Here is a 68,938-nt window from a genome sequence, read left to right on the forward strand (position 1 = left end):
TTACCTCCGGACCCTTCCGGATCTCCTCGTGACGTCCAGGATCCCATCCGGGACTCCGAACAACATTCGGTAGTCACATACTAGTCTTCCTAATAACCCTAGCGTCACCGAACCTTAAGTGTGTAGACCCTACGGGTTCGGGAGACATGCAGACATGACCGAGACGCTCTCAGTCAATAACCAACAGCGGGATCTGGATACCCATGATGGCTCCCACATGCTCCTCGATGTTGTCATCGGATGAACCACGATGTCGAGGATTCGATCAAACCCTGTATGCAATTCCCTTTGTCAATCGGTACGTTACTTGCCCGAGACTCGATCGTCGGTATCCCAATACCTTGTTCAGTCTCGTTACCGGCAAGTCACTTTACTCGTACCGTAATGCATGATCCCGTGTCCAACACCTTGGTCACATTGAGCTCATAATGATGATGCATTACCGAGTGGGCCCAGAGATACCTCTCCGTCATACGGAGTGACAAATCCCAGTCTCGATCCGTGTCAACCCAACAGCTACTTTCGGAGATACCTGTAATGCACCTTTATAGTCACCCAGTTACGTTGTGACGTTTGATACACCCAAGGCACTCTTACGGTATCCGGGAGTTACACGATCTCATGGTCGAAGGAAGAGATACTTGACACTGGCAAAGCTCTAGCAAAACGAACTACACGATCTTTTATGCTATGCTTAGGATTGGGTCTTGTCCATCACATCATTCTCCTAATGATGTGATCCCGTTATCAACGACATCCAATGTCCATAGTCAGGAAACCATGACTATCTGTTGATCACAACGAGCTGGTCAACTAGAGGCTCACCAGGGACATATTGTGGTCTAAGTATTCACACGTGTATTACGATTTCCGGATAATACAGTTATAGCATGAATAAAAGACATTTATCATGAACATTGAAATATAATAATACTTTTATTATTGCCTCTAGGGCATATTTCCAACAGTCTCCCACTTGCACTAGAGTCACCAATCTAGTTACATTGTGATGAATCGAACACCCATAGAGTTCTGGTGTTGATCATGTTTTGCACGCGAGAGAGGTTTAGTCAGCGGATCTGCGACATTCAGATCCGTGTGCACTTTGCAAATCTCTATGTCTCCATCTTGAACATTTTCACGGATGGAGTTGAAACGACGCTTGATGTGCCTGGTCTTCTTGTGAAACCTGGGCTCCTTGGCGAGGGCAATAGCTCCAGTGTTGTCACAGAAGAGTTTGATCGGCCCCGACGCATTGGGTATGACTCCTAGGTCGGTGATGAACTCCTTCACCCAAATCGCTTCATGCGCTGCCTCCGAGGCTGCCATGTACTCCGCTTCACACGTAGATCCCGCCACGACGCTCTGCTTGCAGCTGCACCAGCTTACTGCTCCACCATTCAACATATACACGTATCCGGTTTGTGACTTAGAGTCATCCAGATCTGAGTCGAAGCTAGCGTCGACGTAACCCTTTACGACGAGCTCTTCGTCTCTTCCATAAACGAGAAACATGTCCTTCGTCCTTTTCAGGTACTTCAGGATATTCTTGACCGCTGTCCAGTGTTCCTTGCCGGGATTACTTTGGTATCTTGCTACCAAACTTACGGCAAGGTTTACATCGGGTCTGGTACACAGCATGGCATACATAATAGATCCTATGGCTGAAGCATAGGGGATGACACTCATCTCTTCTTTATCTTTTGCCGTGGTCGGTGACTGAGCCGAGCTCAATCTCACACCTTGTAACATAGGCAAGAACCCCTTCTTGGACTGATCCATTTTGAACCTCTTCAAAATCTTATCAAGGTATGTGCTTTGTGAAAGACCTATGAGGCGTCTCGATCTATCTCTATAGATCTTGATGCCTAATATATAAGCAGCTTCTCCAAGGTCCTTCATTGAAAAACACTTATTCAAGTAGGCCTTAATGCTGTCCAGAAATTCTATATTATTTCCCATCAAGAGTATGTCATCTACATATAATATGAGAAATGCTACAGAGCTCCCACTCACTTTCTTGTAAACGCAGGCTTCTCCATAAGTCTGCATAAACCCAAACGCTTTGATCATCTCATCAAAGCGAATGTTCCAACTCCGAGATGCTTGCACCAGTCCATAAATGGATCGCTGGAGCTTGCATACTTTGTTAGCGTTCCGAGGATCGACAAAACCTTCCGGCTGCATCATATACAGTTCTTCCTTAAGATGCCCGTTAAGGAATGCCGTTTTGACGTCCATTTGCCATATCTCATAATCATAGTATGCGGCAATTGCTAACATGATTCGGACGGACTTCAGCTTCGCTACGGGAGAGAAAGTCTCGTCGTAGTCAATCCCTTGAACTTGTCGATAACCCTTAGCGACAAGTCGAGCCTTATAGATTGTAACATTACCATCCGCGTCCGTCTTCTTCTTAAAGATCCATTTGTTTTCTATCGCTCGCCGATCATCGGGCAAGTCTGTCAAAGTCCATACTTTGTTTTCATACATGGATTCTATCTCGGATTTCATGGCTTCAAGCCATTTGTTGGAATCCGGGCCCGCCATCGCTTCTTCATAGTTCGAAGGTTCATTGTTGTCTAACAACATGATTTCCAGGACAGGGTTGCCGTACCACTCTGGTGCGGAACGTGTCCTTGTGGACCTACGAAGTTCAGCAGTAACTTGATCCGAAGTACCTTGATCATCATCATTGTTTTCCTCTTCAGTTGGTGTGGGCATCACAGGAACGGTTTCCTGCGCTGCGCCACTTTCCCGCTCAAGAGGTAGTACTTCATCGAGTTCTACTTTCCTCCCACTTACTTCTTTCGAGAGAAACTCTTTTTCCAGAAAGCATCCGTTCTTGGCAACAAAGATCTTGCCTTCGGATCTTAAGTAGAAGGTATACCCGACAGTTTCCTTAGGGTATCCTATGAATACGCATTTTTCCGACTTGGGTTCGAGCTTTTCAGGTTGAAGTTTCTTGACATAAGCATCGCATCCCCAAACTTTTAGAAACGACAGCTTAGGTTTCTTTCCAAACCATAATTCATACGGTGTCGTCTCAACGGATTTAGACGGTGCCCTATTTAAAGTGAATGTAGCTGTCTCTAGAGCGTATCCCCAAAATGATAGCGGTAAATCGGTAAGAGACATCATAGACCGCACCATATCCAATAGGGTGCGATTACGACGTTCGGACACACCGTTTCGCTGAGGTGTTCCAGGCGGCGTGAGTTGTGAAACGATTCCACATTTCCTTAAGTGTGTACCAAATTCGTGACTTAAGTATTCTCCTCCACGATCTGATCGTAAGAATTTTATCTTTCGGTCACGTTGATTCTCTACCTCATTCTGAAATTCCTTGAACTTTTCAAAGGTCTCAGACTTGTGTTTCATTAAGTAGACATACCCATATCTACTCAAGTCATCAGTGAGAGTGAGAACATAACGATATCCTCCGCGAGCCTCAACGCTCATTGGACCGCACACATCGGTATGTATGATTTCCAACAAGTTGGTTGCTCGCTCCATTGTTCCGGAGAACGGAGTCTTGGTCATTTTGCCCATGAGGCATGGTTCGCACGTGTCAAACGATTCATAATCAAGAGACTCTAAAAGTCCATCGGCATGGAGCTTCTTCATGCGCTTGACACCAATGTGACCAAGGCGGCAGTGCCACAAGTATGTGGGACTATCGTTATCAACTTTACATCTTTTGGCATCTACACTATGAACATGTGTAATATTACGCTCGAGATTCATTAAGAATAAACCATTGACCATCGGAGCATGACCATAAAACATATCTCTCATATAAATCGAACAACCATTATTCTCAGACTTAAATGAGTAGCCATCTCGTATTAAACGAGATCCAGATACAATGTTCATGCTCAAACTTGGCACTAAATAACAATTATTAAGGTTCAAAACTAATCCCGTAGGTAAATGTAGAGGCAGCGTGCCGACGGCGATCACATCGACTCTGGAACCATTCCCGACGCGCATCGTCACCTCGTCCTTCGCCAGTCTCCGTTTATTCCGCAGCTCCTGCTGTGAGTTACAAATATGAGCAACGGCACCGGTATCAAATACCCAGGAGTTACTACGAGTACTGGTAAGGTACACATCAATCACATGTATATCAAATATACCTTTGGTGTTGCCGGCCTTCTTATCCGCTAAGTATTTGGGGCAGTTCCGCTTCCAGTGACCCTTCCCCTTGCAATAAAAGCACTCAGTCTCAGGCTTAGGTCCATTCTTTGACTTCTTCCCGGTAACTGGCTTACCAGGCGCGGCAACATCTTTGCCGTCCTTCTTGAAGTTCTTCTTACCCTTGCCCTTCTTGAACTTAGTGGTCTTATTGACCATCAACACTTGATGTTCTTTCTTGATTTCAGCCTCTGCTGACTTCAGCATCGAGAACACTTCAGGAATGGTCTTTTCCATCCCCTGCATGTTGTAGTTCATCACAAAGCTCTTGTAGCTTGGTGGGAGCGACTGGAGGATTCTGTCAATGACCGCCTCATCTGGGAGGTTAATGTTCAGCTGGGTCATACGGTTGTGCAACCCAGACATCTTCAGGATGTGCTCACTGACAGAACTGTTTTCCTCCATCTTACAACTGTAGAACTTGTCGGAGACATCATATCTCTCGACCCGGGCATGAGCTTGAAAAACTAGTTTCAGCTCTTCGAACATCTCATATGCTCCGTGGTGCTCAAAACGCTTTTGGAGCCCCGGTTCTAAGCTGTAAAGCATGCCGCACTGAACGAGGGAGTAATCATCAGCGCGAGACTGCCAAGCATTCATAATGTCTTGGTTCTCTGGGACGGGAGCGTCACCTAGCGGTCCTTCTAGGACATATTGTTTCCTGGCAGCTATGAGGATGATCCTCAGGTTCCGGACCCAGTCCGTATAGTTGCTGCCATCATCTTTCAGCTTGGTTTTCTCTAGGAACGCGTTGAAGTTCATGTTGACATTAGCGTTGGCCATTGATCTACAAGACATATTTGCAAAGGTTTTAGACTAAGTTCATGATAATAAAGTTCTAATCAAATTATGAACTCCCACTTAGATTAGACATCCCTCTAGTCATCTAAGTGTTACACGATCCGAGTCGACTAGCCCGTGTCCGATCATCACGTGAGACGGACTAGTCATCGTCGGTGAACATTCTCATGTTGATCGTATCTTCCATACGACTCGTGTTCGACCTTTCGGTCTCCGTGTTCCGAGGCCATGTCTGCACATGCTAGGCTCGTCAAGTTAACCCTAAGTGTTTTCGCTGTGTAAAACTGTCTTACACCCGTTGTATGTGAACGTAAGAATCCATCACACCCGATCATCACGTGGTGCTTAGAAGCGACGAACTGTAGCAACGGTGCACAGTTAGGGGAGAACACTTCTTGAAATTTTTGTAAGGGATCATCTTATTTACTACCGTCGTCCTAAGTAAACAAGATGCATAAACATAATAAACATCACATGCAATTATATAGTTGTGACATGATATGGCCAATATCATATAGCTCCATTGATCTTCATCTTCGGGGCTCCATGATCATCTTGTCACCGGCTTGACACCATGATCTCCATCATCATGATCTCCATCATCGTGTCTTCATGAAGTTGTCACGCCAACGACTACTTCTACTTCTATGACTAACGTTTAGCAATAAAGTAAAGTAGTTTACATGGCGTTATTCAATGACACGCAGGTCATACAAAAAATAAAGACAACTCCTATGGCTCCTGCCGGTTGTCATACTCATCGACATGCAAGTCGTGAATCCTATTACAAAGAACATGATCTCATACATCACAATTCATCATTCATCACAACTTCTGGCCATATCACATCACATGATCAATCGCTGCAAAAACAAGTTAGACGTCCTCTAATTGTTGTTGCATCTTTTACGTGGCTGCAATTGGGTTCTAGCAAGAACGTTTTCTTACCTACGAATCACCACAACGTGATTTTGTCAACTTCTATTTACCCTTCATAAGGGCCCTGTTCATCGATTCCGCTCCAACTAAAGTGGGAGAGACAGACACCCGCCAGCCACCTTATGCAACTAGTGCATGTCAGTCGGTGGAACCGGTCTCACGTAAGCGTACGTGTAAGGTTGGTCCGGGCCGCTTCATCCCACAATACCGTTGAGCAAGAAAAGACTAGTAGAGGCAAGTAAGATGACAGAATCCACGCCCACAACAAAATTGTGTTCTACTCGTGCAAAGAGAACTACGCATAGACCTAGCTCATGATGCCACTGTTGGGGAACGTTGCAGAAAATTAAAATTTTCCTACGGTTTCACCAAGATCCATCTATGAGTTCATCTAAGCAACGAGTCAAGGGAGAGAGTTTGCATCTACATACCACTTGTAGATCGCGTGCGGAAGCTTGCAAGGTGATGATGTAGTCGTACTCGACGTGATTCGAATCACCGATGACCAAGTGCTGAACGGACAGCACCTCCGCGTTCAACACACGTACGGGACGGGAGACGTCTCCTCCTTCTTGATCCAGCAAGGGGAAGGAGAGGTTGAGGAAGACAGCTCCACCGGCAGCACGACGGCGTGGTGATGGTGGAGAGGCAGTACTCCGACAGGGCTTCGCCAAGCACACAACGGAGGAGGAGAGGTGTTGGGGAGGGGAGGGCTGCGCCTTGGAGGGTGGTGCGGCTGCCCTCCCCTCACCCCTCTATTTATAGGGGGAAGGGAGAAGGGGGCCGGCCCCCTAGAACCCATCTAGGGGGGGGGGTGCGGCGGCCTAGGGGAGAGGGGAGAGGGTGGCTTGCCCCCCAAGCCAAGGGGGGCGCCCCCTCTAGGGTTCCCCCTCAACCCTAGGCGCATGGGCCCAAGGGAGGGGGTGCGGCCAGCCCACCAGGGGCTGGCTCCCTGCCCCACGCAGCCCATGTGGCCCCCCGGGAGGGGTGGCCCCTCCCGGTGGACCCCCGGAACCCTTCCGGTGGCCCCGGTACAATACCGGTATGACCCCGAAACTTCCCGGTGTCCGTTTGACAACTTCCCATATATAAATCTTTACCTCCGGACCCTTCCGGATCTCCTCGTGACGTCCAGGATCCCATCCGGGACTCCGAACAACATTCGGTAGTCACATACTAGTCTTCCTAATAACCCTAGCGTCACCGAACCTTAAGTGTGTAGACCCTACGGGTTCGGGAGACATGCAGACATGACCGAGACGCTCTCAGTCAATAACCAACAGCGGGATCTGGATACCCATGATGGCTCCCACATGCTCCTCGATGTTGTCATCGGATGAACCACGATGTCGAGGATTCGATCAAACCCTGTATGCAATTCCCTTTGTCAATCGGTACGTTACTTGCCCGAGACTCGATCGTCGGTATCCCAATACCTTGTTCAGTCTCGTTACCGGCAAGTCACTTTACTCGTACCGTAATGCATGATCCCGTGTCCAACACCTTGGTCACATTGAGCTCATAATGATGATGCATTACCGAGTGGGCCCAGAGATACCTCTCCGTCATACGGAGTGACAAATCCCAGTCTCGATCCGTGTCAACCCAACAGCTACTTTCGGAGATACCTGTAATGCACCTTTATAGTCACCCAGTTACGTTGTGACGTTTGATACACCCAAGGCACTCTTACGGTATCCGGGAGTTACACGATCTCATGGTCGAAGGAAGAGATACTTGACACTGGCAAAGCTCTAGCAAAACGAACTACACGATCTTTTATGCTATGCTTAGGATTGGGTCTTGTCCATCACATCATTCTCCTAATGATGTGATCCCGTTATCAACGACATCCAATGTCCATAGTCAGGAAATCATGACTATCTGTTGATCACAACGAGATGGTCAACTAGAGGCTCACCAGGGACATATTGTGGTCTAAGTATTCACACGTGTATTACGATTTCCGGATAATACAGTTATAGCATGAATAAAAGACATTTATCATGAACATTGAAATATAATAATACTTTTATTATTGCCTCTAGGGCATATTTCCAACAGCTGCCTCACGCAACAAGTCAGCAACGCTGCTGTGTGTGTGCGGCTGCGTCTGTGCACTGCAAGGAAACCAAAGCAGGTTGTGCATGAGGGAGGGAAGGAAGGAAAAAAGGAAAGGGAAAGGGAAGCAGATCGAGAGAGTACCTTGGTGGCCATGGTGTCGTCGGCCGAGCGGAGTGGAAGCAGACGGAAAGATGGAGGTCCTGTCCAGGCGCGCGAGCTCGCGATTGGGGAGATGCAGCCAACGCCATGGAGGTGGAGCTCCAGGTCCTAGCCCTCGGCCGTGGATGTGGATCTCCAGGTCCAAGCCCTCGGCCATGGACATGGAGTTCTAGGTCCAAGCCCTTGGTGGATGTGGGACTGAGAGCTGCCGCCTGACCTCGTCGTCTTCTGGTGAGGGGAGGGGCGAGGGGTGGCGGTGGCGGCGGTCGTGCGGAGGCCTGGCCGGCCAGCTGTAGCGCTGGGGGATTTGGAGAGGAGAGGAGGTGGAAGGAGGCTGGCGATGGAGGGGATCTAGATCGAGGTTTGGGTGGAACTTTTTTTTGAGATAAACTTGGGCGGGTGGACGGTGGAGTGGGACGGTTGGTGGGGTGGGGTGAGGGTGGGAGTATACTAGTAGTACGGGAGCCACACCTACGTTACGGCTATTCATATAGTAGTAACGTCGGTTTTAGAATCTGCGCTACTACTATGGTCTATTCGCGGGGCATGGTTGGAGATATTTACTAGTAGCGTGTTTTTTTTGCCGCGCACTACTAGTAAACATTAGTGACAGCGCGGTTAATATAGCACGCTATTAGTAAGCTTTTCCCTAGTAGTGCCAGTTTCACTTATGGATATCAGCCAGGCAGTCATTGGTATTAGACCAACTTAGGCCAAAAGCCTAAGCTTGGGGGAGTACGTATTTCTCACCGACTTTACATTCATGTTCACACACTAGTCGTCGGTGCCCATACTCTTTCATTGTATTATCCATGCTAGTTTGAATTTCTTTTTCTAGCTTTCTTCTTGTGTGTTTGATAAACTTAAGAAAAACCAAAAAAAATAGCTAGTTTAATTTCCATGTTCGTAGTAGAAATTAAAATGAAAACCCAAAAAAGATTTCTTGTTCTTCTTCTTACTTGTTGGGAGCTTTCCCGTGTAAATAGTTTTATTTTCTTTTCTTTCCTTTGGGGGGGGGGGGGTGCGAGAAGACCATATTGAAAATGCTTAGTGGCTCTTATATGCATGATTGTTTATTTAACTTAGAGCCCATATTACTTGTCTTCTCTCTTGAGTTGAATGCTTGCAGATTCCAGCATAGTCCAATGCACGTGCACTCTTATTATTATACACATCGTTCGGTCATGCGAGTGAAAGGCAATAATGACGATATATGATGGACTTATTGGGATGAGAAAAGCTGGTATGAACTCGACCTCTCTTGTTTTTGTAAATATGATGATTCATCGTTCCTGAGTCAGCTATTATGAAGTAAACAGATTTGCAATGACATTTAGAGATTATAGTTACTTGTGCCATGCTTGATTAGCTATGAGTTATAATGGTTTACCTTGCGTGCCAACATGCTATTAGAATGATTATGATGCAATATGATCGGATGGTATCCTCCTTTGAATGAATTGAGTGACTCGACTTGGCACATGTTCACGCATGTAGTTGAAACAAATCAACATAGCCTTCACGATATTTATGTTCATGGTGGATTATATCCTACTCATGTTTGTGCTCGGTGTGAATTAATTTTAATGCATGTTTACGACTGTTGTCGCTCTTTCAGTTGGTCGCTTCTCAGTCTTTTGCTAGCCTTCACCTGTACTAAGCGGGAATACTGCTTGTGCATCCAAACTCCTTAAACCCCAAAGTTGTTTCATATGAGTCCACTATACCTTCCTATATGCGGTATTTACCTGCCGTTCCAAGTAAATTTGTATGTGCCAAACTCTAAACCTTCAAATGAAATTCTGTTTTGTATGCTCGAGCAGCTCATGTTTCAACTAGGGCTGCCTATATCTTCCATGCTAGGTCGGTTATTCTCACGAGGAGTGGACTCCGCTCCTCATTCACGAGAAAGAGACGGTAACCGGGATGCCCAGTCCCATGATCCAAAAAGATCAAAGCAAATCAAAATAATTAAACAAAACTCCCCCAGGGCTGTTGTATGTTGGAGGCACTCGTTGTTTCGAGCAAGCCATGGATTGATGCTTGTTGGTGGTTGGGGGAGTATAAACCTTTACCATTCTGTTTGGGAACTGCCTATAATGCATGTAGTATGGAAGATACAGCCATCTCTTAGTTGTTGCGTTGACAGCGAAAGTATGCCGCTAAAAATATTATTCAATCTCTATTTTAAAATCGAGCTCTGGCACCTCTACAAATCCCTGCTTCCCTCTGCGAAGGGCATATCTATTTACTTTTATGTTGAGTCATCATCCCTTCTTATTAAAAAGCACCAGCTGGAGAGCGCACTGTCATTTGCATTCATTATTATTGGTTTATATTGGGTATGACTTGACTGGATCTCTTTTACCATGAATTACAATGTTTAGTCAGTCCTTGATCCTTAAAGGTGCTCTGCATTTATGTTTTGCGGTCTCAGAAAGGGCTAGCGAGATACCATTTTGTTATATCATGTTATGATTATTTTGAGAAAGTGTTGTCATCCGAGTTTTATTATTATGGCTCGCTAGCTGATTATGCTATTGATATGAGTAATTGTGAGACCTATGTGTCATTGTGAGTATGGTTAGTTCATAATATTTGCTGAAACTTGAATGCTGGCTTTTCATGTTTACAACAACAAGAGCAAACAGAGTTTGTAAAAGTTTTTCTTTATCACTTTCACTTTACCAACTAAATTGCTTGAGGACAAGCAAAGGTTTACGCTTGGGGAGTTGATACGTCTCCAACGTATCTACTTTTCCAAACACTTTTGCCCTTGTTTTGGACTCTAACTTGCATGATTTGAATGAAACTAACCCGGACTGACGTTGTTTTCAGCAGAACTACCATGATGTTGTTTTATGTGTAGAAAAGAAAAGTTCTCGGAATGTCCTGGAAATCCACGGAGGCACTTTTCGGATTTAATAAGAATTTCTGGCAAAAGAATTAATGCCAGGGGGCCCACAGCCTATCCACGAGACAGGGGGCGCCCCCCCCCTAGGGCGCGGCCCCCTATCTCATGGGCCCCCTTGACCTCCTCCGACCTCAACTCCAACTCCATATATTCCGTCTCAGGGAGAAAAAAATCAAGGAGAAAGTTTCATCGCGTTTTACGACACGGAGCCGCTGCTAAGCCCTAATCTCTCTCGGGAGGGCTGATCTGGAGTCTATTCGGGGCTCCGGAGAGGGGGATTCGTCACCGTCGTCATCATCAACCATCTTCCATCACCAATTTCATGATGCTCACCGCCGTGCGTGCGTAATTCCATTGTAGGCTTGCTAGATGGTGATGGGTTGGATGAGATTTACCATGTAATCAAGTTAGTTTTGTTAGGGTTTGATCCCTAGTATCCACTATGTTCTGAGATTGATGTTGCTATGACTTTGCTATGCTTAATGCTTGTCACTAGGGCCCGAGTGCCATGATTTCAGATCTGAACCTATTATGTTTTCATGAATATATGTGTGTTCTTGATCCTATCTTGCAAGTCTATAGTCACCTATTATGTGTTATGATCCGACAACCCCGAAGTGACAATAATCGGGATACTTCTCGGTGATGACCGCAGTTTGAGGAGTTCATGTATTCACTATGTCTTAATGCTTTGGTCCAGTTCTCTATTAAAAGGAGGCCTTAATATCCCTTAGTTTCCACTAGGACCCCGCTTCAATGGGAGGGTAGGACAAAAGATGTCATGCAAGTTCTTTTCCATAAGCACGTATGACTATTTACGGAATACATGCCTACATTACATTGATGAATTGGAGCTAGTTCTATATCACCCTATTTTATAACTATTGCATGAGGAATCGCATCCGGCATAATTATCCATCAGTGATCCATTGCCTACGAGCTTTTCATATATTGTTCTTCGCTTATTTACTTTTCCGTTGCTACTGTTACAACTACTACAAAAACTCAAAAACATTTTTCTTTACTTTTGCTACCGCTACCATTATTATCATACCACTTTTGCTACTAAACACTTTGCTGCAGATACTAAGTTATCCAGGTGTGGTTGAATTGACAACTCAACTGCTAATACTCAAGAATATTCTTTGGCTCCCCTTGTGTTGAATCAATAAATTTGGGTTGAATACTCTACCCTCGAAAGCTGTTGCGATCCCCTATACTTGTGAGTTATCAACACCAACCGGGACTAAAGGGGGCATTGGTCCCGGTTGGTGCCACGAACCGGGACCAATACTCTGGCTATATAACTAGCAGTCGTCAAAATTCCGTTCAGTTTCTTCTTCCCCGCCCCGACGCCGCCAGGCTGCCCGTCTCCGCCTCGCCGTCGCCGCCGTCGCCCCGCGCCGTCCCGCGCTGCCCTAACGCCGTCCCGCGCCGCCCCGACGCTGTCACCGCCCCCCGCCCCGCGCCCCGTGCCCCCTGACACCGTCGGCCCCTGCCCGTCGCTGCGCCGCCCCTCACCGTCGACCATCTTCGCCACCCCTCACGCACCGTCGCCGTCGCCGTCACCTGCCCGTCGCCCTCGCCGCGCCCCTCACGCCGTCGCCATCCCATGAGCAAATTTTTTGCTAATTTAATATGACGTAGTAGTTAATTTAGATGTGTAGTTAATTGAGTTAGATTTTGTTAGAATTCTTTGTAGTTCATAGATTTTTTGTTAGATGTGTAGTAATTTAGATGTGTAGTTCATAGATTTGTCTGCTAGATTTTTTTCATATTATATTGTGTAATTTGTTCATATTGTGTTAGATTTTTTTCTGTTAATATTTTTTTGTGATATTATTGTTGAATATGCATGTTTGTATGTTCATATATATGCAAAGATCGAATATGTTAATTTTTTATGATTTTTTTCTGTTCATAGAATTTTTATGATTTTTTTCTGTTGTAATTTTGTTCATAGAATTTTAATGATTTTTTTTGTTCATAGAATTTTCTTTGTCAATTTATGCATATGTTCATATTGTGTATGTATAGGAAAATTGTGCATGATTAAAGTCATTTACGAATATGTTCATATTTAGAATAGAGGAAAAAGGAAAATAAGAAGTAGTTTATTTATAGTAAGTGCTTAATATATAGTTGAACTAGCTAGTTGATTTAATAAACTACTTTATTTTACTATATATAGAAGTAGTTTATTTTTAGTAAGTACTACTTTATTTATTTATAGTAAGTGCTTAGTAGTTGAACTAGTTGATTTAATTAATAAAATTACTTTATTTTACTATATATAGAAGTAGTTTATTTTTAGTAAGTACTACTTTATTTATTTATAGTAAGTGCTTAGTAGTTGAACTAGTTGATTTAATTAATAAAACTATTTTATTTTACTATATATAGAAGTAGTTCCCGCATCGACGTCGACGATGCCTATCCCGCATCCTCGTCGTCGACCCGGCGGTGTAGGTCTGCTTGATCAGGGTCATGTCTGGGACTGGGCTCCACCGGGCTGGTATTGGGAGGTGCTACCTTCCGGAGGACGTAGGTTGGTGAGGAGCCAGCCGTTGTTGACCCGATCCTTGTTTGGTGGCGGTCGCGTGGGCCAGTGGCGGTGCCGAGGCTTTCGGACACCGCGGAGGTGGTACGTCACCGTGTCAGCGAGGAGGACGAGCACGTCCGTCGCTACATGGTTGCGTTGGAGGGCAGGTTCAACAATACCTGGCAAGTTCTTCAGGGATCTCACTGGAGCTATGATCCTGTGATGGTTCCTTATCTTTGGGTGTCCACCGCCCGCGACGATACCCGTCGGGTGCTACGGTTCTAGTTGTATTAGCGATGCTATATGTATGATAGTATTCGAGGAGTATTAGTGATAATATTCGACGATGTACGGACACAAGAGATGATGTACTTTTGGTTATAATTGAATGCATGCTAATTTGAATACTACTTTATTTTACTATTTGGTTTTGCTTATTGTATGCTCATATCGGAAAAGTACTCCTACTTTGAATGCTAAAATTGAAGAGCACTCTATGCAGAAATCTAGGAGCCCCCTCCATCATTCACGCCGTCGTGGGGGTAGCTTATCCTTCATTCCCGTGTGCTAGACAATTTGGTGTAATAATGCACTCGGGAATGAAAGGAGGAGCTACCATCACCGATAGTCAACCCGTTATTAATAATACTGATCTAATTTAGGTTTTTAGTACATATATTTAATTGTACAAGTTTAATATTTGAATTATTAACATAGGCTGGAAATGTCGTACTCGGACGACGAAAACCGTCCGGGGGAGTGCGACTGGTGCCACGATGACCGAGGTATGTGCGACAGGTTCCTTGAGCTGGACGAAGATCGGCGGTTCAGCATTAAGCTCAAGGAGACCTTCGATGTTCATACGGTACGACAATAGTTTTTTCGTAATTAAGCATGACTTCAACTATTTTAACGTGTATTTTTCATCTTTTCCAATTCGACTAGCTTATCCCATGCTATGCAATACGCTATGTCTTGGAGAGGATGGGTTTTGAAGACCATGAAAGTATGGAAACCAAAAAAATTCACCTAAGGACCCATCATGGTGTGGATTTTGAAGTAAAGGTGTACAATGCTAAGAGTGTAACCCATTTTGGTTGCAAAAATTGCGAAGCACTTTGCAAGATGTATGGTTTTGATGAGGGCATGCTTGTCACCATGGATCTTGGTGATCCTACAATCGAGCAAGACAATATGGACATTTGGGTCCTTGTGGATACACTTCTAATTCTTCCCACATGTGAGCTTCTCAAACATAGTTATTAAGTAATTTATATTGTTTATTTCAAAATAGTTGACAGTTTATTTCCATTCTTCAAAGAATGTGCGGAAGATGATAGACAAAACCCACTACACATGGCTCCGAGTTAACTTATAAGGAGAAAAATCATATGATCGCATTTTGTATTGATCTTGAGAATTACAATATCTACAATCGAACTCCTCAATATTATGGTCAATACGTGCCACTAGTGCACGTGTTGAACTACGGTAACTACCATGGAGATACCCTGATAAGATTTTTACTATTACGACATCCGTGCATCTTTTTGCATACTTCTAAAACTAGTACATCATTGCTAGCTACGAAGTTCTTACTATGTTTTTTCAACAGATAATCCCGAATGATTGTGTGCCTCATCTGATGTATACGCGCAGTCGCCTTGATGTTTTGAATATACAACCAGGTCGTTCTACGAATCTCAACTGTCCATACCGGGTTTCTAAAAGAAGTGGAGGCATGGCAATCAAAGAATGGAAAAAATGTATGGACAGTCGTAAGGAGCTTCTTGGAAGCAAAAGGAAGCGAAGCGCAAGAATTGGAGACAGGATGATCTCCATTCTTCATAATGGAGAGTCAGGGTCTATATTGTTTTATACTATTTTACCTTAAGGGTGTTTAGGTCCTATTTGATACTGATGATCATGTGCTAAGAACAATTATGTAGGGTTGGGTTCGATGACTATGAGGATGATGATCGTATGACTTGTTATTAATAACGAGTAGAAGTTGTATGATGATGCATGATTAGTAGGACTTGTTATTATATATGATGATGTATGATGCGAGCATGAGTTATTATATATCAGCGTTGGTAAACCAAGAACGAAGATATAAAAGAGGACACTTCTCTCTATTAGCTAGCTAATAACAACCTAAATTAACCTCCAAAACCCCTAAACCGGCCACTTTTTTTCTTAAAAAAAAAAGAAAAACCTCAGCTCCAGCCAGCTGCTGACGCGTGGAAGCCTTTTGGTCCCGGTTCATGTCACCAACCGGGACCAAAGGCCCCCTTGCCTGGGCTGCCCGCAGTGGCCACGTGGAAGCCCATCTGTCCCGATTCGTGTAAGAACCGGAACTAAAGGGGGAGGGCATTGGTACCGACCTTTTTGTCCCGGTTCTTAAACCGGGACAAAAGGCCCTTACGAACCGGGACAAATGCCCTGTTTTTTACTAGTGAGAAGTGCAGCTGCACTTTGTTATTCTGATAGATCAGAGCAAATCTAAACTGGTGGGGCTGGAGTTACTCTTTCTTGTTATTGTTCTTGCAAATGGCAATTGAACCGATATCGAGTGACTGAGTAATTGGGTGATATTTTCCTGCAGTGGATAAGTGGTCAGTCTAGTCCAGAGCTTGTCGAGGTTGCAGAACAAACGTAGATATTTCTTAGGTGTAGGAATGACATTGTTAATACATACACCTCATGGCGGGAGGAAAAGGCGTGACCAGAACATTTTTTTTGTCATGCTTATTATTTCCATGATAAACAAAGGATGAGATGAGACACACTTTCTGAATGAAATTGCCATACATCTACTTATCTGTAATCTATAACACCTAATAGTTGATCCCCACTAACTCTAATTCTCTCAACATACAACCCTCTACATCATCAAATATGCCATGTCATCGTTCACTACAACTATTTTGTAGCACATGCATACCCCAAATTTAATTATTCCATCTTCAATGGTCCGGCGTATATGCATACACTTCGTTCACACACAATTGCTTACGAAACAATAACATTTGATTTAGGTCATTTCATTCGTACAAATTTTATCCAAAATTAATCTTTAGAAACCAGCAGCAACGCGTGGGGACATCACCTAGTTTACATGTGTATGGATATGAACTTCTCTACCGTGAGGTTTTAACATTTCTTGATTCTCCTATTGGTTCAACCCAAAAGTTCAATTTGATATCCAGGTATTGGAGGAAAACAAAGAGGAGAGCTGCATCTGACATCCATTGTACCACAGAACAAGAGCATTTTAAAGAAACAAATCTATCAAAAAGCATGCATCATGCAGAGGCCGGGGAGTCCCCCCTTTTTGAAAAAAAAAACATGCCTCATTCATACGAATACACATCACCACTTCAGGTCTTGACTGAGGTCCTCGAATGGACGCATCATCCATCTGAAAAAAGACTACTTGGCAGATGGCCTAGATATACAATAAACTTGCTTCTACGAACTATTCATAGACAACATTCTTGAACTTCAATATTCTGGACCGCTCGGTGGATTTATTTGACATTTGTGGATTGTAAGTCCAGAACAAGGCCGGAAATTGGAGTATTCATAGATAGAATTCTTGAACTTCTAACCATTCTTCACACGACTGACATTCCACTTCATGCTCATTTCATGAAGTTTTCACCACTCTTTGTCTCTTTTTTTGCAAGAGTAGACAATTTTTTTGAAGTAGAATGGTCACATGATTTTGGAGTGTGTAACAACAGTTCCCGGATGACTTGCTCAACACTATTTGCATGCTTAGATAACAAACCTATACATAGTCCTATGCTATATATTCTCACCTAGGATGGTAAAGGTCCATTGCTATTAGTTTAAATATGTCTTCTTTTGTATTAGCTCCAATCTATAGTAAACATTGAAATATTGGAGAAAAACAAAACATCATGGTAATCATGTGGCTTTTCTTGGTTCGTCCAACATATCACGAAATTCACAATACAATAATTTTGCCAAGAATGCGAGAGTTACACAACGACGTGTACAATTATCCTTTGTTTTAGGATGGTGTTTTTTCATTCAAAATATATTTTTACCCAACGTGGAATACCCTCCAGTTGAAACATCACACAACCAGGGCCCGAGGAAGATATCCCATTGTCTGTAAGGTCAACTTTGATTGTTTTTTAGACCTCAAAGATTTGCGAGTGGCAGCTCTTAGCCAAGTGATAGAATGTGCTCTTGGGGAATAAAAATGCACTTGCTGATCCATGCGCTCCGTCCTTCATGTTGATCCCTTGTTCCTTCCTTTTGCAAGATTAAACGCAAAAAAGTGGAGGTAGAATGGTCACATGATTTTGGAGTGTGTACTCGCATGATAAAAGAGAGGATACAACAGTTCCTGGATGATTTGGTCAACACTATTTGCATGCTTTTAGCTGACACAAACTATGCATAGTGCTATGCTATATATACTCACATATCACATACCTAACGTTTGAATAGAGATGTCAAAGGTCCATTGTTAAAATATGTTTTCTTCTGTATTAGCCCCAGCTTACAGTAAACACTGAGACATTGGAGGAAAACAGAACGTCATGGTAAACATGCAGCTTTTCGTGCGTGTTCCAACATATCACCAAATTCAGAATACAATAGATTTAGCAAGAACTCAAAAGTTAGACAACTATGTGAGCTTGAGGAAGATTCCTCTTCATCTGTGACGTCGCATTTCATTGTTTCATTAAACAGTGCAAGACCTTGATGATTATTTGCAAGTGGCAGCTCTTAGTCCAAGTGATCTTGTCAAAAGGCCGATGGCCGACCTTTATTAATGCAAAACAAAAGGAGTTGTTTACAGCCACACTAAGCAGGCAACGGATCTACGATAGTTTCGAGCGCCTCGTGTGTCGTGCTAAGGGCGGCGTTAAAAAGAATCGCATTCCGCTCCATCCTTTCCTTTAGGATTACCATAGTATCGAAGTCCCTCTTCAGATTCTTTGGAGCCCCTTTTCTCACTTGAAGCCTCTCTCGAGCTGATATATTGTTTGTTTTTTTAAGCAACCGGCAGGAGCACTACCTTTGCATTTCAGACGAAAAAGAGGATTTATGTACAGAGATGTCAGGTTTTTCCGGGGGAACCTGTCAAAAAACCCACAGAAATCAAGCTGATATATTGGATGTACAGTATCTTTCACACAATTATCAAAGATTGGCGAAATTGTACTGAACTTCCTACTCCTGTTTCTGTTTGCACTCCACTGTTGAACAATTTAACCCCGATCTGACAAGTGGCGCTTTTATGTCAGGCTGATCTGCCTAGTGGTTAGTGACATCTAAGGCTACATATTTATAGTTTTGTCTACCAACCTAGAACAAATCAGCGCCTGTAGCTCAGTGGATAGAGCGTCCGTTTCCTAAGCGGAAGGCCGTAGGTTCGACCCCTACCTGGCGCGTATATTTTTTCTGGCTTTTCTCAGTTTTTACAAAAGCCTTGCTTTCTTACTAACCCACTGCCCTATCTATCTTACCATTACTCAATGCAAACATTTTCCTTTTCAGAATGCTACACACAATCTGTTCATCTCTGGATCAAGGTCACTGCTGACACGCCTAAATGCTCAATGAGCATTCTTCGAGTGGACTAGCCAGAACTTTCTTGCTACTTGTATTTCGAAGACATGATCCCTTCTCATGCAAAGAGAGCAAGCAGCTCGATTCTACTCTCTCCGTTTCAAAATAGATGACTCAACTTTGTACCACGACAAACCCTGAAACAACAGAATGGAGGTGAAGTGATGGCGGAAATTTTGAGTGTTGATATATACCTCCTCCTCCCATCCCCACTACTCCAATTTACCAGCACGACTCGACCGAACTCCCAGTCCATCAAACTCAATCCCCGCCACCTTGTACTCCTCCAATACATAACCCACACACCACAACGATGACGGCCACCACCAAAGGCACCGCACCGTCCATAAAAAACCAACCAATGCATATCTATAACCAATCCTAGTTAGTAATGCATCACAGTTAGTAATGCAGATCAAAGCTTAAGTAGTTTTACAAGCTACGAGATGCAATACTTCACTCATCATCTACTTTGGTTGACTAGATTTTTAAAAAAGAGCCAACAAACCGAAAAGGAGGAAGTAGAAATATAGAACTTACTCGGCCCCGTGTACTCACCACACTCAAAGGTTCCGAACAAGTTGACGCAACTGTTCTTCCGGCCCTCGTGGTTGGGCCGAGCATCCCATCTTTGGGCTCGAAATCCATGCTCGGTTCTCCGTTTGGAACTTTTTTCCCCTTTGGGATAAACTCTAGCTTAAGACATGCCAGTAATTCTTCGAGTAAACTCTAAGAGAATACTCCTTCCGTTTCATAATGTAAGATGTTTTTTTACAACAATGCATACTATCCAGACGGCCGGCAGCTTTGTTTTCTCGCTTTGATGATGGAAATGGGAGACGAACCTGCATCGGCTTGACTTTTCTTTTTTTTCCTTTTTGATTGGTGATGATGACATTCGGTCGGTGCTGCCATCGCCATGACTCTCCAGTCAAACATTCGCACTAGTACACGTGTATGTATGCTCGCATGCGTGTGCGCGTGATGAAGACACGCTAAAGAAGACATGATCCAAAGCTACCGTCCAAAGCGATGCATCCATTGAACCGGTCGATGAGCGCTAAGTCAAGGTCTCGTCACATCAAATCACTTCGGTGAGTGCCAAGTCAAGGTCTTGGGTTATAGTACTATTAATCACTTCAAGCATCGATCGACCCTTCCTGGTTTGTTCCGTTCCTTTGCCCCCTTGGCACACGTCTCTCTCTCTCTCTCTCTTCGCGGAGCGCCTTTTCTAACAAGATTTGTTTTTCTTTATGTTATCCAGAACCTTGACAGGCTACTCGGTCATGTCAACCGGCGGCGGCGGCGGCGAGGGGAGTTCTCGTCTGGATGCGCGGAGGTGTCGGTGCGGGCCGAGGCCTGGAAGCGGTGCTGCTGCATGGCGGCGCGTTGGAGCCGGTGGGCACCGACGGGCGGCGTGACAACGGGTCACGCTCGGGGGGCAATGACGGCAGTGACGTTGGTGCTGCCGGATCTGCTTCCTCAAGCGGCGTGCTACGTGCGTTCACCCGTGTCGTGCCGCTCGTCTGGTGGTGGTAGAGGTGCAACAGAGGAGGGATAAGGATGGTGCAGGCTGCATGCGTCCTCCCATGCTGTGGAGCTTAGAGCATCTCCATCCGCCCCCCAGGACACCTTTTTAGTTCGGTTTTAGGCTTGAAAAACGGCTCTGCCACGCCCCCGGCGTCTCTCAGGACGTCAAAATAGCGCCGGCAAATCCAGGCAAAACCCAGCGCGTTGGGGGCCTCTTGGGGCGCCGGCGGAAGTTTCGGCGAATCACACCTCCCCACATGTCCTTTTTCTTGGCTCACTTAATCATTTCCTTCACAAAATTTTGGTTGGGGTGGGGGTGGCTGGGAAGATGCCCTCCCCATGCACTTCTATTTTCGCCGGAAGCATTTGGCACCAACTTTTTAGGTTCGGTGGTATTCTTGGGGGCTCCAACGGCTGGAGATGCTCTTAGCTCGTTTTTGTGGAGCTACAACAGGAGAGGTCGACTTCTCCCTCCTCTGCATGGGCGGTCGTGGTGCTGCGGCTGCTGGCAGATCCCGAGGGTTGGTGAAGATGCCTTAGACTACCCATAGTGGAAGATCCCGATGTGGCGGGGCATTCCGAGGAGGGAGGTAGCGGGGCTCTCGTCCTTCTCATCGCTAAGATCTGGAGGATCTATATTGGTCATGACGGTGGCCCAGCCCCTGGTGGGGTGGTGGGGTGGCTGCTGGCGCCCCCCCTTCTTGGATTTAGCCGGTCGGCCTCCTCCCGGCCAAGAGGCTCGTTTGGGGGTGGAAGATAGGGCCTTCTCCCCTTCACCAGTCGGTGGTATTGGTAGGCCATGGCGGAGGTTGAGGGGTGATCTCGGTTACCGAGGCGGTGTCCCTAGTGATGGGAGTCGCGGTGCTCGTGGGCGGAGCTCGTCACTCGAGTGTTGTTTGGTTGCCATGGCCATGTGGGCACAACGTGGTGGCCAAAGTGGGTAGCGTGGTGGCCAATGTGCGACGTTCGATGGCGGTTGTGTGACATGCGTCTTTGTGTCTGGTTGCACATCGTCACGAGAGCGAAAAGTTCTTACGAGGGTGAAAACCCTTTTTGGTCCTGCAAGCCCAACGATGGCGGCGTCTAATGGACGTTGTCTGCTTCTTTCTGGCGTTGTCGTGGTTCTTCAATGTCCTCTGTGTTGCTCTAGGAGAAACCTGGATCCCTGGATCGTGCGGTGGCGGTGCTCCGGTGTCGTCCCCTTCCTGGAGGCACGGTATTGGACCCGAGCCAATCCAAGTCATGGTTCTGCCTTCTACACGAGCAAAATTTGGCTATACTATCACTACATTTTTTTTTTTGCTACGATTAACATACAAGAGTCTAATCGCCATAATAATCGACGAGTAGACGGATCTAGAGTATACTTTGCCAAGGAAATCAGTGGGGTGGAAGGCGTGGGAATGTGCCCCCGCAAATCCGGCAGCACGCACGCACGGACGCGGTTTCCGTCGCGGCCACGCCTCCCCACCGCCCGCCGACACGTGGGCCCGGCCCCACTTCGTGCCCCTCAAGGAAGCCGCCCAACCGACGTACGCCGCCTCCGCTCCCCTCCCCTCCCCTCCGCTCCCCGCCCGTATAAATTTCCGCCGCCATCCGCAGCCGATCCGCCCGCAACCTCCCATGGATCGAATCCCCAGCCCCCAAAACCCTAGCCAGCACCCAGCCGAGCGAGCCATCGCCATGGACTCCTCCGACGAGGAGTGGGTCGTCCTCGACCCCGACAACCCCGCCGAGTCCTCGGACGACGACCGCGGCGTCCTCGCGCTCCCCGCCTCCACCTCCCCCCTCGCCCTCTCCTCCTCCGACGACGAGGACGGCGACGACGACGACGGCCTGCAGTCGGCGGGCGAGGAGGACGAGGAGGAGGACCCGTTCGAGGTGGACGAGGACGGCGACGACGACGGCCTGGAGTCGGCGGGCTCGGAGGACGAGGAGGAGGACCCGTTCGAGGTGGACGAGGACGAGGACGCGTCGCCGGCGCGGCTCACGCGGCCGCTCTCGGGCATGTTCCACCACACGCCCCTCGACTCGGTCGCCTACGCGGCCTTCGACCCCGTGCGCAGCGCCAAGCAGCTCATCCCGGACCCGGCCTTCTCCGCCTTCCCGGAGCGGGTCTCGGTGCTCGCCTCGGCGCGCGGCCTCGTCTGCCTCCGCGGCTGCGCCACGGGATTCTACTACGTCGCCAACCCGCTCACCTTCCGCCGCGTGCGCCTCCCCTACCACAACCGCGACCACCGCCTCGACGCCGACCCCGCCGTCGTCATCGCCTTCGAGGACGACGACGACGACGACGACGACGACGCCGGCTTCCGCCACTACCACGTCGTCGTCACCTACCAGGTCCACGACGGCGTCTGGGCCGTCGAGTCCTTCTCCACCCGCACCTGGGACTGGCGCGTCGGGGACGACATCTGCGCGCCCGAGACGGTCGTCGCCCAGTCCGGGGTCGGCGCGCGGGGCCGCGCCTTCTTCCGCACCACCATCGGCCACATCCTCTGCTACACGCCGGAGACGGGCTGCGTCGACCTCATCCCCGCGCCCCATGAGGTCGAGGGCCGCAAGGACTGGGAGATCGGCGAGATGGAGGGCAACTTCTGCGTCGCCTGCGTCGACAAGGACGCCAAGGAGGTGGCCGTGCTCTACATGGTGCCCGGCGACGCCGCCGACCAGGTCACCTGGGCCTGGGCCGGCCAGTTCCACGCCAACAAGATGGGCTACCACGACAGGATGACCCTGCTCCGCTCCCAGGGCGCCGCCGAGGTGGTCATGTGGGATCCTCTCGAGCAGCTCGTGCTCGCCGCCGACTTCGATGGCAGGGTCACCCGCTCCATCGGCCCCCTCTCCGGCGGGATGTACTACTCGGATTTCATCCCCTACGTCAACTCATACGCCGACATCTACAGGTACTGCTCAGATCCAGCCTCCTCTACTCTGTTCTGCCGCTTGCATTATTGTTATTGGACCTGTTAGATCGGTTTAATTCAGAGACTTTGATGTTTCTGAATCTGATGTGAAAGCATGTCCACATCTGTAGAACTGTGCTGACTAGTAGTAGATCGATGGTGATATCAGCATGCATATTGACCTTTGCACGACTAATTTTTCAATTGTGGATATATATTGTCAGTCTCGAGTCTGCACTTCTGTTGGTTTCTGATGTGAAGCACCTATGCATGACTTAACTGTTTACTGATACAATTTCCTGAATGTTGAGAACCCTCTTTATGTGAGTACTCCCTCCGTAAATTAATATAAGAGCGTTTAGAACACTAAAATAGTGATCTAAATGCTTTTATATTAGTTTACAGAGGGAGTAGATGGTAATTGTCAGTCTCTGCACTTCTGTATGTTTTTTATGTGAAACACTTGATAATTTCTTTGGTAGACAAGCAAGGAAATGTGGATTAACTTTACTGAAATTTGAGCTTTTCTTAACTAATAAAGAACTCCCCTCTGTATGTGAAACACCTACGCATGACTAATTCTGCACAGCAACATGTCAGTTCTGTTCAATTCTTATTTCTGAATGTTTCTGATGTGAAAGCATATCTAAATCAGTAGGACTCTGCATGACTAAATGCTGGTCGGTGGTGATATCTGCATTCGTACTGTTTGGTGGTGTTGACTGTTTTCTGTAGTTATCTGAATTGCATGTTTATTTGGATCCAATAGACCTTTTCAGGACTAACTTAAGTTTGGGTTTATATTATTGCCGCAACCTTCCTGGAAGGCTCGAGTGAGCCTGCATGCCCATTGATGTGTACCTCTTGTCAGTTGGACCATCTTCTTTAGCTTTCTGATGTGAAATCTTAACTGAACCCTTAGAACTTTGCATGAATAGTAGATCGATGGTGATATCCACATACATATTGACTAGATATGTGTTGACTGTTCCTGTTGTTTCCTGATATGCAAGTTTCTTTGGATCCATAGAACCTCTGCAGAGCTAATTTTTCATGTTTCTGATGCGAACCTTAATTTGTATTGTTGCGTTCCTGTTGTCATTTGGAAATGGCTTGTTTAGGTTTCTGATGTGCAAGTTTATTTGGATCCATTGCACCTTTGCGTTACTAATTATTAAGCTGATGCAATTTGTTTGGTGGGCTTTCGTGGAAATGTGCATCAACTTTCCTGAAAGTTAAGCTTGTCTTGACTCTTGACTAGGTGTAATTAATAACTGGACGCGCTTGATGACTAGATGGTGATGCTAGCATGCACATTGACTAGACGTGTTGACGTATACTTACTGTCAATTGGATCATGCTTCTTTAGGTTTCATTGGTCAGCCTGTCAATTTTCTTGTGGGATGTGGGTGTCGATGCGTACTTTGATATCAATTTGATCATTCTTCTTTAGGTTTCATTGGTTGGCCTGTTATTTTGTTTGCTGCCGTCGCTGTCTAGTAGAACTGGCTGATTAGGTTTCTGTTTAACCTCAGAATGCTTTCAGTTCTGTATTGTCAGGGATATGGACTATACTGTTTAGTTTATACACTAGTTACCCAGAAAGTTGGTCTTCCTCCTAGCAAGAATATATTGGATAATACATGATGGACAGTACTACTTGTCTATTTACAATTAGACTGCTATCTTTAAATTGATTTAACAGGGGGGGCTGTGGTATCATTAGGGGGCTGTGCTGTTGTATTATGCCTATAAAAACACTTGTTTGGTCAGTTAAACAGGGCATTGAAAATTGACAGTGCATTTTGTTGTCTAGTGAACCTAAGCAATTTCATACGCTTACAAAGTCGATGCTTTATTCCTGATGTTTAACTTGTAAGCTGTTACCTAATGTTGACAGATACCTGATTCTTCTTTTGCTGAATTTATACAAGTTTGTCAATGTAGGGATTCGGAAAGTTGACAATGTTATTTTCTGTAATTTTCAGCGAGGAGGGGGTGGGATCTGTGTTCAAGACGAATGATGAAGCCGTGACATTCAAAGTTCCACAAGCGTCTGTCAAAGCAGAAATTGATTCCAACTAAATCTGTAAGCATCAGCACAGCACTAGTTGCATCCCTCTGTTCTTTGTTTTTCTCTCGCACAATGGCATCATCCTCTGCTCCATGCTGACCTGTGTCCTCTCTCTTGTGTTGTGTCTCTCAGGTACTCCCTCCGTCCGAAAATACTTGTCATCAAAATGGATAAAAAGAGATGTATCTCGAACTGAAATACGTCTAGATACATCCCTTTTTATCCATTTTGATGACAAGTATTTCCGGACGGAGGGAGTACCAAAGAAAGGAAAGGATTTGTTGATGATGGAGAAGGATTAATGAAGCTTCCAGATGTGTGCAGCATAAGGGAGAGCTATATAGATAGATAGAAGAAGCATCATTCTTTGGATGGCAGTTTTTGCCTGCCTGCTTTGCTACATATAAGCATTCTCGTGCAGTTTCTCTGGTCATGCAAAACTACGCGTTTTTTTTTTCTAAGGGACGAAGCTACTAGGTGTTTTTGTCTGCCATGTACATACATAGTTGGTTAGATGCAGACTCTGCCCCCGTCTGTCGTGGAACATGATCTTAATTGCTAAATCAGAAACTATCATCTGGTGTCCTTTTGACACCATTTTAGCAAATTTCTGGATGCCTTCTTGAATGTTTACCGTCGTTCGTGCATGGTCTCACATTATAAATTTCAGATCATGTTCATGCATTTGTGTTGTTTAGATTCAGTTACTCTGCTTGCACTCCCTGTTCGCATCTTGTCTGAATTTTCAGTAAGCAATGTTGTTTGGATTCAGTTACTAAGACTGAATAGTCTTTGAAGCTTCTATCCCCTGTGTTAATCAAACGAGTTCAAAATTTAAATATTCTTGAATTCAGAAAAACACAACCAAACAAGCATACCTATCTACAGAATATCGAGTTCAAAACTATCATCTAGCTTTCCATGAATCAGCTCCTGCAACCATAATCCCACACTTCCCTCGCCCTCGAGATTGTTCCCTGCGCAATCTGTTCATGTTGGCATGTTCCAATACCCACTGAAGAAGCCCTGTGCCTGTACTGCTTCATTCTTGCTTGGACCCAAACTAAATACATAATTTTTTGCAAAACACTTTACTCCATTCTGACGGCATTGAAAATTCAGAAATGGGGTGCAGATAGTAATTTCTATGACAATTCAGATGCAACACATGGTTACGACTCAACTAGTATTTGGTCCACCGTCACCATTAGCCTATCATGCCAAACTAGCTTACATAAATAACAATGCTATTGTTAATACTTTCTGAACTACAAACACCATAAGGGAAAGAAGAAAGGATTTTGTTGTTGAATGACTTCTTAAGAAAAGCACAGAGCAGTACTACCAAGGAAACCTTTAAAACTTCTCCCCAGCAATTTCACCAAGCGTTTTTCCATCTCATCGGCCAAACAACAAACATGGCAGCATGAAACTATTTATTTTTTCCTAATAAAAAAGGGAGGGGTACTGCAATTGTCAGTTCCTTCATATGAAAAACACGACAAAAATACCTTCAGTTTTTTCAGTTCCTTCATATGGAAAACACGACACAACACCTTCACTTTATACTTTATACCCTGGTAGTATAAAGTTGAGTCACTTATTTTGGGACGGGGGGAGTACGTAAGCATAGGCGGAGGTACGTTCCGCTACAGTCTTCAGTTTTTTTTTCCGAACCATGATAGTTATCAGTTTACAGTTTGCACATTCGCATGCAGAAAAAGGCAATGCATACACAAGAAGAAAATAAGAGAAAGAACAACTCATTACAGATCCAACCGGAACAGCTTCGGGACAGGATTATTATTATTATTATTATTATTATTATTATTATTATTATTATTATTATTATTATTATTATTATTACTTCTACTAGTACTACTACTGAGGATTCTCAATACACAAGTTAGGTGCCTGGTTAAAACCATGGCTTAATTTGGTAGAACTCAATTACCCATCAGTACCGAGTACGTACCGTCAGTACCAAACCCAACATGCGGCGGCAGTCACTACGAGAAGCTAGCAAGCCGCCATCGAGAGTTATACAATAATGTATTTATAAATCTGCTTATACGTTCAAATGATTAGTTCAAACTGAACCAAATCATTACGGAGCTGATTCACTATAGAGCAGGGCGGATCGGGCACTGCCCTGCATCCCTAGGCACCGGGCAACCTCCATGGATGGAGCCAAGAACCAATAAATGGGATGAAATATAATTTTGACCATTTTATATGAAAACTTGAAGGGCATGTAATGAATTTTCTCAATCTTGGAGGTCGGGAGGGGGGCATTGCCCCCCTAGCTTCGTCATTGGGAATCTTGTTAGGTTATATACTAAGCTATATCCAGGGTAGAAACATTCTAATATCATCGGCGGCATTACCATCGAAAAAAACATATAATACAACGGTCTACCTGACTATTTTGTAATTCAATACATATAAAAATGAAACGAAAGGGACAGTTTATCTCTCCCTTCCCTTTAAAAGCAATTTGAAGTAAAGTGCCCAACTCAAAGGAAGGGAGTACATCCCAATTCAGGCGTAGGACCATCGAGCATCAGTTGAGGCGGCACGCCGATGAAGCATTGAACCCTTTGACACAATAAAGGCGTGGAATTTGAGCTGGTCGCTAGCGACGTCTACGACGCTTATTGGCAACGATAGAAAAAGAAGCTTCACCTCAACTCCCTGAAAAGCATGCATGAATTTTGAACCGTTTTTATATGGGGGAAGGGTATGTATTGAATTTTCTCAATCTTGGTGGGGGGGGGGGGGGGGGGGGGGGGGGGGCATTGACCCCCTAGCTCCATCGTTGGGAAGCTTGTTAGGTTATATAACATGCTAGATCCAGGGTAGGAAATACTACTAATACCATCGGCTCCATTACCTTCGATAAAAGTATTGCCGGCAACGGGACGCTCCACAATCTCGATGGGGTGCAGCTTCTCATATTTATCTCGGTTGCAACCAGCTTCGCAGAATCATTCACTCATGGGGATGCAGCGACCTTGCATACCAATGCATGGTGTAGTATGCCAGTCTTTGGTATAACGCGCATGAGACACCGTGCCATGAACCGTATATCCCTCAGAGTTATACAAGAGAACACAGCGGGTTCAATGCAAACATATATTGCATCACATGATTCAAACAAGATTCAGAAGTTCCAAACGTTCAAACTTATGGTGCCGAAAGTCCGACGGCTTCCCTTGCCCATAGGACCAACAAGTTGACACGCGCCGGAGGACAGTCTAACCCTAGATTTGTCGCTAGGGGAGGACAGGGCTCTCTCTGAATTTAGTCCTGGTAACTTGTCCCGGACATGTTTTTGTTTGCTGAACTGGGAACTACCATCTGGCGCTGAGTCTGATATGCCAGTTTGGCGAATTCCAGTTTGTAGGAGTGCTAACTGAATTTCGGTGTGCTCTGCTTTCCTGTACTGCACATTCTGCCATCCTGAAATTCAGAATTTGTGATGCATATAGCCCTAGCCATCCAGAAATTCCCATGGAATTCAGAAGAACACGAAGCATGGTTACACGATTGAGATCCTTCACCATAACCATAATCCAAGCCATCCAAGAGAAAAGAGACTGCATACTTACTACATCTACCCTGGCTAACATGGAAGTAAATTCAGAAATGACAGTGCTTCCCATTGGAACACATAGCTACAGGTCGCCTCCAGCCAGCAGCTCTTTCACCATGAACCATCAGCACCTAGATAGATACGCCTGCCTTGCCTTCCGTCGAGGCTGGGCGTCAGACGCCGGTGGACCCGAAGCCGCCCTCGCCCCTGACGGTGGCGTCGAGGTCGTCCACCTCGGCGACGTCCGGCGTGGCGATCCTCTCGACGACCAGCTGCGCGACGCGGTCCCCGGGCTTGACGGCGAAGTCGGCGTCCGAGTGGTTGAAGAGGACGACGCCGACGGGGCCCCGGTAGTCGGCGTCCACCACGCCCGCGCCCACGTCGATCGAGTGCTTCCACGCCAGCCCCGACCGCGGCGCTGCAGCAGCAAGCATTTCATCAAACACGTCAAGGGCACGGCAGATGTGAGGCGGCGTGATCATGAAAGAGGATGGCGAGGAAAGGGGCGCGTACCGATGCGCGCGTAGGTGCCCTCCGGGACGGCGACGCTGAGGTCGGTGGCGACGAGCGCCTTGCCGCGCGCCGGCACCACGGCCTCCACCGCGCTGGAGAGGTCGTAGCCGGCCGCCAGCGCGGAGCCGCGCGACGGCAGCACGGCGTTGGCCGACAGGCGCTTCACCTTGAGCAGCAGCGGCGCCGCCGCCTTGGGCTGCTCCTGGACGGGGTCGGCGGCGGCGGTGGCGCCGTTGGTGGCGGCCATCGTCGTCGCTGCGGCTGCGAGGGTTCTTGACGGGAGGAGCAGGAGGCGGCGGGAGATGGGGTTGGGGTGGGGCGCGAGGTGGAGGGGAGCGCGCCTGGTAAATAGGGGGAGCGGGGAGGGGAGGAGGCGGGAACGGGTGGCGCCAACGCCGAGCATTCCCGCCATTGGGGTTTTCGGCCTCCGCTCCTCTGCTTCGGGGTCGCAGGCGCAGCTTTGACTTTACCGACTCAAGTCAAAGCAGTTTTTTGTTTTCTTTATTATTTATTCCCCTGCAAGAAAGAAAGGCCCGGCGCCAGCTGCCGGGTGAGTTCCTCCGGCCTCGATCGTTGGTGTTGAGGGGTTTGCTGCATCCATGTTTTTAAGACTAGCCATAATGGTGAGTAACATACACATGTTCCTAGACTATATTATTATCTTCATAGTGGGTAATAACATAAGTGTGGTAACATGTAAAGCTTCATTTATTATGTTATAGACTCATATTGCATTGGGACATGTGATGTTACAGTAACTAGCTAAGTTACTATAACTACATCTCTCCTCATTAACTCACTGACACATAAGCAAATTTGCTGAGTTGGACTCAATGTTACTGCTGAAGTTACTTCCACTGTGGCTAGTCTAAGATCGTTTATCGTCTTTGGCTTCAGCGGCGGTGATTATAGTATTAAATAAAGAAAGATTCAGATCCTTCCATAACAAGGACAGTGGCCCTGGGAATAGATTTGAAAACTAGTCTGTTCAAGTACGGACAGTGTGGCGTCGACGGTATCTCGTGGTGGACTTGTGTCCTCGGGCTCCGTCATTGCGAGGGCGTTTGCTCCGTCGACGACACAGAGCTTAGGAGGGTAGTCCAGGGGCGAATGTAGATTGTGATGTACATTGACGACATTTGGAAAATGGTGGATCATGTGCTAGGTTTGTGGTTCATGGCTGGCATGTATGGTTTCCTCCTTGACGTCTTAGTTGTGTGGGAGTGTAAGATCTGGAGTTTGATGGTGTGTCCATGGTGTTGCCCTGGTATGGTTCGTTCAATTGCAATAGCTTCGCCTTTCGTGAGGCCCCTCCGCAAAACTGCATATTAGCGATGAGGCCACGTGGAGCTTTGCCTTTGACTGTACTATGATCTTTATGATTTAGTGAGACACATAGTACCATGCAAAAAAAAAGCCTTTGAATATATCATAAAAGTATAAAATTTGTCCCACATATATCTCAGAGTGATTTTCTACTCGGAAAATTGTGATGTGCGTCTTTTTAATAAAATATGTCAAAAATGTTATTAATGTGGATGGTTTAAATGAATACCATCTGTTTTAATCAAATCATGTTTGCATGTCTACGGACGTGTCCATGGACGGATTCTGTGTCCATTTTGCATGTCCAAGTTGGAAATGCCGTAAGCAAAAGAGAATTTCGACGGACGAATAGTTGGTGTTTTCTTTCTTTCTTAGGCCATAAAATGATATTCGGCCCATGGTGTCGCCGCAGTTACGAGGGTTCTTGGTGGGAATTGTAGGGGTGGGGCTTGGGGGGAAGGGGAATGGAAAAAAAAGATGTAACTCAATCGACCGAGCACTTCGCCTGCAAGTCTTGAGTGTGTACGTGGACGTTGGCCTCCACGTGTCGCTATCTCTTATCCCTTCTATAGATCCTTCCCACCACTTCGTCCCTAGCGCAAATACAATCTTCCTCATCCCTTCCTCCCTAGATGATCCTCATTTGCTCCGCTCTAGCCTTCCTTAGCTTTCTCCTTTCCTCAATGTCGGCATCAAAGCATCCATGTGTCCATACACCTGCATTCGTCAAAAGGACCGCACGATATGCATGCAACGAATACAATGAGCTGCAACCAACACGTCGACGAGCTGGAACCGCCCGTCAGGCGATGATGCGACGGGGAAGATGGGGATGCTGGCACTGCTCCTGACGATGCTAGAAATGGCAGTCGAGTATGCTGGGACCGACCCCGATGATGTTGGAACCGATAATTGAGGAAGCTGGTAAGGGTTCCGGTGATGCCGCGCCCGACACTCGGGGGTGCTGGAACCGGTCATCGGCGATACTACGGCCACGAGACGACACTACTGCGACTGGCTGAATCGTTCACGACAATGCTTCGACCTACGGTGATGGCGGTGACGCTTTTGCTACACCCATGGATGGTGATGGCTTCACCCATCTCCTTGAATGTCGTGTCAGTCCATGGTGTCGCTAGGTCGTGGTAGGGCATGTCGTGGTGCAGCAAATCTATGATGTCGAAGGTGCAACTGGCAATGATGAGGGGGCACCATGAGGCCGACCATGAGCTACATTGGCGCATACAGAATGGTGCGACCCAAGTCGGAGATGCCACAACTGTGTACAACGGGAGCTACACCACGTACGCCGGGGAGCTGCAATGAGTGACGCCGGGGCTGCTATGACAACTGAGGCTACAGAGGGCATGAGATGGTGGTGGTGTGGGGGGGGGGGGGAGGGCGATGCGTCGATGTGCGCGATGCCATGGGTCGACGAGATATGGAGGGGGAGGGGCAGGGCGAGGGAGGGGTTTTCCATGCGGTGGGAGGCCGGATTGTGCGAGGAGGGGTGTGATGAGGATGATGAACCGATAAAAATCCAACGCTTGCTGCCAGCCTAATCATGTGGTGTGAGAATCCACCGATTTGAGGCTACCGCCATTCGACCGACGACTAGCATCGCCAAGGGGAATGCTCGTGAGCATTCCAACCAATGTCTTTTTCTGGGTCTCCCCTCCTCTATTTCAGGATTTTTGCCCCGTTGCAACTTGCTCCAATTAAGATCATGTTAGTGTAAAAAAGGAAAAACAGGAAGGTGAAAAAAGGAAAAAACGCGCCAGGTAGGGGTCGAACCTACGACCTTCCGCTTAGGAAACGGACGCTCTATCCACTGAGCTACAGGCGCTGATATGTCCGATATATGGTGTAATGTTACTTACTAATGAGACTTTCTTTGTGCATTTTTCAATTATAAGTCGCGAATGGTTTTTTTTTTTTGCGAGAAGTAGCTAATGAACTTAACAGTTGTAACCATTTTTTCCGCGATATAACATTTTGTTTTAATTATCTGCACGTACACCCGACTGAAAGAAAGCATGGTTCTTACGTGACGGCTAACCACCTGCCAAATCTAAAATAGTTCAGTTGGAGTACAGATCGAAACCATCACATGAGACATGTGTTAAGTAATCCAAACTATTTCCAAACAAAAAAGGAGCACAGATTGAAACCGGAGCAGTAAGGTTGATACAAACAGGGACGGAGACAAGGGGGGACGAGGGGGGGCTAGACCCCCCCCAACGAAGTTGTTCTCCTCAATAGCGATTAGTTAGATCCGTTTATTAGCAGGCCTTTTGACTTGATTCGCCCCCCCTGTCCACTTGTCTCGTGTAACACCGTGAAACCCCTCGGGCAGCCCATGTACAAGAAACAACAGATCACAACCCAGCAAAAAAAAGGCCCACCATCGAGGTCAAAGAAAACAGAGCCCACCGGTCAAGGGCTTGCGACCAGGAGCACCAACGCAGTCTGCTACAATCCTGGCGATCGACACGATTTTATATCGCTCCAACAGAACGCACGCAGATTGCGGCTCGTGCGATCTTTCCATCTGTCGTCGCCTCCAATCTCCGCCTACCCGCAAGATTAGCTTCAGTCTCCAAGCGAAGATCATAGGGGGGTTGATCGAGATCCGCCACGGCTGATTACCTGCACGGTTAGTCCCTTACTTCATCTCCTGATCTTTAATCTGCTCTAATTTGTGTGGTTGTTCCATAAAAAACCTACGAACATGAGAAGTTAATTACAGTAGGAAATATTGGCTGTTGTGTGTAGATACGAAGAGGAAGAGAAGAATGGAAAACGTTTCCTAGGGCACTTGCTTCCAACCGTTCAAGCCTAGCAATCCCAATTGATCATTTCCTCAGCAACCATAAAGGAGATTAGGAGAAACACCACCACCATGAGCGACCACGGAGGAGATGATGCACGGAATCTGACATCCTCTTTGCGTGTATGGTACGTCCACTCTCATAATTAATATCAGCTTCAAATATCTGATTTTTGTGGGTTAAAACGAATGATTGTTAATTGATCGACATGAAAACTGAATTTGGAATCAATAGATAGATATTGTATTGTCTACCAAATTCGTAATGCAATCAATTTGGAAACTAAATTTGTCTTGCCAAAAATGCACATTTTAATAGTTTTTTGTAGTGTTCACACTAATGAAAACACTAGTTCAGGCTTAGGTTTTTGCAAGGAATTTTTTTTATGGTTAACCGATGCCCAACTGCCTATAAGAGCTCAAGTCTGCAACTCGCCCCCCCTATACAAAATTCCTGGCTCCGTCCCTGGATACAAAGCGGCCAATCTTTTGAAGACATTCTCCGTCAGCCTGATACATTCAGGGAGATACATAATCTGAATAAACACAATGGGTTCAGATCAAAGTGTGGGTTGAACTCACATTCCCCAAAAGAGACTCAGTATTCTGTTGTTATGTTCCCGGCGAAGCAAACCGGCGGCTGGACAATAGCACGGCGGGTGTGTTTTCATTCACCAAAAGAAGATTGTTCCACCGGCATCGTCTGACGAAACAGACGCTGCTTGCAACTAGCGGATGTTTCGAACTCTCGGATGAAACGATGAAATGCGATGTTATAGCCTGTGCGACATCTTTCTCCAGCTCTAGGTCGTGCGCTGTTTCAGCTAGCGGGTATTCTGCGTCCGGCGAATCTATTCGGAGCAAGAAAAACAATATTAGCCTAAAAAAATGTCAATTGTACAGGTCACTGTCTAGTTTTCAAGCTCCTTGCGGAAATAGTTTGTGTTTTAAATTTTAATAATGATTTGCTGGTTCAAGCGCTAAATAGTAAATGCTCACCATGATGTTTTGTTTTCCTCCCATATCTTACCATGGGGTGGAACTAGTACTATAGAAGAAATAACAATGGACCTTTGGCATCCTTATGCGTGGGGTAGGTGAGTATATATAGCGTAGGACTATGTATGGTATTTGTCAGCTAAGCACATAAATAGTGCTGAGCAAGTCATGCAAGTGCTGCTTTATCATCTCTTTATCATGCGGTGGGCACTGCAAATATGGTGTGACCATGCTACTTCCATTTTTCATTTACTCTTGCTAAATAAAGAAGATATAAGGATGGCAAAAACTTCATGAATTGATTAGTTGAAATGTCATTCACGTGAAGAAAGATGAGTAGTTCAAAGATGTCCAGTGTATAAATGCTCCCATTTCAGGCAGAAATTCGCAGGGGCACGGCGGCCGCTCGATTGCCCCATGATTTGTGAACTAGTTGAATCCCGCACGATGGTACACTAAGTTTTAAGTTTCAGTTGTTGAAACTTACGACTTTGCATCTATTTTTTTTTGATTTTCTCGCTTGTTAGTACCAAGTTTCAGAGATAAACTTCTAAGCGATTTTTCAGTCGGTCGTATGCACAAAATATGTCATTTTTTTGTGTCTCGTACTAAGTTTCAACAGTTGAAACACAACCTTTTGTTTTAAAAGTAATCATAATATATTCAAAATGGATCTTAATTATTTCAAAGTGTGGTCACGAGAAACACGAATATGAAAAATAGAACTCAATTTAAACTCTTCATTTAAAAGATATGGAAGTTTAAAAATCGAAATCCATTATAAAAAAGCCAGCACGAGGGACTAGGTCAATTCTTTTTTCGAGCGGTGTCCACAAATCCTGGGACCTGCTTGCCCCAACTCACTCCGCTGCCCCATTTCAGGCCTTATTCGAGACTTACGATCCACAAATATCAAATGAATTGACCCAAGTCTGGAATATTGGGGGAAAACAAAATACGAGCTGGGTAGGATGGGCCCCCTTCGCTGGCAGCAGCAGCACGGCGGAAGGCGTAGGCACCCGTCCTTCAAGCGTGACCAAATTGCATGACGCTCATGGGTACGCACTTACACTCGTCCCTATGAACGTATCCAGCTCAGCTCATATGTGGAGTGTATATAGAGGCCTGACGTGCGGATTTCACGTGGACACCCAACTTTGCCCAGTGGTCCGGTGAGGTATCCACTCTGGCACGCCGTCCGATTTTCCAAATCCGTCTATTTAAGCCGAACATTGACCTCTAACCCTAGCCGCATCCTATTTCCACCCCCCTCCGCACCGCCACCCCCATACGGTGATGCTCGGAGTTCGCCTATAGCTTTAGCCCGACAGCAGACTACGATGTACGTGATGCTCACTCTGGAGCGCCGACTGCAGCTACTTGAGCAGATCCGGGCCCGACATGCTGCCTGGATTGCAACCGGCCTGCCTTCGGACTCGTCGGAGCATGAGGAGGAGGGAGAGGAGAAGGAGGACTCGTCGGACGGGGAGATCACTCCAAGAAATATGTCAACTTGTGACCTTGACTATTGGTCACTGAAAGGTCATTGTTTTTCATTTGCGACCTTTTTGTGACTAAAAACAAAAGGTCAAAAGCTGGCGGTCATAAACTGACTATAGCGGCCTTTCTTCTGGAATGGTCGTAGACGTTTATGACCAAAATACGTCTACTGTGGCGTTTTGGTCACTAGCAACCTCCCCAGACCACGTAGGCATCCAGCGTGGCAAGCTGATGTGGCACAAGATTTAGCCCGATCCAGTTCAGTTTTCTACATGGGCCTAGCCCAACAATTCGGCCCATTTGGTATATTTATTTCTATTAATTTTTGTTTGCTACATGGGCCAAGCCCAACTGGTCAGCCCATCAATTTTTATGCATGTTTGGCCTTTCAAGAATATATGTACAATTTTGTTCAGCCCATTTCTGGTTTATATTTGGCCTTTTTATACATTCAAATATTAATTCAATCCTGGAGTTGGTCCAGTACTCTTTTCAGCCCATTCACTATTCATACATATGTTCCACCTTTTTGACAAATTTTGCATATAATTTCATATTTCAACACTAAATATGTTTACATCACAGGCCATAAAGCCCTACAAAATAGTATCACTTGTTCCTATACAAAACTATCAAATGATACGTACAACAAAATAAAATACAGAAAATTTAGTTCAATAAAAATAGGTTTTCTTCCTCTTCCATCTTCCAGAACACACAACACCTGTGAAAATAAAGATGCCACAACAAAAATGGAAGGATCAGCCACTAGAAGCATATTGAATACAAGGGAAACAATCAAACTAAAGAAATGAAAGGCACACACTATGAAAATTTTGACAGCACGAATATTTTTTATATTACCATAACAAACAGAAATGTAATCTGATTGCATAAGACACATGGCATTATCACACACCCGGACAAGCGAAGCATTAACTTGTGAGGATCAGACAAACAAAGCAGTACAAGGGAATGAATGAATGACGACCGACTCCTAGAACAATCAGAGAATGAATGAATGAATATGAAAGGCATAGCAGCATCATTAGTACAACAAGCTGCATTATCCTACTATTACTAGTACAACAAGATGCAGGTTGGCATAGTTAATGAAGAAATATTATTCATTATCCCGCTACAACTAGTTCAACAATGTATGTAGTAACACCAGACACATTACACCTAAAGAATTATTATTCATTCAAGAGACTAAAAATTATACATACATGGCCAAATTCTGGTGCCCACATGCCTCAATGCAGTAAACAATAAGCATGATACATAGTTGAACCGTACAAAGAGAACAGAAGTGAACATAATGGGGGAACAGAAGTGAACAGAATGAGAGAACAGAAGTGGACATAATGCAAAGTACAACCATGGTATTTATTTTCTTACATTTTTAGTTATAAACCAATTATCATGTCACATGATGTTGCATCATGGATAGGCTCTTCAGAGACAAGGAAATAGAGCAAAGGAATGATAATCACCTTAAGTTCCTCAAGGGTAAAGCCCCTACCAGCCCTGGCCTTCATGTTGTACTTGCGCGTCTGGCGTTGCACGATGGGGCGAAGAGGTCCAGAGGTAGGGCGGGGGAAGATCTTCACAGCCTTCTTCTGGCGAGCTGCATACAGAAAGAACAAATTGTAAGATGACAGTGAGTCAAACCAGCACCACAATAACACAAACATGTTGTCAGCGGATTGGATGGTAACTTATCAGTAAATCAACAAAGAAACTAATGATATACATCTAATCTGCCCTGCAATAGCAGACATGTAGTTTAAGTCCTTATGTGTAAATACATAAGGCAGTGCAAGTGTTGTTCACATGTTAGTGCTGGATTCAACTTATAAATATAGAGAGACATGGCAATACGCATGGGTACCAGAGACGTCTAGCCTAGCATCAAACTTGGATTCATGGTATATGTACTAAAAGAAACTAACTGACCAAGTGGCTTAACAGATATCCTAGATGGCATTCTATAGCACTGTATACCTCAACCCCCAACCACATCCATCAGTCATGAACATCGCCATATTCATAAGCAGTAACAAATCTGATTACAAATTCTGGTGCCCACATGCCTCAATGTAGTAAACAATAAGCATGATACATAGTAGGTACTACGGGAGGGAGAGAGGGAGATAATAAGTTACCGGATCCGAAGCTCCTGGTGCTCCTTGGTGCCATCGTTGTCGAGGACGAGTGGATCCGGAGGCGTTGCTATTGGAGAGGAGGGGATCCGGTGGCGGCCTTGTCGGAGAGGCGAGGATCCATCGATAGAGAGGAGCTGATCCGGCGGCGGCCTTGTCATGGAGGAGGATCTCACACGCGCTGCCACCACCGCCGAGGACGTTCATCTCAGCCGTGCACAACGAAGAGGTCCACCCCCACCACCAAAACCCTAGCAGGAGGAAGTAGTACAAAATGTCAAAGATTATTAATACTAACTGTATCAAGGACAGTAGTATGAAACCAATAATTTTTGTGTCAAGGTTTAGTGTGAATATGTGCCTTATGTAATGATTTTCTACCAACAAGCTTCAGACCACGTTTTGTACACACCTACTAGATTAAATTGAAGAACTGGATTCAACCAAATCATGGTCAGTTCAAAACCAATAATTTTCAAATCAACTAATTAGCTTCAGACCACTGTATAGCATTCAACTACTTCTACTTATATCAAACACAACAGTTCAGACAAACTCCCAAGTCTTAACTGAACTAGAGTAGCAGAAGTTTCAGTAAACTGCTTTTGGGATTAATTAACAGTTTCATTACACAAGCTGGATAGCACTCCATTAAAACAAAACCGAAGATGCATCGACCAGTAGTAAACCGCTTAACTTTGTTTCTCACCAGTTCAGAAACTCCATAAACGGTATCTTATATTCAGTTAACATGCATGTGATGTATGGAATTGGAAACAGGTATGTTCAGTATGCGCACCATCAAATGCGGCTGATTGCAGAACAGGCATACGCACGCAAAATCCCTTACACATTAACAAGGAAAAAATCCACCCAGGCAATCTGTCACATACCTATCTCAAATTCAGGTAACACATGACTACAGGAGTGGTATATAAGATCAGACCAAATCCTTTCACCCTTTGCACCTACCCCGAAACTGTCAGGGGATTAAACTGAGCAAGAATAAGAATGGAGACAACGTACCCATCTTGGTCTGCAGCAAGCTCCTCCTCCCGGTGATCCGGTGCTGGCCTGGGACACGCTGTCTAGTCAAGCACCAAGAGAACATAACGAACCCATCACAATCAAATTCGTGCAAATTCGGGAAGAATCAAGAAGCGGGCTCACCTCAGGCATGCCCTCCCTGGCTGTGATGCGCTCCACGACCCAGTGAGTCATCGTGCTGATGGTGTCGAAGTCGTCGATGTTGGCGCCGTTGTTCTAGGGGAGGTACTTCCCGTTGGCGCGGAGGAAGCGGCCGCTGGCGTGGCGGAGCAGGATGTAGTCCCCGGGCACGAGCCTGACGGGCTGCCACCTGACGTCCTCCTCCTCCCATTTCTCGTAGTTGCGCTGCTCGACGCGGTGCCCGCGGTGGCCTAGCGGCGCCGGTGCGTTCATGGCCGGCGCTGTGGAGGGCGAGGCGGCGGCCGAGGGTGCAGGATGGGACGCGGGAGAGGGGAGGAGGAGACGCGGTGATCTCGTCTGCAGCGAGGGTCGTCGATGTTGGGGGTGGGGGCGGCGGTGGATCGAGATCTGAGGGAGGAAGAGGGCGGGTTGTGTTAGGATCTGGATCGGGGAGGAGGCGGCGGCGCGTTGGATCAAGGTGGAGGCGTTTCGCGTGCTGTGGGATGGAAGGGAATGGGAGAGGAGAGGCCGTCGGTGGCGAGCTGTGGGAGGGATGAGGCGGGGAGAGGAGTGGATCGGGAGGGGGCGGTGGTGGCGAGGAGATGGGGGGGAGAAGGGTGTGACAGGGGGGATGGATCTGAGCTAGGGTTTGGGCTGCGGGTGGGGGGTATCTTTTCTTTTTTTCTTTTTTTCTGTAGAAATATGGATGGATGGATGTGGGATGGAGAGATGGATGGATGGATGGATGGATGACATGTCATCAATCCGTGAGAAGAGTTCTGATTGGTTCAGAAAACCATTGACTCAAAATAGTTTTCAAGTACTAAAAACAAAGGGATTTTGTGAAGTAGCTATCAAAAAAATTGCAAAAGAGAACCACACAAATTTTCACTAGAGTTAGACCACATTTTATGGATACGGACCAATTTGTATGCATTTATGATCTTTCTAGCTATTTTTAATCGTTTTTCGAGTGGCAAAAATGATTTTTTTGTGAAGAACCTACCAAATATTTGTTGCAAAAATTGGACCAAATTAATTTTATCAAATACTAGTCCATATTTAATATACAATTGACCAAATGGTTGGGTGTCAAAATCTTTGATCCACCTCTCGCGAAAAAGACAAATTTCTGCTGGTTCAGTTGAAAGCGGGTCAAATTTGAACTGCAGCTACCTCATAGTTTGCTCTTTATTTTTTCCAAAAATCATTTCTAGGTACATAAGTATCTATTTAATCAGAGAAACATCAAAAGTTTTCCAAGATTCAACCACTAGTTAGGAACGGTCAAGCCCTCCGTTTTGACCGCATTTTGAAACGGGCATAAAAAATTCAAAAAAAATCAAAAAATTGGAAAACCTTCGCATTGTGTCATTATATGTGACCAAGTTTCCAGGGAAAATAATAAACTTGTAATATGGAAATTATTTTAAAAAAGTGTTCTCAGAAATGATCTATCATGCGTGAAGATTCAAGGCTTTCAAGCCAAATGATCAATCTTATGGCCACATTCATGGCATAGTTTGTTCAAATGATCTCATATCATGCACAAGGGTGCATATTGGAATGGCAAACAATATTGCCTAAGGAAGTTAATTTTCCATTTTCCGAGTGCCTGAAATGAGTTTTTTTTGTGAAGGACCTACCATATATTTGTTGCAAAATTGGACCTAATCAATTTTATAAACTACTAGACCATATTTAATGCACAATTGACCAAATGCCTCATAGTTTGTTATTTATTTTTTCCAAAAATCATTTCTAGGTACATAAGTATCTATTTAATCAGAGAAACACCAAAAAAATTCTAAGATTCAACCACTAGCTAGGAACGGTCAAGCCCGCCATTTTGACCGCATTTTGAAACGGGCATAAAAAATTCAAACAAAATCAAAAAATTAGAAAACCTTTGCATTGCGTCATTATATGTGACCAAGTTTCCAGGAAAAATAATAAACTTGTAATACGGTAATTATTTTAAAAAAATGTTCTCAGAAATGAGCTATCAAGTGTGAAGATTCATGGCTTTCAAGCCAAATGATCAATCTTATGGCCACATTCATGGCATAGTTTGTTCAAATGATCTCATATTGTGCACAAGGGTGCATATTGGAATGGCAAACAATGTTGCCTAAGGAAGTTTTCATTTTTTTGGACGAAAAAACCATTTTCCATTTTCCGAGTGCCTGAAATGAGTTTTTTTTTGTGAAGGACCTACCATATATTTGTTGCCAAATTGGACCTAATAAATTTTATAAAATACTAGGCCATATTTAATGCACAATTGACAAAATGGTTGGGTGTCAATTTTTTTGATCCACCTCCGGTGAAAAAGACAAATTCCCGTCGATTCAGTTGGAAGCGGGTCAAATTTGAACTGCAACTGCCTCATAGTTTGCTCTTTATTTTTTCCAAAAATAATTTCTAGGTAAATAAGTATCTATTTAATCAGAAATACATGGTTTGATGGCGAGACATCGAGGTTTGGACGGTGGCCGAGGGCCCCAACACTAGAGCGCGTCCCGCCGCGTGGTCACCGCGTGACCGTGGCGTTGCCATGTGTTCTGACGGCCTAGGAATGTCTAGTGGGTTGGGCACTCCCCAGGTAGGTGCTAGGACGAAAATCACAACATAAGATTCTCACGAGGAGACCGATAGATGCTCAAACATGAATAAGCAGCCAACTATTTGATTTGCGGTACGGGAAATGCACATGGCTAATGGGCGTGAGTTTTGGATGAGGATGATCAGTTACTAAGAAGACCGTCTTCACAAATTTTCACCTCAAAAGGAGGAGCCTAGGTGGTACTTGCTTTACAAAGTACCACACTGGACATAAACACGAATGTTGAAGCTGGGCTCAAAATAATGAATGGATTGAGCTGGCATTTGGTGGAGGATATTTATTTGGGCATAGGAAAGCACCGTAGAAAATGGATACCATTTGGACATGCCAAAGTGGTACTTCCTTCACAAAGTGCTACTCCGAACAAAATAGGAAAATGAATATTTTTGAATTATTTTTGAACTAGGCAAGGAATGTTTTTGACATATTTGATGAAGATATGATCCAAAACATTTATGAGAATCTTTTGGGAATTTTTGGAATAACAAAAATTTAGGTTGCTTCACAACCTAGGGCAAAAACTGCCACATGGACATGACACATAGGCAAAACTGATGAGATGGCGCCTAGTCATCACAACCCACCACAACCTACAAGGCTATGACCATCTATATTGGTCGTTAACAACTAGAAATAAGGCAGCGGACTAGCACTGTTTGCTTTGTGACCATTTCGTGTAAGGAAATTACGACCTTTCGGACCAAAATGGTCGCAATGGTTTAGGGTTTGGAGCCCCCCGAACAGTTTTTGACCAATTGGTCTGAAATGGTCATAGATCTATGACCAATTCTTCCAGGGTCACTGACAGAAGGTCACTAGTTGACATATTTCTTGTAGTGGATGAAGGAGGAGGAGGAAGAAGAGGAAGGGGAAGGCGAGGTGGAACTGGCGATTTCGGTTGCGGAGTATAAGCTCGCCCAAGCGGAGGAGGTGGCGGAGCAGTATGGCATCTTGGACTCCATCCACTCGGAGACGGAGGTGGTGGTAAACCGCCACTATCTCCACGAGTCATGTGCAGAGCTGGACATGATCTTGATACGTCTCCAACGTATCTATAATTTTTGATTGTTCGATGCTATTATATTACCCGTTTTGGATGTTTATGAGTTTTACTCTATACTTTTATATCGTTTTTGGGACTAACCTACTAACCGGAGGCCTAGCCCGAATTGTTGTTTTTTTTTGCCTATTTCAGTGTTTCAAAGAAAAGGAATATCAAACGGAGTCCAAACGGAATGAAACCTTCGGGAGCGATCTTTTTGGAACAAACGCAATCCAGGAGACTTGGAGTGGACGTCAAGAAGCAGCCTAGGCGGCCACGAGGCAGGAGGGCGCGCCCTAGGGGGTGGGCGCGCCCCACCCTCGTGGGCCCCTCCCGGCTCCGCTGACCTACCTCCTTCGCCTATATATATCCACGTACCCTGAAAACATCCAGGAGCACCACGAAAAACTATTTCCACCACCGCAACCTTTTGTATCCGTGAGATCCCATCTTGGAGCCTTCGCGGCGCTCCGCCGAAGGGGGAATCGACCACGGAGGGCCTCTACATCATCTCCAAGGCCTCTCCAATGAGTTGTGAATAGTTTACCATAGACCTTCCGGTCCATAGTTATTAGCTAGATGTCTTCTTCTCTCTCTTTGAATCTCAATACAAAGTTCTCATCGATCTTCTTGGAGATCTATTCAATGTAACTCTTTTTGCCGTGTGTTTGTCGAGATCCGATGAATTGTGGGTTTATGATCAAGTTTATCTATGAGAAATATTTGAATCTCCTCTGAATTCTTTTATGTATGATTGGTTATCTTTGCAAGTCTCTTCGAATTACCAGTTTGGTTTGGCCTACTAGATCGATCTTTCTTGCAATAAGAGAAGTGCTTAGCTTTGGGTTCAATCTTGCGGTGTCCTTTCCCAGTGACAGCAGGGGCAGCAAAGCACATATTGTATTGTTGCCATCGAGGATAAAAAGATGGGGTTTATATCATATTGCATGAGTTTATCCCTCTACATCATGTCATCTTTCTTAATGCGTTACTCTGTTCTTCATGAACTTAATACTCTAGATGCAGGCAGGAGTCGGTCGTTGTGTGGAGTAATAGTAGTAGGTGCAGAATCGTTTTGATCTACTTATCACGGACGTGATGCCTATATACATGATCATGCCTAGATAATCTCATAACTATGCACTTTTCTATCAATTGCTCGACAGTAATTTGTTCACCCACCGTAATACTTATGCTATCTTGAAGAAGCCACTAGTGAAACCTATGGCCCCTGGGTCTATATTTTATCATATAAGTTTTCCATCTACTTTTATTTGCATCTTTACTTTCCAATCTATATCATAAAAATACCAAAAATATTTATCTTATCTTATTATCTCTATCAGATCTCACTTTTGCAAGTTACCGTGAAGGGATTGACAACCCCTTTATCGCGTTGGTTGCGAGGTTCTTATTTGTTTGTGTAGGTGCGAGGAACTTGTGAGGAGCCTCCTACTGGATTGATACCTTGGTTCTCAAAAACTAAGGAAAATACTTACGCTACTTTGCTGCATCACCCTTTCCTCTTCAAGGGAAAACCAACGCAGTGCTCAAGAGGTAGCAGATCTTCATGGACATGGAGTCCAACGACAAGCCGGAGCCGCCTGTGCCGGCTATCCAACATGTGGCAGGTTTGTCCGGCACTGTCGGCATGGAGGTCATCGAAAAAAACGATGATGACTAGAAGTAAGCTAGATTTACCTATGTAGTACTCTCTCTGTAAAGAAATATAAGAATGTTTAGATCACTAAAGTAGCCAAGTTTAAAAGCAACTCCAATGCGGTGACCCATTTCGTCTGCGCGCGTCTGCGTGGACAAAAACCACAACCCAATGCATCGACCCATTTCTATTTTGTGTCCGCTCAGACCCATTTCAATCCCAAATTTGAGTCACATTTGGTTTAGAGGTGGACACAAAGCTGATATTTCTTGTCTGCCTCGTCCGTCTGTGTCCGAGCCTAGCCCACCTGTCACCCACCCACCCCTCGCTCCTTCTTAGTTTATTTGCTGGCACACCACCCCCGCTTCTCTCCTCCTATTCTTCTCCTGCCACCGAGCTGCCGCTGGCCAAGGCTCCGTCAACTCCCACAAGACGCCACCGAGCCGCCGCCGGCCACCTACCTTTGACACTCCTGCAAGACGCCACCGTCGGCCAAGGCTGTCGGCGTGCCCAAGGTGTACGACGACGACGAGCCGCTCCTGGCGTCCAAGGCTAGCGGTGACCATGCTAGCTCCCTCGGTGCCGCTCAAGGCTAGTCTCGGCGGCGCACCCTCCGGTGCCGCTCCGGTCGAACGATGACTCGGTGGTGTGCGCTGTGCTCTTGAGGTGCAGCGACGCTTGCCATGGTCTTGAGGTGCATGGGCGTGCGCAGGGATGCCCACTGTGGCAGCTCGGACCCCCCTGAGATTGCACACCAACGGCATGGCACACACCTGGAACTGCGGCAAGGTGGGGTGGGGTTGTTGTAGCCCCGGCGAGCTCGCAGGCGAGTGCGGCTGAGCAGCAGGCGTGGCGGGGCAGGAGCTATGGGGCGCGAGCGGGCCGACGTAGAGCACATGGGTGATGCGGGGCACGGGCGGGCAAGAGCGCGCGACGCGGAGCACGGGCGGGCACGGGTGCACAATGCGGAGCTCTGGTCAGTTCGTGGAAGGACTCGCCCAGTTCGATGAAACGTCGCAACAAACATGTCCGGAAATGCGTCTGTCCCCCGTTGGACGCACCGGCTGACCCAAATGAAAAAGCCGACACACATGTCCTCTCGGCCAATCCAAATGGACAAAAGGCGGACAAAATCAGTGTCTGTTTGGGTTACCGGGATGGAGTTGCTCTAAGGTATGTAGTTGTAGCGGACAGAGAATGAATGCTGACCGTCACTATCTACGGACATGCCCGGGGCATCCACGGATGTTTGGGGGTGCGGATTTTGCTAGGTCTGGTTGTAGATGCTCTTAATGTGTTCAGGTGGTGAGTCAATGTGGTTTGCATGGGTGCTCTCGAAAACATTGCTTATTTCCTGATGTTTAATATTGCTTTTGTAAATCTTTCGGTGTTCCTCAACAGTTTGGTAGATTGCCAATATAGTTTGGCTGCTGAGTACGGTACTCGGGAAGACATTGAGATTCTCCTTTCCATCCACCTCTCCCATTTCAACTGTGACCAATTGAAGCGCTGATGGAATTCTCTGAGTGACTACCTAGTAATGCACCGTGGTTCTGGTTCGGTTTTTCTGCCATGAGTTGGACTCTATAGACTACCCGAAAAAAAATTACCATTGAACATGTGTTCCTTAACAGAGCTGTTGACTGCATCTTCAAATTTTTTTGCTTTTTGCAGCAATGGAAATCTTTTATTAAAGATGCCGACATGGCGGCTGTGGAGCTCCTCATTTCCCGCGTTCGCTCCTCGGCTGCTGATCTTCTCGGCTGCTGATCTTCTGGCTGGGTCCCAGACTCCCCCACAGTAATTGGTGCTTACCACGGTCGTTATTATCTTTCTTCTTCTTCCGAGTGCTGCCTTCTTAGGCTGGTCATAGTGGGGAGTAACTTAGAGTAGTAACATGTATATGTTACTAGTCTATGTTACTACCTTCATAGTGGGTAGTGTCATATGTGTAGTAACATAGATGTCTTCATTTATCACTATGTAGACTTATTTTGCATTGGAAAACGCGATGTGATGGTAACATATTATGTTATTCTATTTGCCTCTCTCCTCATTAACTACTTGTCACCTCATCATTTTTGCTTATGTGGCATCTGTGTTACTCCTTAAGTTACTCCCACTATGACCAGCCTTAGTTAGCTTTGGGCCTGCGTGCCTCGTTGCATGTTGATACATTTTGTTTACCTTGTGTTGGTGTGACCTTTTGCGGAAATTCCTATTTCCCGCTCTTTGCGGCAAGTAGTCGACCGGACGCACGCAGGCAGATCGAGGAGTGTTAGGATTGACTGGCCCGTCCAAACGTTAAAGCGAATCCGGTTTTGCGAATCTTCTAGGTGGTTCCTAGCCGGTTTTTCTGGTTTTGGGAACCTTCTAGAAGGTTCCTGAACCAGGTTTTCTATTTCCCCTTTTACCTCTTTTTGTTTATGTTTTTTACTATTTTTTGTTTTGATTTTTTTATTTTTCTATTTTATTTTCTTTAGTTTGCTGTTTCATTTTTTTCTTCAGAATTTCGAATATTTATTCAGAATTTTATGAAAAGTTCTCATTTTAAAAATCTGCTCCCAATTTCGAAAAATGTTCAGGAATTTAAAAAAATTCCCGTTTTCAAATTTCTTCACATTTTCTAAAAATGTTCGTGCTTCAAAAAGCCATTCAGGAATTTTAAAAAATGTTCTTGTTTGAAAATTTTGTTCACAATTTCAAAAAAATTCATGTTGTAGAAAATGTTCAGTAATTTCAGAAAAATGTTCTCTTTTCAATTTTTTTATGTTCATGTTTATAAAAAATGCTCAGGAATTTCAAAAAAATCTCTTTTGCCAAATATGTTCTCAGTGTCATTCAAAAAATGTTCTTTTTACTGAAAATGTACAGGAATTTCAAAATACGTTCTCATTTCCAAAATTTGTTCACAATTTCAGAACTAATGTTTCAGCTTTTCAAATTTAAAACCTGCTCCCAAATTTGTTAACAAATATGTTCAATTGTTTTTATAGTTCTATTTTTTTCGTGTCTGTTTCTTTTTCATTTTTTTTTGTTTTTTGTTGTTTGTTTCATTTTCTTTTTCAAATTTATTTTTCTTTCCAGAACATGTTCGTAGTTTTACAAAATGTTTACGATATTCTTTTTTAATTATTTTTCTTATCTTCTATTTTTTTCAGAAATTTGAAAAATTTAAATTTTGTTCGTGTTTCCAACAAATGTTCCCAAAATTCAAAATTGTTCTCGTTATACAAAAAAGTACAAAAATTTTGAAATTCAGAAAATGTACCGGATTTCAGTTTTTTGTTCACATATTCAAAAACCGTGCGTGCTTCCAAATATGTTCTGGATTTTTCAAAATTGTTCTCCGTTTCAAAAAATGTTCTGAAGATTCAGAAAATGTTCGTAATTTAAAAAAATTGTTCGCGCTTCCAAATTTGTTCATTATTTTTCAAAATTGTTCTCCATCTCAAAATTTGTTCACAAGATTCAAAAAATGTTTGGAAATTAAAAAAAGTTCTAGATTTCCAAATTTGTTTATAAATTCAATAATAGTTCATGTTTTTCAATTTTGTTCACAAATTCAAAGAATGTTCTGGAAGTTTTAAAAATGTGAATATTTTTAGATGTTTTTCAGAAATTCAAGAAATGTTCCCCCTTTTCAAATTTATTCACACCATCAAAATGTTCCTATTTTACAAAATTTGTATGAAAATTCATAAAATGTTTTTATTTTGAAGAAAATATTCATAATTTTGAAAAATTCAGTTGTAGGAGGTCGTCGGTACGACCCAATAAATGGACTATAGTTTTTAGGATTTTTTTCAAATTAATGTTTGAGTTTTGTCTTTGTCGTATACGTCTTTAACTTTCACGCTGCTAATTGAACATGAGAACGTCTAGGTCGCGGTGGTTTGCACGGACCTGCCGCCTCTTCTCAAAAGAAAAAACTATGGCAACTTTTGATGCTAACCCACGACAATTTTGGCCCATGTTAATTCTGTGAGTCTGATGTTTAACTGAAACATTATCCTAGTGTTGACTGGAGGTGCAGGATGAAACATGTTCCTCCATTCATATGCGAGTTATGATAAGTATATTAATTTCATGTACTCCCTCGGCCTCACATATTGGATGTAATAACGTCTTATATCATGGGACGGAAGGTGTAAAACTTAACCAGTTACCTAGTAATGCTATTACATCAACCTGTTGATAGACTATTGGCTAGTGCACACCTCTCGCTGGTTTTCATTGTTTTGTCTGCTGCGGCAACTAAGGACGGATAAACTGGACGCTAAATTGTTGTCAAACAAGGGTTCACATGGGTCACCGAGAATGGGCCTATGAATTACTCCCTCCGTATCAAAGTATAAGACGTATTTTAATACTACGTCTTATATTTTGTTTTTTGACACTATAATAGTGTCAAAAAATGTCTTATATTTTCAGGCAGAGGTAATATTTTTTTTTTGAAACGGAGATAAAAGTAAGAGGATATGTTGTGTTACATGCGAACCATAACCCTGAAGTACGGTATGAATGATTACTCTTGCAAAATAACTGATGAAAGACCGAAGTGTTCCGCTCATTCCAAATGGTCCACGTCACAAGCATTGTGAGTGAAGCCACGACCTTTTAATTGTGGGTACCGACGTTGGTTCTATTTGCCCACCAAACCTTAACAGAGTCATCCATGTGCCAAGCGGAAGTATCCAAGTTCTCGAGATGGAATTTCTCAATGACCAAAGCCTAAGGGAGTAATGACACTTGAAGAAAAGGTGTGACCCACTTTTTTACACTCTGTTGCAAAGGGGGCATAAATCACAATTAGGACATCCCCATTTTGCCAACCTATCGACGGTCCAAATTCTATCTTGCATGGCCAACAAGGCAAAGAACTTGATCTTTGACGGCACCCGAACTTTCCAAACCATTTGGTCCACGGGAGAGAGCTTCATCCAAAGTGGGCAAAGTCGCACAATCGACTAGGACTAGCCCCTGATGTGTCTGATTGTTCGTGTCATAGAAGAAAATTTCCGCTTATCCCAAACTGGGCAAAGTCGCGAAACTACTTATTTTGAGCTTGTGGAACCTAAAATGTCTACACATTGATACCCCTTGTTGAAAAAGTGGATCAAATTGCTTTGTCAGGACAACACGTGGCAGGGATGACCCGGCTCGAGCATACTGCATTGCTCAAGTGCAGCTCTATCTGGATGCAGCGATGACATATGTATCTCCCTCAATATCCCCATGCCTATGGTTTGAGTCCTCGGGACAATCTCGCTTACATACGCCATCAACATCAGGGAGTCTTAACTACAATCAATGTGGCGAATGAGCTCCGTGCTCCCCGGCCTCCAATATTTGATTTGTCTTCCTCCAATATGTCAGAGTATTCCACGGACTGAAACTAATATGGAGGGAAAAAAAATTCAAACTCATTACGTTGATGGACTTTTGGCACCTTTTTGTTTGTTTTGAGAGAAGGCTTTTGACACCCTTATTCACAAGGTAGGTGAGTATATATAGCGTAGGACCGTGTAGTTTTTTTTCTCAGCTAAGCATGCAAATAATGTTGAATGAGTCATGCAGAAACTGTTTTATCATTCTTTTTTGATCATTGGAGTGCACACCACACAAATCAAATACTACGGAACTCAATACTACCGAACTCCTGTACAACATCTAACGTGTTTAACACATATGACCATTCTACTTCCATTTTTGTTTCTTTTTTTTTGTCATTGGAGTGCACACCACACAAATCATATGACCATTGTACTTCCATTTTTGTTTCCTGTTGCTGAAACAAAATAAAGAAGAATGATAAAAAATTCATGAAGTGAGTAGTTGAAACTTAAATGCATGCATGAAGAATGATAAGAATTTCAAGGACTTCAGTGCATAAATACTCCCTGAGATTTCAGGAGCCTTATTCAGTACCTAGGACTGGACCTGAGTGTATCTATGAATCTGAAGAAAGTAAACTGATTTTCACACATATCAAGAGCAAAATAACAGGCTAAGTTGCAGGGCCACAACCTAGGACTGCATATGACAGAGACAAACTGATCATTGCTTTTTAGCTCTGAATAATAACAGCTAGCCGTGACTGTGGAGAATAAAGGCCAAGAAAATCTAAACACATACTACATGACTACATTCTCGTGTTAAACAAATGCCTCACGTATGACAACTGACAACTAGATCCAGTCAAATCCATGAGATTGGTGACACACACAATCATGGAGGTATTACGCTATGCTAGTATGTTAGTAGAGCATGGTTGGACAATCAAAAACCAACTCAAATGATATGTTTATTCATCCAACTTATCGTGAGCTACGTTGATTTGTCTTACTGGTAAGTATGACATACTTGTAGATGTGGGAAGAACCTATAGATCTGTCCCTCGGCTATCGCTCGGCGGCTCAACAAACCTAATTGAAAGATCAAGATTAATCGACTAGAGACAAAACAAATTGCATATTCCTAACGAATAAAAGATTACAAGAGGCAAAACAAGAAGAAAATACTTTCCCAAGTTGCATATTCCTAACAAAAAACTACTACCACATTTAGGGTCGTCGTCCCGCTGAACTACCAGTTTCAAAAAATCAACAAAAAATAAAAACCAATTTCACCTAATCTCGTTGCACAAAACTACCAAATATGTTTAATGACTGTTTTAGATGAGATAAGTTCGATTATGACAGGGGTGGGCCCGCTTGTTAGGGCTGATCGTTATAAAAGGAGGGCCCAACATGTCAGTAGGCTCTATCCTCCATCCACTTCACTCTTCTCTCTTGGACATTCTCTCAAACACCTTGAGGGCACCCAAAATTTTCTTCCTCGGCCGCCGCTGCCGGACCTTGTCGGTGAGGTGAGCTCGCGAGCGCGGTGAAGCAGCTCCCAGTGCGCGCGAGCGGGCCGCCGGCGCCGGGCCCAGCGTCCAAGGCCGCGACGGGGACGAGGGCGCCCGACACCGCGTCACGCCTCGGGCTGCTCGGCGTGCAGCGAACAAGCCTCGACAAGCCCAGCTTGCAGCGGAGTGGACGTGCGGCGCTCCTCGCCTTACACACATGCGTGACGGTTGCGGCGAACCTCGCCGCGTGGCCGACATGACTCGAGCTCGACAGCTCGTGGCGCGGTGGAGTTCTCGCCGGCACTAGACGCCAAGCCCGGCGCCCAGCTCGTGAGAGCACCTTGCGCGTGGGTCGTCCAACATGGACACGCGCGCGAAGTACTCCATACGGGCAACGCGGAACCCGGCCCTTGCCGGCTTCCGCGTTGCCCGTATAGGTGAGATGCTCGTATAGGTGTGGCCGGAGGGGAGGATGACGGGGTTTGTCATGACCTCGAGCGAGATGGGGCAGAGGGAGTCATCGGGCCACGACGCCTGCTTGGACACCTCCATGGCATTCGTTAAGAGTCCGTCCAGTGAGCTGAATCGACTCCGGCAGGAGGTAATTTCAAGGGCAGCGTTTTTCGGCCGGTCACATCTCACCCGTCAGATTCTGTTGTTACCCACCGTCAGATCAGCCCCTTTCCATCTTTGTTTTCCTAAACAAATCGGCATCCAATCCAAAGCAGCACCGCTGGACATCGGCGACGCTCGAGGCCGGACCTTGAAGCCCCCGTCGCCGGACGCCGTCCCCTTGAAGCATCACCAGCTCGTCGCCGGTCGCCGTCCCTGTCGCCGGTCACCGTCCTCCCAGCACCCGTGCTCGCCGGTTCCAGCAGGACCTCGTCGCAGCACCCTGTCGTCGTTCTGTAGCAATTAGCCACCACCGTCGTAGCACCGCCATGTCGTCGGCCGCAGCTCCCGGTGTTGCCGCTCACACCATCGTCCCCATGATGGCGCCCGGTAGAAGCTTTTTTCCTTGCCGGCTGAAGCTTTTTCCTTACCAGTTGAAACATTTTCCACGGTTCAGAGTTTTCCGTCCACGCCCATTTATAGCTTTTCCATGGTTGAAGCTTACTCCTTTGCAGGTTGAAGCTTTTTCGCACACCGTTTGAAGCTTTTTTGCATCTGTCGTCGCCGGCCACAAGTTCGCCGTCGTTGATTGCAGCATGTCGCTCAGACAGTAGTAGCTTTTTTGGTTGCTGGTTGTATCTTTTCGCAGCGTCGGTTGCAACTTTTTTGATCTCTCGGTTGCAGTTGTTTGTTGTCATGGGCCACCAAACTACACCGCCGACTATTGCAACAAAAAGCGACATCGGTTGTAGCAAAAAAATGATATAGTTGTAGCAAAAATCAGTTGTATTTTTAACTCGATTATTGGTTGCAGCAAAAAACAATCGTGGTTCCAACTCTGGATTTGGCCGGTTGAAGCAAAACAAAATGCTGGTTCCAGCTTCGTTGTCGGCTCGCTGGTGTCGCAACCTTCACCGTGGACATCCATGGAGACTCGTCGTCGCAGCGCCCCCGGCGCGGTCCTAACACCTCCATCGCGTCGCCCCCAGCAGGGTCCAAGCACCTCCGCCGCGGGAGCGTTTGCGCGTCACCATGCGGAGATAAAAAAAAAAGCACGCGGTGGAGCCGTCTTACAGCGTTTCTGGAGGTAAGGGACGATGCACTGTAGCAAACGAGTGGACCACATTTGTTTCAGGGGAGATAAGATAGAAGAGGTGGTGGGCCTAAGAAAATCACACGTGGGTAGTTGAACGTGGGTGAAAAAGGTGCTGCGTTCGATTGCTTGTAATCTGAAGGTGCGCATGCATCCGGCGGAGCGTTCGGCCGGTGCGCCGAACGCAAATGTTTCCCGAAAGGGCGCTGATCTGCGCCGGTGCGCCGGCCCAAACTGTTGGGCCGGTCCGGCACCAGCCGTCCGATGCGCGAGCCGGGGTCGTCAGATCTGCGCGATCCAGATCGAGATCCCTCTGAAAAAATCCTCCTGCATCGCACATCACCCGCTCCTCGCCCCGCGGCAGCGCACCGCAGCAGGCTGCACCTCGCCGTGCCCCCGCCCCTCGCCGCAGGCTGCACCTTGCCACACCCCCGCCCCTCGCCGCACGGCACCACGGGCCGCCTTCCGTCGGCCGTTGACCTCGCAGCACCCATCCCCCACCCCCCCGCGGATGGCAGCTAGCCACCTCCGCCGTCAACCGCAACTTGGCGATGAAGTTCATCGCAACTCCGTCGCTGCCGGCCATCGACACATGCAACACTTACCGCAGTTGTAGCTAATCCGTGAACGCTGCCGGAACTCGCCGCCGTGCTTGAAGCACCATGGCCTCGTGAATGGATGTAGCAAAACACATCGCCACTGGTAGCAAAAAACGAGGTTGTTGCAACAAAAATGTCGTCTTCGTCGTCGCCGGTCACGCTTCGGTCGTAAAAAAGCGCCATGGCCGCATGAATGGATGTAGCAAAACACAGACGGTAATAGCAAAAACTTGACATGGTTGTAGCTTTTCTCACAAATGGTTGAAGCTTTTCCCCTCTACGATGGAAGCTTTTCTGTAAACCATTGAAACTTTTTTCGTTTTGAGCAGCGCCTGGGTGAAATCTTCCTCTATCGTTCGGTCGCAGCAAAATCACAGAGAGACGCCATGGCCGTCGTCGAGGAAGATTTCTCAATCTCTGGTTGAAGCTTTTTCATCTGCAGGTTGAAGCTTTTGGTCAAACGGTTGTAACATTTCCTCTATTTTGTTGTCCGGTTGAAGCTTTTTTATCTACCGGATGTAGCTTTTTGTGTCCATGGTTGTAGCACGGGAAAACGCCGTTTGCAACTCTCCCAGTACCGCGGTTGCAGCTCCTCCCCGTGGCCATGGTTGTAGCACGGGCACCTCGGTCCTCCCGGTGTTTTGCCTGTCGCCGGTTGCAACAAAAGGGGAAGAGAGGAGGAGGAAAAGGGAAGAGAGGGAGAAGAAAAAAAAGGAGGTGGGAAAGCGAGCAGGGCTGCAATCTATATCCATGGCCGACGGCGAGCTGCTCCACGCGCTACAATGGGGGAGATGAGATGGGGTCAGACGGCTGGCGGAAGGAAGAAGAAGCAAAGAAAAAAGAAAAAAAAAGTGAAAAACGTTTGGGTCAACTAAACGCGCGCCTGTCAGCGTGTCCCGCGCGTGAAAAAGGGAAGCGACCGGCCGAGCGCTTCGGCCGGCGCACCGGGCCCAAACACTTACCTAATTTCAAGGTGCGAGATAGAACTGATAGGTGGGTCCTCATGTTATAACGCCTCCCTTAGGTGCCAGTCAACCCAAAACGGAGTTGACCACGTCAGCCTTGACGGTGGGTCCGGTCTGTCATAAACACATTTAAACCGTAAAACAACCATTAAACAAATTTGATAGTTTTTTGCAATGAGATTATGTGAAAATGATAGTTTTTTGTTGATTTTTCTAAAAGGGTTTTTTATCATGGAAAACACTTCAGTCCTGCCGGCTGATTTGGTCGGGGATTCGGCCTTGCGCGCTGCCATTCGATCAAATGTGATAGGACCATGTGGCAAGCTGGTTCCATCGCTTCTAGAAGCATCATGCACCACCAATCCATCCTTTATCCTCACCTAGTCAGAGCACCACTCCGCTCAATCTAGTTCAGTACATCTTCTCCTCCTCAAAATTACGGAATTTTTTTGTTTTTGCCACTCTAGATTTTGCCAATTTTCCTTATGCCACTCTAGATTTTGACATTTCACTTGCCACTCTAAGTTTTTGTCAATTATCCTCACCTAGTCAGTGCACCACTTCGCTCAATCTAGTTCAGTACGTCTTCTCTTCCTCAAAATTACGGTGTGGCAATCCAAGCTTTATCTCTCTTGCATGAAAGCTTTTCTGTAACATCGGTCATGTTGCACCACTTTCTTCCTTAACGCCATATGAAGGTGAATAACAAAAATCTGCAACATTACCACTATTGCAAAGTTCTTCTGCAACAATACTTTTGTTGCAAAAGTTTTCTGCAATAGGACATTTGTTGCGAAGATTTCTGCAACAAAACCTCTGTTGCAAGATTTCTGCAACAACAGCTCTAGTGCAAAGGTGGAAGACGCCAACCTGACATACTAGGAATTTCAACTGCTCAAAAATGTCATAGCTTCGTTGGCCGCATACTAAAAAATGCCACTGGATACCATTACTGTCAGCTCAAATCTTGTTTATCATGTTATAATGACCAAAATACCTATAGACCAACATGTCAGCTCTCCCTCTATCTCACTAAAATAAAAGTGTGGCCCCACTAGATCTCAATAGCATTCTTATTTTCCTCTAAGATTATTCGCTTGCTTACTCCTGACAAGTGGGGTCCACACTTCGCATTCAAGATAGAGAGAGCTGACATGTGGGTATAGGGGTATGTTCATCATATAACATGGTCAACAATTTTGACATGACAATAACAATGTCTAATGGCATTTTTGAGCAAATATCTAATGGAACGATGACATTTTTTAGATATCTAATACCATTTTTGAGCAAGCATCTACAGAACGATGATATATTTGAGCAGTCGTAACTTCTAATGGCAAAACTGAGTAGTGGGACACAACTAATAGTATAAATGATAGGTACTCTAGTGGGACAAGGTCCCCAAATGTTACAGCTTTTTGATAAATATGTGATCATTATATGCCCATGTTTTGTTTCCCGTGGCAACAAAGGGAGAGAAAACAAAACAATAACTCCATCACATGTGTTTGAATGTCAATAGCATGAAGTACAGTGGGAAGTTCATGGATGTCCATTGTATAAACTAGAAGAATGCCCCGCGCGTTGCTGCTGGAGTTTGTATGAAATAAAAAGTGATCTGAACTAATCAACCAAGCTAATGGCTTTACAATTTCTCCTAGAAGGATAATTTCTTTATCAGTATTTTTAAAATAAATAAATAAATTTACATCTCTATGTATAAGTGCAAAATTGGATGAAAACAAAAGAAAACATGCATGCATGCGTCACTTTCTTTCATAGTGCTAGTACTGGAGTATGACCGCATGCATGCATCAGTTTTTAATTGATTCAAACACTCTTTAGGCATCATTTACTATATGCACTGCATGCATGCGTTGGTGGCTCTTAATGGGTAGATCCAATGGCTAATGTAGTCCGATTGAGTATATCCAACGGCTAAACTAATTCAGGTGATGTGGCCCAAGGAGAAGCAAGAGAATTCCTAGTAGTGGGGGCTAGCTATTTAGATATAGTAGATACTCCCGTTTGGGCCCTAACTATTCAAGATTTGTGACTCAGAAATGTAGAATTAGTCTCCCGACCAAGCAGCATGAAATATTGGAGGAAAACAACCAATGAGCTAGAAATAGTTATAGGAAAACACATGTTCTAGGCGAGTCAGACACAGTGCTTTGACAACTACGGCGGCCTCCAGCTTGGAGGGCCGCCAAGCCCGATGAATCTAATTAGTTGGAACTGTCGGAGAGGGGGGGATACCTGCACAGTTCGAGAAATAGCGACTATCTCGCAATCGCATTCCCCCACGTTTGTATTTCTTTGCGAGACAAGACAGACAGCAAATAAAATGAGGAGAATAAGAAGCAGGCTTGGCTTGAAGGGGTTTGAAGGGGTGGATAGTAATGGGATGAGTGGGGGGCTTACTCTATATTGGCATGAGAATTGCGATGTCAGCATATTGGACAAGGACGATCGTTATATTGATGCTCTAGTAAAAGTTAACTCTGATGTGGTGTAATGGAGAATGAGTTGTGTTTATGGGGAACCACGGGTTGAGAATAGGCACATGATGTGGACAAAGCTCAGAAACCTTAAGAGTGTAAGTGATCACCCGTGGTTAGTTATTGGTGATTTTAATGAAGCCTTGTGGGATTTTGAGCACTTTTCAGCAACACCGAGGCCTGAGAGCCAAATGGTGGCATTCAGAGACATGCTGGAGGCGTGCGAGTTGGTGGACTTGGGGTTTATAGGAATCCCCTTTACATATGATAACAAGCGAAGCGGGAACAATAACATGTAGGTCCGGTTAGACAGAGCAACTACGACGAATGATTGGCGGAATCTGTTCCCATTTACTCAGTAACGCATGTGGTGTCCCCATGCTCTGACCACATTGCCTTAGTTCTGAGAGGGGAGCCGGAGTTGGGTCAGATGGGACCGAAGACAAGGAGATACGAAGTGTTCTGGGAACGTGATGTAGGCCTGCCAACAGTAATCAAGGAAGCTTAGGACTCGGTGGGGGCTGTTGACAACCTTGAAAAGCTTCAGAATGCACTAAAGAAAACCATGGCCACCCTCGGTGCTTCGAGTAAAAAGAGGTTCGACAATGTGGCGAGAGAGTTAGCCAAATCACGAACACAACTAGAGGAACTTATGCATATGAACGCGGATAGGGAAGAGATAAGGAAAATAACGGACAAAATGAACGAACTTATCTATCAGGAAGAGATGATATGGATGCAAAGGTCTCGTATATCGTGGCTCAAAGAAGGCGATCGTAACACCAAGTATTTCCAAAGTAAAGTGGTATGGCGCGCGAGGAAGAATAAAATACGCAGCCTAACGGATAGTATAGGAGGTGTCCATTCAGATTTCAATGAAATGGCCGGTATGGCTAATGATTACTTTGAAGGAATTTTTTCAGCTGATCACAATTTGAGGGCATCAGAGGTCTTGAACTTGCTGGAGACAAAGGTGTCAGAAGAGGACAATGAGTGGCTGTGTGCCCCGTTTAGTGAGAAGGAGATTGCAAATGCTTTGTTTCAGATTAGGCCATTAAAGGCTCCTGGTCCGGACGGTTTCCCGGCAAGGTTTTATCAGCGGAATTGGAGCACACTAAAGAATAGTGTGGGGGATGCGGTCAGGGATTTCTTTATGACGGGGATCATGCCGTAAGGGGTAAACTCAACTGCTATTGTTCTTATTCCCAAAATCCCTAACCCTACCATGCTTACAAACTACAGGCCCATAAGTTTGTGTAATGTTATTTACAAGGTTATATCTAAATGCTTGGTTAATCGGCTGAGACTGTTGTTGGATGATATTGTTTCAATCAAGCAAAGTGCTTTTATTCCGGGTAGGCTCATCACAGACAATGCCGTAGTGGCATTTGAATGTATCCATCATATAAAGCAGGAGAAGGACCCCACATGAAGTTTCTGCGCTTATAAGTTGGATCTCTCCAAAGCATATGATCGTGTTGATTGGTCATTCTTGAAGCGGGTGATGCAAAAGTTGGGCTTCTCTCACATATGGGTGGACTGGATAATGTCATGTCTCACCTCCATGAGATACTCTGTCAGATTAAATGGAACCCTCTTGGATTCATTCGCACCGTCGCGTGGGCTTCGGCAAGACGATTCTCTCTCACCCTTTTTGTTCTTATTTGTGGCTGATGCATTGTCTTCTATCCTAAAGCATAAGGTGGGAGCTGGCAAGATTACTCCTATTAAAGTGTGCAGGCGAGCACCCGACATTTCACATTTACTGTTTGCAGAGGATACTATGTTGTTCTTTGAAGCTTCGAAGGAACAAACGGAGAAGGTGAAAACTGCCCTTGAGTTATATAGTGAAGCAACTGGTGAAACTTTGAATTATGACAAGTGTTCTATTTTATTTGGTAAATCATGCCCGGAGTTTATACAGGAGGAAGTGCAAGGTGTACTGAATGTGTCTAATATGGTTTTTGAAGAGAAGTATTTAGGACTCCCAACTCCAGATGGCCGTATGTCAAAAGGCCGGTTCCAAAATCTTCAAATGAGTCTGACGAAAAGGCTAATTCAGTGGGGAGATGGGTGCTTGGCACAACCAGGAAGGGAGGTGCTCATCAAATCGGTTGCACAAGCCCTACCAATATGCATAATGGGAGTTTTCAAACTACCCTTCTCTGTGTGTGATGAGCTCACAAGAATGGTTAGAAGTTTTTACTGTGGGTCGGTAAATGGAAAGAGGAAGGTTCACTGGCGGTCCTGGGAAAAATTGATGCAGCCAAAAAGCAAAGGGGGCGCTGGGTTCAGGGACTTCCGGTTGTTTAACTAGGCCCTGCTGGCCCGTCAGGCTTGGCGGCTTATTATCAGACCTCATAGCTTATGTGCACAAGTTTTCAAAGCCAAATATTACCCAGAGGGCAAGTTGGAGGATACAATGTTCAGTGGGAATGTGTCTTCATCGTGGCAAGCGATTAGCCATGGCCTCGACCTGTTGAAAAAGGGACTGTTGTGGAGAGTTGGGAATTGGTGTAGTATCAGAATTTGGCATGGTAATTGGATTCCTAGGCCATACTCATTCAAACCAATAACAACCCAAGGCACCTGTAGGATCCGGTTTGTGAAGGACCTACTGAATCCAAATGGTTCTTGGAACTATGATTTATTGCAACATCACTTCCTTCCAGCGGATGTAGTGGAGATTACCAAGATCAGAGCGTCTCCGAGGCAAGAGGAGGATATCATTGGTTGGGGGCCAGGGAAGCATGGGTCTTTTTCAGTGAAAAGCGCATATGAGTTTGCTTTTGAGGAGCTGTATCGGAGTTCTGCCACGGGGTCCAGCTCGGCTCCTGATGGTCGAAGGAAGGGATGACAACTGATTTGGATGTGCGACATTCCTCCTTCAGTTCAGAACTTTGCCTAGAGAGTTGCAGTGGATTCATTGCCCACATGGCAAAACAAGCATAAACGGGGATTGGAAACTGATGGTTTATGCCCAATTTGCTTTACTGAAATAGAAGACAATTTCCATCCCTTCTTCCGGTGCCCTCTTGCTCGGGAGTTATGGCACACCATGGCAGATGTATGGAACCTACCAGATATCACAACGATAGTATGAACAGGCAAAGAATGGCTACTTCATGTTCTGGATCCTTTACCTGAAGTCAAAAAAGCAATGCTCCTGATGACCGTATGGCTTATTTGGTTTGTCCGGAATGAGGTAGTCCATCACAAACCCTCGCCTCCAGCTGAGACATCAAAGAGATTCCTGGTGAGCTATCTTGACTCCATTTTAGGACTCAAATCTGATATACAAATGGATTATGGCAAAGGTAAAACTCCCCTTACTATACCATCGGCGAATACCACAAAACCGGCTCTATCCGGGCGCTGGAAGAAGCCAGATGATGGCTGGGTCAAGTTGAACACTGATGGTTCGTTCAGTACAGAGGGTGGAGCTGGTGCGGGAATGGTACTCAGGGACGACAGGGGCGCCATCATCTTCTCGTCGTGTCGACCACTGTTTTCTTGCAGAGAAGCACTGGAAGCGGAGTTATGCGCGTGTATGGAAGGTCTATCTCTATCAATCCAGCATCCAGAGCTCCCAATTATCATGGAGATGGACTCCATGGTGGCCATGAAGATGATTCAAGCTTAGGATGTGGACAGATCCTTATATTCAGCCATTATTAGAGAGATCCGCTATTTAATGTATCTTCGTAGAAGTTGTATTACTTCTGTTGATCGATCTCAGAATAAGGTTAGCGACAGTTTAGCGTTGTTTGCGAGGGTTGAAGGAAGAACTATGACCTGGATTGGGTCAGGACCTTCGAATTCCGTAGAGTTAGCCCTCTATGATTGTTACTTCAATGGTTCTGAGTAATACAAGTTATCTACCCGCAAAAAAAACAAATACACGATGTCATGCATCCCTTTGAAGCGAAGAGATTGTTTCACAATAACTAAAGTCTTCAGGAGGCAATCCATATCCTTACATAGACGATAAAGTTGATTCTGACATACCGATCAACATATGTACATGTATGTTCTCACAAGCAAAAAAACATATTTACATGGATATAATATACATCTATTGAAATTGATCATCCACCCTAACAGTAACATACTACATGGCCGCCCAATTTGGATACCATTTGTGTGTCCAGTGGTTTGCATTAATGCAAATGATAGATTTAAAGAACTCAATGCCCTTTGCGCACTCCCATTTTGCGGCTTCTGATGCGATTCTCCTCCTTGGTTTCCTTACTTGCGAGATGTGATTCTCCTTTGTGTTTTCCTCCAATACTTACCATAGCTGATACAAAAACACATTATAAGCATGACTATCAGAGAATTTTTCATGTCAGTACACAAGACATGAAAAATCAAACCATATCCCAGTAGATGCAGAAGTAACTCTTTGCGTCTGTCGTTTCTCAGCTAAAACTAGAGCATCATCTGTCTTGCACATGCTTTTAGCACCTTCACCTCCAACGGCGCTTAGTGCAAGGACGAGGGTGTGCACCAAGCCAGATTAACACCAAGAGGACTTAGAACACCTAGAGGTGTTTGAGGGGCTATGAAGTAGGGGTGGTACTCGTGGAATATGCCACACCGATAACATCACCGGCCTGGTTGAACAGAGGTGTGCCATGCTCCCAATCTGCGCCTCGAGCACGGTCATGTCATAGCCGGCCGCCCTAGTGCTAAAGATGTCTACCTCCCTAAGCTCACATTGAGACCCCTGGTAGAGCAGGTCGATCAAATTCTATGGACCTGCAGAATCCATCTCCACACCCTGCCCTTTCCATACACAACAAGTGTTTAAAAATTTGCCTAATGGTAGAGTCGAAAGAGCAAAGCAAAAACAGCCAGTAGTGGGAGCTCAGTTATCCAACTGGCTCACATACGCCATCAACATCATGTAGTCTTGGCTGCGGTCAATGCCGGGAAATAGCTCATGGATCCTTGGCCTCGTCTAGCCAATATGCGATCCTATCAGAGGAAAACTCAAAGGTCCCACCAAGGATAGAGCTGCATATTGAAACACTTCTGCTAGGTGAATATCATTACATCGTACCATTACATAATAGATGGGGATACATACAAAAGGCATACAATGCCACAAGATTACAACAACATCATACATAAGAGCAACATTCAACTAGGGATGAAACACAAACAGAAACTCAAACGACATCCACCCTGCTAGCCTAGACTGCCAACCAGGAACCTATCCCTCAATTAAAGAAGAAGCAGAAGAAGAACTCCAAAACAAGTAAACATCGCTCTCGCATCATGATCATCGCATTACTTGTACCTGCAACTGTTGTTGTAGTAATCTGTGAGGCACGAGGACTCAACAATCCCATTACCATGGGTATCAAGACTAGCAAAGCTTAATGGGTATGGAATGGATAAGTGGTGAGGTTGCAGCAAGCGACCAAGCGATGTATGGTGGCTAATTTATGAGTACAAGAATAAGATGAGAAGCTACACAATCGGTCGCAAACTAGTAATGATCACTAAGTGATCCTGAACTACTTACGTTCAAACATAACGCCGCTGTGTTCTCTTCTCGAACTCACCCGAAAAGAGACCATCACGGTTACGCACGCGGTTTGGTGTATTTTAATTCGAATCTGGAATCAAGTTCTATACAACCGGATATTAAAAACTTCCATCTGCCACATAACCGCGGGCACGGCTCTCAAAAGTTTAAACCATGCAGGGGTGTCCCAACTTAGCCCATGAAAAGCTTACGATCCGCGGACAATCCTCCCTCGTGAGACATCCGATCAGACTCGGGATCCCGGTGCACAAGACATTTCGACAATGGTAAAACTAATCCAACAAGACCTCCCGGCGTGCCAACACCATGATAGTAGCCGCGCGTATCTCATCTCAGACCATGTCCGGATGGGACAAGCTACGAGTAAAACCAAATCTTCAGGTTTCCCCGTGGTGGCCCCGCAAGCCGCTTGTTTGGGACCAACACCATCAGCACTGGCCCCCCTGTTTATGTGGAATTAGGACTCGGGGACGCGACCCCCTATGAAGATTAATTAATTAATTCAATATTATTATGATGGCAAATGTTAAAACTAATGTTGGGCCATGCTAGAAGAGTTTTATTCAAAGCGAACTGTCAAGAGGGGCCCGTAAAACCTCGTCGTGTTAGGGATGCAAAATCAAGGAACATAACACCAGTATGATGGAAACTAGGGCGGCAAGAGAGGAACAAAACACCAGGCAAAATGCCGAGCCTTCCACCCTTTACCAAGTATATATGTGCATTGTCGTGGTTCTAAGCCTGACAGTAGAGTGGGGGGTAGGTATGGAGAGGCAAGGTCCTAGCTATGGAGAGGTTGTAAGCACAAAGGATGTACGAGTTCAGGCCCTTCTCGGAAGAAGTAACAGCCCTACGTCTCGGAGCCCGGAGGCGGTCGAGTGGATTATGAATGTATGAATTACAAGGTGCCGAACCCCTCTGCCTGTGGAGGAGGGTAGCTTATATAGAGTGCGCCAGGACCCTAGCCAGCCCACGCAGGAGAGGGTTTAAGGTGAGTTAAGTCTGGGGCGTTACTGGTAACGCCCCACATAAAGTGCCTTTACTATCATAAAGTCTATTTGATTACAGGCCGTTGCAGTGCAGAGTGTCTCTTGACCTCCTGGTGGTCGAGTGAGTCTTCGTGGTCGAGTCCTTCAGGCCAGTCGAGTGAATCCTCGTTGGTCGACTGGAAGGCGACCTCTTCTAAGGATGTCCTAGGGTAAGTTACTTGGATCAGGTCCATGACCCTACCCTAGGTACATAACCCCATCATTAGCCCCCGAATGGATTGAGGCTTCGAGTGAAGAAGGAGTTGATGTCGTTTCCGATTAATCTTTGTGCTCCGGTTGTGCGCTGTTCTGGACCAAAGAATCCCTTTGTCGATAGGAAACAACTTGCCTTCAGTTGACTTGATCCATTCTGTTTTTGCGTCGAGTGATCTTTCAGGCTTCGACGATCTCCGAGCGACGGATCGCCGTAAACACCGCGCCTGACAGACTGATTTGTTGCTCGCGGTTTCCGCGGGATGCGAAATTTTGGGGCGCGCGCGAAGCGGGGCGGACCATGGCGTTCGGATGGGGCGGGGCATGGACGCCTCGATCTCCGCGCCACCTTTTTCGCCACGTATCCCGTCTGCATAACTGTTCCGGATATGATTAGATCGACCGGGCCCACCTGTCATCCACTCGGAAGGGACCTTATAAATGTGCCCGGCGAGGATTTCTGTGCTGCGCCTTAGCATTCTCCCCCTCTCTCTGCTTCCTTCCTCCCTGCTCAGCGCGCTTGCTCTCGCCCCCGCACCACTTCCCTTCGCGCATCTCGCCGGCGACCATGGCCAAGGAGAAGACGGCGGCGCTGGAGCGTGCAAAGAAGGCGTCGGCATCGGAGAAGGCGAAGGGGAGATCCACCAGCCGCGGAGGGTCCTCGTCCAGATCCCGCCTGCCGAAAGGCTGGGTCCAAGGAGACTGGATCCAGTCGACCATCACCGAGAATGACATTCTCGACATGGCCAACGAGGGCTTGATCCCCCACGGAGCTGCGAGGCTTCCGGGGAAGGAGTGGCAGCCCCAGCCAGAAGAGGGTGAGTGTGTGCTTTTGGCCACCCATGTTGATCGCGGGTTTTCCTTGCCGCCGAGTGTTTTCTTTCGCGGCTTTTTGAACTTCTTCGGAGCGCAGCTCCACCACTTTACCCCAAACTCCATTGCCTATCTTGCCGCGTTCGTGTCCATGTGTGAGAGTTTCTTGGGCTGTCGACCGCACTGGGGTTTGTTCAAACATATATTCACGTGTCGATCTCAGACCGTGAAGAAGGCGAGCCCAGGTGATGAGAGAACCCGAGTCGTCCAAATGTGCGGAGGCCTGGGGATTCAGGTGAGGAATAAGAGCACCTTCCCGCCCATGACCTTTCCCGAGTCCGTCAGAGGTTGGCAGTCGACTTGGTTCTACTGCCCGGTCCAGTCGACGCCAGGGCAGTCGAGTGGACTCCCTCCGTTCACCATGGACCGAGTGAGCAAGCCTTCCCCTCTGAAGCTGATTCCGGAGGAGAAAGCTGATGTGAAGATGTTGATGGAGCGCGTGGTGCAGTTGGTTCGGGAGGGAGTGACGGGCATGGACCTCCTGGAGGTTTTCCTCAGGCGTCGCATCCAGCCTCTCCAGTTCCGGAGCCACTGTATGTGGTTGTACTGTGGGACCGAAGACGAGACTAGAGTCCATCCAGAAGCAGTCGACGATGTCACTCTGGAAAGATGGATGGAAGCCGTCACCGGAAACAAGGACAACCCACGCGGAGCCAGAAGGATTCCTCCACTCGACCACAACAGTGATCCAAATAAGGTACACTTGCCCTGCTCTCCACTGCATTCTTGTTGCACTCATCTCTGTTTACTCTGCCGACTGGTCGACTGATCATTGTCTGGGCATTTGTTAGGCCCTCACCGAGCTGTACTCGATGCCCAATGGGGCACAAGCTTCGACTGAGGAGGGCGAGGCGAGCGGAGGCGAGAGCCAGGAAGAGGAGGAATGGGACTCGGATGTCGCAGAGGACGATGACGACGATGATGATGATGTCGGTGATGAAGACGACGTCGAGGACGAGGAAGAGGAGGAGGAGGAAGTCGTGCCACCGCGCTCGGAAAGGCGGTCGAAGCTCGTCCACGACCCTTCGACTAAACGTGGCAAGGGGGTTGCGACGCAGTCGACTAAGCGCCCTAGGACCACCTCTCCAGCGCCGACTGAAAAGGCGCCGAAGCAGCCCAGGGCGGCCTCGTCGAAGCCGATCAAACTCTTGCCGAAGATGAAGGTGTCCATCCCTACCATATCAGGGTAACCGTGCTGCTCATATTTTCTTACTCTGTGTGAACTTTATTTCTGGTCGACGCTGAAGTTAGTCGACTGATCCTTTGGAGTTGCAGTGCTGCTACTTCAGAGACCTCGGCCCGGGCTGATGACCACGAGATGGAGGATGCGGCAACTTCGAACCCAGGTACTGTATTCTTAACACCGTTTTTAGTCGACTGACTCGCGACCTCTGATCCTGATTCTTCTTCGCAGCTCCGCCCAATACTGTTATCAATCTTCCTGACGACGACGAGGATGAAGAACCACTGGCACGCAGGAAGAGTCAGAAAACGCCCGCCAGTAAGGTGCCTCAGGATGTGACGGCGCCTGAGACTCTGACTGTGGAGGAAGAGAACACCACTCGACACACGGTGTCCTTCGCAAATCCACTGACGAGTGCTCAGCAGCCCTCCCTCTTCACGACTCACCACGTCCCAGAGGACCAAGCTGGTGCAGCGAAGGAGGCAATACGCCAGGCGGGACTCATGATGGAGCAGCTGAAGACCATCCGAGACGCGAGCCAGGCAGCTTATGACGCCAGCTCTGCCCTCCAAAGCAATGTCCAGGTCAGTCGACCGCTGTTTGTTCTGTTGGATATGCTACCAAAAACTTTTCTTTTCCGGAATTTATAGCAGTCACCCACTGGGTGTGTCGAATAAACTCCGTGTTAGCGGGGGCACGCTGAGTGCACCCGCTGGGTGTAGTCCCCAAGGCTAAGGTCGACTGCTTGCAGTCGGCCTTAGGCTTTATGATGCCAATCTTTCCGTCAGTCGACTGGTCGACTGGATTTCACAAACCGGTGGGGGCACGCTGAGTGCACCCACTGGGTGTAGTCCCCGAGACTGTGGTCGACTGCTTGCAGTTGATCACAGTCTTAGAGAATGCATTTTTTTTTGAGGTCGACTGGTCGACTTTGTCTTCAACAGGATTAGTGGGGGCACGCTGAGTGCACCCACTGGGTGTAGTCCCCGAGACTACGGTCGAATGCTTGTATTCGGCTGTAGTCTTAGAAGCGTGTGTTTATCCCTTTTTCACTCGGAAGTGAATTATATTTGACATTTAGTCGATTGGTTCTTCACAGAACTCCTGTGATCTTGTGGCTCGCTACTCAGAGCTGGAACAAAAACATACTCAAGTCGAGCTGAGCTTGAAGCTGGTTCAGGAGAAGCTGACAAAGGCAAAGGAGGAGACCGAAGGTATGTTTGGTGAGACCCTGACGACTGCTTTTCCCCTTGCTTGTTTCAGAATCTGATCTTGCTGTAACTTGCAGGTAAGGTAAGGGAGGCCCAGCAGAAGAAAGACCTTGAGCTAGCTGAGAAGATCAAGCTTGCTGACGAGAAGTTAGCTTCAGTCACCAAGCTCGAACAAGACAATACCAATCTGAAAGCTGCTCTTGGGATTGCCAACAAGGAGGTCAGTCGACTGAAAACTGACAAAGCTGCCCTGACCGACCAAGTCAGCAAATTGACTGAGAAGAAAACTGAACTGGAGGCCTTCCTGAGTGGCCTTGCTAAGAAGTTGTTCCTTATGCTTGAAGGTAGACCTCCATGTTTGGCAAATATTTCCAATTGTGGCTTTTTCCATTCGACTATCTCCTTGACTTAGTGACCACCCTTGCAGAATTTTGTCAAAACTTTGAAGAAGAAACCAGCCGACTGGAGCCAAACCTTGACCCCGTCAATTCTCCGGTGAACGACGAAGTTGCCATGGATGTTTTCCGACTGGAGTCTCGTGTTGCAGCTGTCGTGGACTATCTCGCAAGGCTGAAGGCCGCCACATCTCGCATCGACTCGACGATCTGGCCTGAGGAGACACTTCAGAATGACCTTGAGTCGCTGATGGCCCGCTTAAACACGATCCCTGGTCGAGTGCAGGAGTGGAAGAAGTCCTCGGCTCGGTGTGGTGCAGATGTCGCTCTGTGTCTGGCCCGAGTCCACTGCAAAGATGCGCGAGAAGAGAAGCTGGCGGCCCTTCGGGTGGCCAATACCAAGAAGCACGACTTCAGATCCTTTATGGAAACTTTCCTTGCAGCTGCCACTCGGATCGCCGACGGGATTGACCTTGATGAATTTGTTGCACCTTCCAGCCCTCCACAGGAGGGGTAAAAAACTTCTTCTGGCTCGACGCTTTAAATTTGCCTCGGTATGCCGAGTGAAATTGTAACCGACAAACCTTAACAGGCTTGACGCCTGAGCACTTTCGGTTCCTTTAGATGTCGATTCAAACTTGGATTTGGTGCTTGAATACGATTGCCTTCGGCTCGGAATGTCTTTTG

General features: G+C 46.0%; 2 protein-coding genes, 2 long non-coding RNA genes and 2 other non-coding genes across 8 annotated transcripts; 3 read left to right on the forward strand and 3 right to left on the reverse strand.

Annotated features, from left to right (window-relative positions):
* Positions 1–18,981: 18,981 nt before the first annotated feature.
* TRNAR-CCU (transfer RNA arginine (anticodon CCU)) lies at positions 18,982–19,054 on the forward strand. The gene has a single exon. It is a non-coding gene; the product is annotated as a tRNA-Arg (tRNA).
* A 3,273-nt stretch (positions 19,055–22,327) lies between these two features.
* Positions 22,328–26,349, forward strand: LOC123110127 (uncharacterized). Of its 2 annotated transcripts, XM_044530574.1 has the most exons (3): positions 22,328–23,668; positions 25,657–25,757; positions 25,875–26,349. In XM_044530574.1, the coding sequence occupies exons 1-2, from the start codon at positions 22,386–22,388 to the stop codon at positions 25,751–25,753; spliced, it is 1,380 nt and encodes a 459-aa protein (XP_044386509.1). In that variant the 5' UTR covers positions 22,328–22,385; the 3' UTR covers positions 25,754–25,757; positions 25,875–26,349. The 2 variants fall into 2 exon arrangements, with proteins under 2 accessions (XP_044386509.1, XP_044386510.1); XM_044530575.1 differs by lacking the exon at positions 25,875–26,349 and having other exon boundaries at positions 25,657–25,841.
* Positions 26,350–29,242: 2,893 nt separating this feature from the next.
* LOC123115445 (deoxyuridine 5'-triphosphate nucleotidohydrolase) lies at positions 29,243–30,277 on the reverse strand. The gene is made up of 2 exons (XM_044536604.1): positions 29,851–30,277; positions 29,243–29,755 (listed from the first exon to the last, which is right to left on the reverse strand). The coding sequence occupies exons 1-2, from the start codon at positions 30,260–30,262 to the stop codon at positions 29,511–29,513; spliced, it is 657 nt and encodes a 218-aa protein (XP_044392539.1). The 5' UTR covers positions 30,263–30,277; the 3' UTR covers positions 29,243–29,510.
* A 2,672-nt stretch (positions 30,278–32,949) lies between these two features.
* On the reverse strand, positions 32,950–33,022 carry TRNAR-CCU (transfer RNA arginine (anticodon CCU)). Its single transcript has one exon. It is a non-coding gene; the product is annotated as a tRNA-Arg (tRNA).
* Positions 33,023–33,388: 366 nt separating this feature from the next.
* Positions 33,389–34,475, forward strand: LOC123115446 (uncharacterized). The gene is made up of 3 exons (XR_006456613.1): positions 33,389–33,832; positions 33,952–34,134; positions 34,365–34,475. It is a non-coding gene; the product is annotated as an uncharacterized lncRNA (long non-coding RNA).
* A 2,362-nt stretch (positions 34,476–36,837) lies between these two features.
* LOC123115447 (uncharacterized) lies at positions 36,838–40,430 on the reverse strand. 2 transcript variants are annotated; one of them, XR_006456614.1, is made up of 3 exons: positions 38,674–40,430; positions 38,002–38,135; positions 36,838–37,229 (listed from the first exon to the last, which is right to left on the reverse strand). It is a non-coding gene; the product is annotated as an uncharacterized lncRNA (long non-coding RNA). The 2 variants fall into 2 exon arrangements; XR_006456615.1 differs by having other exon boundaries at positions 36,838–37,502.
* Positions 40,431–68,938: the final 28,508 nt, after the last annotated feature.

The sequence above is a fragment of the Triticum aestivum genome, chromosome 5B (assembly GCF_018294505.1).
Source record: "Triticum aestivum cultivar Chinese Spring chromosome 5B, IWGSC CS RefSeq v2.1, whole genome shotgun sequence".
Lineage (NCBI taxonomy): Eukaryota > Viridiplantae > Streptophyta > Magnoliopsida > Poales > Poaceae > Triticum > Triticum aestivum.

Excerpts from the sequence above, each read along its gene's own strand:
- LOC123110127 (XM_044530574.1), top strand. The coding sequence starts at position 22,386 with ATGGATCGAATCCCCAGCCCCCAAAACCCTAGCCAGCACCCAGCCGAG. Across the intron at positions 23,669-25,656 it reads TCATACGCCGACATCTACAG|CGAGGAGGGGGTGGGATCTG; the intron begins GTACTGCTCAGA and ends TGTAATTTTCAG.
- LOC123115445 (XM_044536604.1), bottom strand. The coding sequence starts at position 30,262 with ATGGCGGGAATGCTCGGCGTTGGCGCCACCCGTTCCCGCCTCCTCCCC. Across the intron at positions 29,756-29,850 it reads GGGCACCTACGCGCGCATCG|CGCCGCGGTCGGGGCTGGCG; the intron begins GTACGCGCCCCT and ends TTGCTGCTGCAG.